At 31.4% G+C, this 71,343-nt stretch overlaps 10 protein-coding genes, 1 long non-coding RNA gene and 1 pseudogene across 12 annotated transcripts in view; 5 read left to right on the top strand and 7 right to left on the bottom strand.

The window, feature by feature from the left end:
* The window catches only part of LOC112770884 (beta-galactosidase 8), a 5,450-nt gene extending 1,711 nt beyond the window's left edge, over positions 1-3,739 (bottom strand). The window contains exons 1-12 of the mRNA XM_025815358.3: positions 2,815-3,739; positions 2,650-2,745; positions 2,115-2,227; positions 1,878-2,037; positions 1,651-1,794; positions 1,459-1,547; positions 1,274-1,379; positions 1,097-1,184; positions 871-989; positions 628-789; positions 317-516; positions 134-228 (exon numbers count right to left, since the gene is read on the bottom strand). Of these exons, the coding sequence (XP_025671143.1) occupies positions 134-228; positions 317-516; positions 628-789; positions 871-989; positions 1,097-1,184; positions 1,274-1,379; positions 1,459-1,547; positions 1,651-1,794; positions 1,878-2,037; positions 2,115-2,227; positions 2,650-2,745; positions 2,815-2,979 (1,537 nt within the window). The 5' untranslated portion in view covers positions 2,980-3,739. The remainder of the gene's footprint in view (positions 1-133; positions 229-316; positions 517-627; positions 790-870; positions 990-1,096; positions 1,185-1,273; positions 1,380-1,458; positions 1,548-1,650; positions 1,795-1,877; positions 2,038-2,114; positions 2,228-2,649; positions 2,746-2,814) is intronic.
* A 16,000-nt stretch (positions 3,740-19,739) lies between these two features.
* On the top strand, positions 19,740-20,819 carry LOC112772805 (fasciclin-like arabinogalactan protein 12). The gene has a single exon (XM_025817814.3). The coding sequence runs from the start codon at positions 19,818-19,820 to the stop codon at positions 20,553-20,555; it is 738 nt and encodes a 245-aa protein (XP_025673599.1). The 5' UTR covers positions 19,740-19,817; the 3' UTR covers positions 20,556-20,819.
* Positions 20,820-28,104: 7,285 nt separating this feature from the next.
* On the bottom strand, positions 28,105-31,315 carry LOC140181684 (uncharacterized). The gene is made up of 2 exons (XR_011876725.1): positions 30,817-31,315; positions 28,105-28,518 (listed from the first exon to the last, which is right to left on the bottom strand). It is a non-coding gene; the product is annotated as an uncharacterized lncRNA (long non-coding RNA).
* Positions 31,316-33,030: 1,715 nt separating this feature from the next.
* Positions 33,031-37,991, bottom strand: LOC140181683 (uncharacterized). The gene is made up of 4 exons (XM_072225907.1): positions 37,621-37,991; positions 37,359-37,435; positions 36,561-36,619; positions 33,031-35,887 (listed from the first exon to the last, which is right to left on the bottom strand). Exon 4 carries the CDS (start codon positions 35,219-35,221, stop codon positions 33,782-33,784), a length of 1,440 nt encoding a protein of 479 aa, XP_072082008.1. The 5' UTR covers positions 35,222-35,887; positions 36,561-36,619; positions 37,359-37,435; positions 37,621-37,991; the 3' UTR covers positions 33,031-33,781.
* A 1,034-nt stretch (positions 37,992-39,025) lies between these two features.
* LOC112769149 (fasciclin-like arabinogalactan protein 11) lies at positions 39,026-40,313 on the top strand. The gene has a single exon (XM_025813586.3). It carries the CDS (start codon positions 39,331-39,333, stop codon positions 40,126-40,128), a length of 798 nt encoding a protein of 265 aa, XP_025669371.1. The 5' UTR covers positions 39,026-39,330; the 3' UTR covers positions 40,129-40,313.
* Positions 40,314-40,965: 652 nt separating this feature from the next.
* Positions 40,966-41,686, top strand: LOC112769150 (fasciclin-like arabinogalactan protein 11; annotated as a pseudogene).
* On the top strand, positions 41,676-43,195 carry LOC112769148 (fasciclin-like arabinogalactan protein 11). Its single transcript, XM_025813585.3, has one exon. It carries the CDS (start codon positions 42,144-42,146, stop codon positions 42,954-42,956), a length of 813 nt encoding a protein of 270 aa, XP_025669370.1. The 5' UTR covers positions 41,676-42,143; the 3' UTR covers positions 42,957-43,195.
* An 827-nt stretch (positions 43,196-44,022) lies between these two features.
* LOC112769147 (protein indeterminate-domain 12) lies at positions 44,023-45,619 on the bottom strand. Of its 2 annotated transcripts, none has more exons than XM_025813581.3 (3): positions 45,512-45,619; positions 45,176-45,349; positions 44,023-45,091 (listed from the first exon to the last, which is right to left on the bottom strand). In XM_025813581.3, exons 2-3 carry the CDS (start codon positions 45,285-45,287, stop codon positions 44,241-44,243), a joined length of 963 nt encoding a protein of 320 aa, XP_025669366.1. In that variant the 5' UTR covers positions 45,288-45,349; positions 45,512-45,619; the 3' UTR covers positions 44,023-44,240. The 2 variants fall into 2 exon arrangements, with proteins under 2 accessions (XP_025669366.1, XP_025669369.1); XM_025813584.3 differs by having other exon boundaries at positions 45,515-45,591.
* A 7,615-nt stretch (positions 45,620-53,234) lies between these two features.
* Positions 53,235-54,848, top strand: LOC112770890 (uncharacterized). Its single transcript, XM_025815363.3, has 3 exons — positions 53,235-53,565; positions 53,660-53,946; positions 54,027-54,848. Exons 1-3 carry the CDS (start codon positions 53,376-53,378, stop codon positions 54,630-54,632), a joined length of 1,083 nt encoding a protein of 360 aa, XP_025671148.1. The 5' UTR covers positions 53,235-53,375; the 3' UTR covers positions 54,633-54,848.
* LOC112770891 (syntaxin-71) lies at positions 54,721-57,157 on the bottom strand. Its single transcript, XM_025815364.2, has 6 exons — positions 56,115-57,157; positions 55,972-56,040; positions 55,824-55,868; positions 55,527-55,589; positions 55,352-55,428; positions 54,721-55,232 (listed from the first exon to the last, which is right to left on the bottom strand). The coding sequence occupies exons 1-6, from the start codon at positions 56,631-56,633 to the stop codon at positions 55,220-55,222; spliced, it is 786 nt and encodes a 261-aa protein (XP_025671149.1). The 5' UTR covers positions 56,634-57,157; the 3' UTR covers positions 54,721-55,219.
* Positions 57,158-57,419: 262 nt separating this feature from the next.
* Positions 57,420-58,111, bottom strand: LOC112770892 (uncharacterized). The gene has a single exon (XM_025815365.3). It carries the CDS (start codon positions 57,964-57,966, stop codon positions 57,640-57,642), a length of 327 nt encoding a protein of 108 aa, XP_025671150.1. The 5' UTR covers positions 57,967-58,111; the 3' UTR covers positions 57,420-57,639.
* Positions 58,112-58,985: 874 nt separating this feature from the next.
* On the bottom strand, positions 58,986-66,775 carry LOC112771513 (MLO-like protein 6). The gene is made up of 12 exons (XM_025816279.2): positions 66,591-66,775; positions 65,790-65,906; positions 65,654-65,714; positions 65,483-65,571; positions 65,310-65,384; positions 65,134-65,228; positions 64,967-65,016; positions 63,063-63,103; positions 62,802-62,975; positions 62,523-62,558; positions 62,344-62,411; positions 58,986-62,259 (listed from the first exon to the last, which is right to left on the bottom strand). The coding sequence occupies exons 1-12, from the start codon at positions 66,768-66,770 to the stop codon at positions 61,833-61,835; spliced, it is 1,413 nt and encodes a 470-aa protein (XP_025672064.1). The 5' UTR covers positions 66,771-66,775; the 3' UTR covers positions 58,986-61,832.
* Positions 66,776-71,343: the final 4,568 nt, after the last annotated feature.

Here is a 71,343-nt window from a genome sequence, read left to right as displayed (position 1 = left end):
AAAACTTAGTTGAAAGAATGAATTCTCCAAATGCTTTGCAGACTTAAATAGATAGAGAGGAAGAAAATGCATAGATGCAGGGTTATCCTTATCCAGAAATATCATCAATTGTCATTGCTTAAATTTTAGTTACCTGCGAGCTTCCCATTGATGAAAGCATGAAGTGCATGGCCAAGCGACTCAACATGAAGGACAGCTTGAGAACCAGCATCATCTTGAAGATCAACACTTTAAAAGCACAAGAAAAAATGTTGTCAGCAAGGAGCACAAAAATTTTCAGTAAGAGGAAAGATCTTTCAACCATGGAGGCCTATACCTTAGTGAGTACCACAAGTAATCACTTCTATCAGCTGTTGTATTTATTTGCTCAACTAATCCAATTTTAGCGAATGAATCTGCCTTCGAAATACCAACCGGTTCGCTAATCCAGCTCCATCCTGAAGTAGATGCTTCTAAAGAAGTGTCTGCTTTTGAGGATTCAGTTGTGAAGCTTGAAATCATAGATGCAGAATTAATCTGTCAAACAAGATGTTATTTTCTTACATGCTACGCAACACTTTGACATCATGAACCATCCATCACTGAAGCCACATAAACATGAGAGTGAGTGTAGTTGATGAGACAAACCTTTGCAGTATTGAGCACTACATTCTTGCAGTCTGGTAAGATGCTCACAGACCAGGCTGGCAACTGATATGAGTTGCCATTGAACTTTACTGTTGCATCGGAATTATCATTATCGTTGGCAAGGAACGCAGCACATTTATCTCCTGTTTTATAAACTGCAACCTATAAATTAAAAGGAACTCATTATGTAGAGATTATTCTTTTGTAGAACATACAAAAGGCCTTATGCAAATCCAGTTATACCTCTAGTTTTGGACCAGGAGATGAAATTGTTGGATCAGTAGCTATCAATGCTTCTTCACAAAGCTTTATGGCCTTATGCAGATCTTTAAGGTGGCCCCACTTAGGCTGCCTAATAATTCCTGCAGCATAATCATAGATATTAAAAATCACAGACATGCACACAGAACATTGCTTAGTGTAATTATTGTACATGGAATTCAGTTCATATATCTGCTTGAGAGCATACCATACTCATCAATTGGTGCATCATAATCATAACTTGTGGCAATGAAAGGTCCACCACTTGTGCGGTCAAAGTTGGTTCCTCCATGATACTGTTTTCAAATCATGCAATGAAAAAAGTTGCAGAGTTATTATTAGTTATGGTTAATGAAAAAACAAAGCATTGATAAGATTGCTTTACCATATAATAATTCTGAAATGTTCCACCTCTCTGGAAAAAGCGAGCTACAGCGAATGCGATATCTTCCACAGGTCTACGAGGAGTAGCACCACCAAATAAAAGAAACCTGCAATTCCAAAATATTGATAGAAATATATATATGACACTGAAATAACTAATTGTTTCATATAGAAAATGATGCTAACCATCCAGTCCAATTCTCAGTCCACATTTTTGGTTTTTTGTTAGAGTTTGGTGTGAATTGATCACAGTAAAATCCGTTGCATGTATTGATCTGCAAGCATATAGATTCGAAATCAAGTGAGATCAATGTAGACAGATAATCTTGTAAAACATAAAGCACAAACACTTAAGACATTCGAAAGGAGCGAACTTACAATCGGATCAGGAGCATCTGCTTGCTGGCACATGACCCAGGGAACACCAGTATCAAGGGATGTAGCCATTGATGCTGCCCAGTTGATGTATGATTTACCTGCTGCGCCATAAGGCCCATCAATGTTTCCATACTCATTCTCAATCTGGCATTAGAAAGTAAGCATATTCTTAATAACAAATATACACATTGCTGTAAAGAAAGTAACATTACATTAAAACCTGGTACCTGAGATAAAATAATAGGTCCTCCTTGTGAAGCATAGAGCTTTTCTTGCTTCATCATATCCACAATCTTGGCCGTGAATCGCTTCATTTCTGCCTTGAATGGTTCATTGTCTGTTCGGAATTTAATTCCCGGAATAAAGTGCAGCCAAAGAGGGAAACCACTGTTGAGAAGTTAAGGTCAGGTATCAGAAATTGAAAGCCTAAGGAGAAGAGAAAGAACACATAGAGAAAACTTTACCCATAATTCCATTCAGCACAGACATATGGACCAATCCGAAGATGCACGTATAGACCGGCAGCGGCTACTGCCTTAACAAACCTCACCAAATCGTTCCTGCCCTCAAAATTATACTGCCAAGAACAACAACATTCATTGGAACATTTGGTGTCACCAATTATTGTCTTTCTGTGCCAAATTCATGCCATCATCATTATTATTATTATTGAAAACATGTTAAGGATGCCATAGAGAAGTGAAAGAGTGTTCAGCACTTCACACTTTTATCTATCATGTTTTAGTTTATATCAACTTGACTATGAAATAAACAAAGCAAAAAGAAAGGATAGTAGCAATTCAGCTGATAGTAGCATGTGGATTTATTCCTATTTCAACTTCTAATACAAGATAAAAGCTTCCATTATTTAAATTCAAATATGTCACACTGCATTGCAGATAAAAATAAAAAATAATAAAAAAAGAAGCATATGAATAAGGGAATGAGAAAAATGGTAAAGTTAAGAAAACAGAACAGAACAGAAGAGAAGAACCAAACCTGGCCTCTAACTGGCTCATGTTGATTCCAGAAAACATATGTCTCAATAACATCCAATCCTCCATCTTTGGATTTCTGAATAAGGTCTGGCCACATCTGGAACCAAAATTAAAAACATTAAAAAACTAGAAAGTAACAAAGAAACATTGAGAAAGAGAGGGGCACCTCTGGAGTACTTCGAGGGTAATGAATAGAACCAGATATCAACACACGGCGTTTTCCATCGATGAGCAATGCTCTGTGATCATAGTCCACCGTTGCACACAACAATGTGGTGGCACAAATGCCCATAACCCAAACCAAAACCAAAACTATCTGGTTCCTCCTCATGGCGCCTCTTGTTAGAACAAAACACAATCTTGCTTTGGCTTTCAATCTGTTACATGCATGTGAAAATGCTGTCGCTTTGTGAAAGAGAGGAGGGAAGGGAATCAAACAGATCCAAATGCATGTACTTAATTAACAACACTTATATTAAACTGTTTATGTTACTAATTTAAAAGGTTTTGGTTCTGTCGGTGATACTGATTAGCCTAACAAGAAAACAAAGAAGGAAGAAGACAAACACTTAGCTTAGCTTAATTTTTCTGACACATTTATGAGCTCATTTTTCTCACACACACATGTTCAAAGAAAATGGGGTATGACACATGGATTGAGAGTGAGATAGGCAATCATTGACGGGATTTGGAACACAATAATGTGAACCCAGCAAAAAGAAACAACAGGGCTATAAAGCTAGTGAAGCTGAGAAAAGAGAACGCTTTAGGTACAAGACAGGTGTAACACTATAATAACATGTTCCAACAGATAATGTAATGTTTCATCATATAACACTTCCACTGTAACATGATTTTTTGAAGAGTCAATAATTATGCATAAATAAAAGATAGAAACTTTGATACAGTTGTGAAGTTAATAGCTAAAAATTATTAAATGATATCATTTAATAATCATCTTCATATGAATAAAAATATAATTGGAATTGATTTGTTAAATGGGTAAGTGGCAAAAGTGGAAATGTATGTGATAGAAAGTCAGCCAACTACTTTGATGGTGTGGGTACTAAATGCTGCTGCATCAGTTCACCGGCATTGCCTTCTCTCCCAACATTGTAATCTTTTTCAAACTCAATTGCTCCCTTCCATGGATAATTTATTGATTATTATTTATGAATTTAATTTTGATACATTGTGCGTGTAAAGTAATTATATATATATATATATATACTGTGTAAATGATCATCTAAAAAATAAATGTGATTGTTTTACACCGTTATTGTATTAAAATTAAGGTAGAAACTCAGGTGCAGTTGACTTCACATGAAGTTGATAACTGAGAGCTGTTAGATTATTTGACTAAATTTTTATCTAACAGCTCTCGATTATCAACTTCACGTGAAATCGACTGCACCTGATCCATTATTTATAAAACAATAATGCTAGGGAACAAAGAGGGTACCAGCAAAAAATCAGCCAAATGTCTCTGGGTGAATCCAAAATCTTTAGGTGGATGGTGCTTATGCTATGCATTAGGATGTTTCTTCTACTAAGTATCTGGTGCTTATGCTAGGCATTAAGATGTTTCTTCTACTAAGTATCAGAATGTTTCTTTTTCATATTAAATGGATGTTCTTTTATATATTTTATAAATTTTTTTATATACTAAGAATTGGAATTGTTGGAAGTTCCGTGATCTCCGTCCCTATTTCTCCAACGTATCATTTAAAATTTTAATTTGGGGTGAGAAGCAATTAATATCAAATATTATAAATTAAAAACAAATAGAATTAATTAAATATAATTATAAATTAGTTAAATTGTTTACTTTTTGACTAATTACCTCTTTGATTCCATATACTTTTCTTTTATAAAAATATTTAATTAAGTGTCACGAGTCAAGTAATCTGTAATCACGTAATTCTCCGCGCCAAAAAATTAGACGCGATTATCAATAATAGGACCGTGACATTTCGTTAATAGTAAAATAAGTATTGATTTAATTTTCAACGATTCCGTTGATTTGCTCACACCTCTGTTGCACCTAAATGATAAATCAGTGATTCCTTTTCTCTTTTTTTTTAAAATAAAAATAAAAAAATCTGAAAACCTGTAAAAAGAAGAATAATAAATTAATAATAAATTCTCTGAACCATTTCAACAGGTTCGTTGCTTGGATACTGCGGTTACTCTTTTTCCTTTTTACTCTTTACGCAAACTGAATTTGTTGCTGGAACTTGTCGCTATTTCTGCTACTATTTCATCATCGTAAAAACCTCTTGGCCATTATCAAGCACAATTTAGAAAACATCTTATATAAAATATAATTAATTGCTATTAGTTAATTATATATTTATATTATTTTAATTAATGGTTAAGAAAATACTGATATTAAATATAGAGTCATAAAGTGTATGCGTGGTAAAATTATAAATATATATAATGTGCGTACAACAACTACTGCATGCATATTAAAAAAATGTATGTACTATGAGACATGTTTTTTTTTTTGGGCCTTGGGTATTTCTGCGAAGCATGTGAATTGTGATTCATGATTGAAGATTGAGATTCCGCTGAAATCATGCTATCCAACGATAAAATATGCGAAATATATAAATAGATATTTAAAGGGTTTGGTCTCTTACTAATATTCTTTCTAATGAAACTTACATCATCACGTCAAATTATTAGACATTTTTTTATGTTAAATATAGCCAAATAAAAATGGGTGAGATTTATTTATTTATTATGATTTATTTAGCTAACTAATTAATCATATAGATATATATGGCTTTTTGTGGATTGTGGTATTTACTGCATATTTTATGAAACATCTTTAATGATGAAATGATATAAAAATCTTTTAATATAATATATGGTGTATAATTTAGCACGATTATTTGTCTTTAACGATAAGGAAATGTTCATTAGCAAAGTCTATCGATATTGATTCATCATGCAAAGTAGGTACCTTAATGAGTATTTCGTCACACAATAAGTAATATAGAAACCATGCAAATATATAAATATACAAGTAGGTACCTTAATTCAGTTTAATTTCTTGATGGTGTAGCTTACTAAGCTTAGGGCCGGGGGGACCATAATGAAATAAGAAATATTGATGTTAACTAATTAAAGAGCACGAGGTGTGGACAATGGACACCGGTCCTACAAATTAATTAAGGAGGTTAGAATAATTTGGTCTTCCACAATTGCCTCGAATTAAGTTCTACTCCTACTACGCCAGTTTCAGCATGGTTGAACATTGTCATAAAATTATTTATTTTAAGTTTCTATATCTTTAACAACTTTTTTTATATAGGGTAATGATAGAAAGATAAAAAAAAAAAAAGTCAGAACTTGCCTTATTTAGTATTTATTAATTGTCGCAACAATTAATAAATACTAAATAAGACAAGTTATAGCTATTTTTAGTTGATTTTCTTTGGTTACCAAACATTTCCGTTTTATATATATAAGAGTATGTGTTTTTGGATTAACGTTATTTGCAAACGGATTATGGAATACATGTATTTTTTTAGAATTAATTTTGATTAAAATGATATTGATGAGGTTAATGTAATTTGTATTTGTATATATATTTTTTTAAACATGATTCTGAATAATGAATACTGATCGAATGAAATTAGGGCTCCACATGTATCAGATAATATTCGCATATTCGCGGTCTGATCTGCAGATTTGGTAGTGAAACTCGTGAATCCGATCTACAGATCTGCATATTCGCACATCATATAAATAGCCTAGTTTTACCAAGTATTGTGTTATGAATTTTAGTGTGTTGTCATGAATTTTATGATATCTTGTTTTTATTTTTTTATATTGTATTTCAACTTAGAACAATTAAACTTAGATATTGTGTTATTATTATTTTTTTTGTTATTCAAGAGAATTTTTATTCATAATATTTTAAGAGTAAATAGACTTAAACATGTGAAAAAATGGATTTTCTGAACATTTAAAAAAAAAAAAACAACCAATAGGAACTTAAATCAATTTTTTGAATGATGCGAATATACCCAATTGATATTTGATCCGATCCGATAAAAGCAGTACAAATCAAATAAAATTTTAGACTCTATCCAATCCAATCCATATACAATCCTAAATGAAATTAGCCAAAATCACATTAAAATACATCATTATTAAAAACTACATAATTTATATTCATATTTTATATCACTTTTGTCATTTATGTACTATGCGAATTAGTATGTATAATAAAGTGATTAAGAGAGTAGATTTTTGTGTATATTATTGTAGTAGTTAAAATATGTGTATAAAATGATATGTGATCGAATATACCGTGTATTGATGAAAATTTATATAAAAATTGTTTTTCTTTCTTTTATTTAGAGCACAGATTTAATTGCAACATCAAAATCAATTTTAGAAATAGATGGTTATGGTTTATAGATGGTCACCGACTCACCGTCTTTATAATGATAAGTCTTTAGTCTCTAATTGAATATCGAAGATAATCTATTTTTGTCAAAGTGATATATGAAGCTTCTATCTCATTATTATATCGTCAGGTTTAATGGTACCATAGCTCAGTTTTAAACTCAGCATTTGTTTGCAAATCAATTTATATTATCACTTAATAAAGATTCTTTATTTCTCTTGAAGCAACAAAAGATTGTGTAAAGAAATAAAAAAAGAAATCATGTATATCAAATTTAAAGGATAAAAAATCCTAACTTAAATTTGTAGAAAAAATAATTTTATAACAGAAAAACTCAGCATACAAGTCATTGGGCTTGTATGCTTTACAAGTTAATTAATGAATAAACCTAAAAAATGCGATGCAAGATCTACGTTCTTTTTCTTTCTCTTTCTCTTCTTCTTTTTTTCTTTCGTTTCTTGCCTTCTCTTTCTCTTTCTTCTTCTTCTTGCTGCACGTTCTTCTTTCTCTTCCTCTTCCTCCTCTTCTTCTTCTTCTTTTCTTTCATTTCTTGCTTTCTCTTTCTCGTTCTTCTTCTTCTTGCACGTTCTTCTTCCTCTTCCTCTTCTTCTTCTTTTCTTTCGTTTATTGCCTTCTCTTTCTCCTTCTTCTTCTTCTTGCTGCACGTTCTTCTTCCTCTTTCTGTTCTTTTTCTTCATTTACGTGCTTTTCTTTCTGTTTTCTTTCTTCGTTATTCTCGATTTCCATTGTTTTTTGACATCAAGCTCTAAAATCGTTTTTGAAGAAGAAGAAGCAGCAGAAGATGAGAAGGAGAAAGAGAAAGAGTTCTAAAATATGCATAAGGTGTATTTCAACGAATTTTGGGTGTATTTCTTAAATCCTTTGGGTGTATTTTTGTAATCCTTTGGGTGTATTTCTGTAATCCTTTGGGTGTATTTCTATAATCGTTTGGGTGAATTCCTGTAACCGTTTGGGTGTATTTCTGTAATCCTTTGGGTGTATTTCTGTAATCGTTGGGGTGTATTTCTGTAATCGTTTGGGTGTATTTCTGAAGTTCCATTATCTTCAAATTTGGCAAGAAAATTGTTTTCATGGAGGAAGAAGAAGAAGAGTCGTTCATAAATCATAATGCATGGTGAGTAGCGCGCTTTGGAAATAGGAAGTTGTTGAATAACATGCGTTTTATTTACTCTTAAATGTGGAAGTGTGTAATGCGTTAATTAAGTGTAATGCGTGTGTTTTATTGGACTTGTAAGACTTGTAAGACAAAAAGACTTGTATGTGTAACAGACCTCATTTTATAATATACTATAAAATCTTTTATAAATGATCTAAAATTCAATTCTTATTTACCCTAAAGAAAACTTAAGCATAAAACAAATAAAAAGAACTATAAAAAAATACATGCAAAGTACCATAAAAATATTATCTATTCAAGTTGGTGGAGAATTAAAAAAAAAGTGATTTATTATACCTAGAAAGCCGAAACAATCTCAATATGCTTTTGAAAAATACATATTTGGAGCAAGTTCAAAGTTTTCAAGGTCAGCAAGGATGACACAGCTACATTCTCATGCACACACGAAAATATTTATTCAAATTCTATTTTATGTATCCTGTAATTCATTAATTAATAACAAGCATTGAACTTTATAGTTTATACTATTTTTTTTTTTTTTGTGACTTATAGTTTATACCATTTTGATATAGAATCATTTATTTATAACAATATATAGTGTCAATACCGAATTTTTATATCTAAATTTACTTTTTAATTACAAAGACTCTCTTGAACATGTGTTAGTTACTTTAAATAAAAAAATTTTCACTGTTAATAGTAACACATGTTCTTCTATTTCATTTTCTTTTTGCATTTCACTAATAGTTGAAATCATAACTTTTTCTTCAATTCTTTATTCCAATAATTTATCCTTTTAATTAATTTTATCCGTTTTCAATTTTTTTTACTTCTCTTTCTAATTCTGATTGTGCTTTTCTGTATGTAAAAATTATTTAGATGTATTTTTGTAATTTTTTGAATTAGATAATAACTATGCCAAATGTTGATTTTCCACGCCATATATAAAAGGAGAAAAATAATAATTAGGGATAATAAATAATTTTTTTATGAATCTTATAATTTTGTTTTAGGTATATTTTTTATGTGAGTATTTTATACCAACAGTTTGATCTCATTATTCTGTTATAAATTTTTTTATCTCGTTATTCAATTTTTAGTGCTTCTCCTCTCAACATTAGGTGCACTTTTCTTATTCTTACTATTGCCATTATTCTCTTTCCTTCAATGATTATATCGCCTCCATCTTTTTCTCGCTCCCATTCACTACAATTGTAAATTTTATACCGTTTTACTGCGGTTATTAACTCACGCATAACTTTCACCTTCATTTTTCTTTCTCTTCACTTTACTTACTAAACTGTATTCATTCTTATATATTTTTAATTTGTCTTTTACATAAAAAGTTTTGTCTCATCAATTTAATTTAAAAAAAAAAATTATTATTTTTTTATTTGATATTTATTTTTTAATTTTTTTACATGTATGTACCTATTAATAATGAATGAAAAATTCTCATAAATTATTTTGTTAACTCATTTTTAATTTTTAAATGATTTTGTATAAGATAAAATTATTTTTAAATTTTTTTAAATTATTGATTATATAGAATATTTGTTTTAAATATGAGTACATCAATATTTATCTTTTAGTTAAATCTCATTTTTTTAACTGCTTTTATATTTGATGATATTATTTTTTTAATTTTCTAAATTATTGATTACGTAAAGTATTGTAATTAAAATTTGAATACATAAATATTTATTTTTAAATTAAATTAAATAAATTATACAACAAAAAATTTAGTAATTTTGTATTTCACAATATTATTTGTTTGGTATATCGCCTGATTATTTGATGAGTTTAATTTTGATGGTGTTGCGTAATTAGATGCATGTTTAAAACTATTTTATACTAATAGAACATCAAAATTAAATTCTTATTTGATTGACATAAAAAAGATGCAAAAAAATTTGTAACTACCAATGATTTGTTAAATATTGATATGTTCATTTCCTAAACTATTAATGATGTAGAGTTCTCACATTTAAGTACATGCAAATTTTTTTATAATTAAATTAAAATAAATAATTTATATTTTAAAAAAATTAATTAATTTAATATTATATGTTTAGCATATGGTATTGATTATTTGATTGGCATATAAAAGATACAACAAAATCTGTACCTATCAATAGTAAAATGAAAAAACTCTCGTGAATATTTTGCTAATTATTTGTTGAATTTTTAATCAATTCTACGTTAGTTAATATTTTTTTTACTGAATATTAGATTGACATATAACATTAAAGATGTGGTAGGATAATAACATTTATTAATTAATTTTTTAAATAATCTGATAACACAATAAATATATAAATTTTTTGTTATATATTTTTAACAGTTTCAACCTTTACAATATTATACAGGCTAATTTAGATAACTAAAATAAAGTAAAATAAGTAAAAACAAGAAGATATAGAATTTTATTTTTTGTTATATGGTACAAAAATAATATAATAATATAATAAACTGCAATAAAAATAAAGTAAAATAAGTAACAATAAGAAGATATAGAATTTTACTTGTTGTTCTATAGTACAAAGATAATATAATAATCTAATAACTTGTAATATTCTGGTTTATATTTAATCAAAAATATTATTTGTACACTAACATCAGTCACTAAAATCAATTACCAATGTATTTGTGTATAAATACATTTGTAGTTTAATTTATTTTCAATGTGTATTTGTATTCTAATGTAAGGTCCCACATCGGTTGGGGAGAGTAACGAAGCATGCCTTATAGGGTGTGGATACCTCTCCCTAGCATGACGCGTTTTGACGAGTGAGTGTGAGAGGCTGCGGCTATCATTCATATCGTTAAAGACAAAACCGTGAGGCCTTGTGTGCCGAAGCGGACAATATCGTGCTAGCGGGTGGTCTGGGCTGTTACATCTAGCATGTATTTTATACTGGTGGTTGATTTTTTTGTATACGTAGCATAACTCAAACTTAATATTATTCTTTTCAGTAGTTTTTTATCTTTTTATTTTAATTTTGTTCAAAAATACTAATATTATTTACTTTTAACTTTTAACTTTTAAGATAAATGTAAAGATGTGATATTTTATATGTTAGATAATTTAAAAAATTTATTATTATAGAAGAAATTAAGAATATGAGGGAGAGAGAGAATTTTTTAACCTATTAAATATGAGTTATATCAAGTGATGATTAAGAAACATATTAGAACTCTAAATTCAAAAAAAAAAATTTTGACTCTCTTTATACTGTGTTTCACTTTAACTAACTATTTTTTATAGATAATATTTAAGTGACAAACAAAATAGTAAGAAGGTTCGAATTAGATTATGAAAATTAATATCATCCTTATAGTAGGATCGCATTATTTCAAAACATGTAAAATAAAATAATAAAATATAGTTTAATTAATTTACATCATAATAAACAAATGTACAACTTATATAATAGTAGTCAAATGTAAGAAGCAATGATAGTCTTTTATTCTAAGAACCTATATTAAATTGCAACTTAACTTTATAATTATTAGTTAAAACTTACAATAATGTACTATTTTTATTATATTAGTTAAAATAATATATTTTAAAATTATTTTTAAGGATTACTGACATCAAATTTTGATAATTTGAGCAAAAATTTTGAATGCTTTATGGCATACATTTTTGTTAATAGAATAATAAGACAACTTAAAACGCACATCAAGAAAAAATTATTATTTCATTTAGATATTTAAAAGACACAAAAATCAATTCTTTTAACAACACTTCAACGACTCATAAAAGTTAACACAATAAATAATTATAGATCAAAGTGATAGACAAAATTAAAAGTTACAATAATGGTACTTGGTGATAATTAATTACGATCGTGTGAAGAGAAGGTGCGAGGAGAAGAAGAAAATGAAAAAGGAAAGCAATAATAGTGTGCGATAAAAAATAATAGTAAGAGAAAATAATAGTAAAAGAAAATAATAATGTGTGATACAATAAGAAAATATAATAAAAGTATACATTAATAATTTAAAAAAGTAATAAAATTAAAGATAATTTAATAAATTAAATATAAAATTTAAAAAACAAAATATTTTTTATCTATTAGAATTATGAAAATAAAATTAAAAAATAAAATATTTTTTTATCTATTAGAATTATGAATAAAGATAACAAAATACTTTGAATATAAATTTTTATCTTTACTTTAAATTAAATATTGTTAAAAAAATAAATAAACTTTATAATATTTAAAAATAATTACTTTATAAATATTTATCTTGATTTTATTACACATAATAACCACATAATAAATTTTTTAATTTCTTATTTAATTTAAATTTATAATTTTTGAACGTCCTAAAAGTTAAATAACTAATAAAATTTTTATATTTATTTTTAAATCATTTTATCAAATCTATAATTAATTGAATTAATTGAATTTGTCCCTACTATATTAAAGAATCAATTTAATTGAATAATCTTAAAGCGTTTATATAATTATTAATAAGTAAATAATTCTGATCATTTTTCAAGATTCAAAAAATTATTAATAAGGATATATATGATGAATTTTAATTTTTTTTTAGGTACACAATTTTCATATTCTTCTATTTTGTTTATTAATTATTCTTATAGTTTGATATTTAAAAATGAAAAAAGTAAGCATTTTCATTTTTTCTGTTTTTTCATTATTTATAGAAAAATAAAGACTTCTTCAGATTCAGATCTATATTTTAACCTACCACTTAAAAAATATAAAGACAAATATAAGTATCTATGATATTTAAGTAAAAATTATCTTTTGTAAATAATAACTAATATGTATTTTGATTTATATATAATTTTTTGAATCAGGATAATATTATTATTATTATTTTTTGAACTATATTTTATTATTTTTTGAAATATATATATTTTTATTGTGTATTTTTATAATTTAATATTTTAAATTTTTTTGTAGTAATTTTAATTTTAATAAAATATGATATAAATAACACTATGTCAATATTAAAATAATAATAAAACATTTATTTAATAAATTTAAAAATAAATAATATTAATAAAAAATAAATTTAATTTTTAAAAAATAATAAAAAAACGGCTGAATTGTTGAGCCGCTAGTCCTAATAATTTAAATTGATAAATAATTATATCTCTACCCTGAATGGTTAGAAACTTAGAATGGACCTATTCTGGTGAGGAAGCCACTCAGATAAAGCCGCCTAAAACGTCTTTTTTTAAAGATGTTTCCATGTTGTGTTTTAATTGGTTTCTGTATAATTTATTCGGTGTTCCTCATCACATATTATTAAATTCCTCAAAAGATTTTCTTTTCAGAAACAATAAAAAATATTTAATTTAGACTAAAACAAAAAAGGTAATAAATTAACTATTAGATTTTTTTTAAAAGATTATTTACATAAAAAATATATCACATTCATCTATATATATATATAAAACAAGCTCTTAAAATTTTTATAAATACAAAAATAATTAATTTATATTCATACAATATATAAAATAATTACTATATTATTATTATATTATATATTAAGATTTACTAATTTAAATTTTCTTTTTATTTTTAATATAAGTATTAAAAATAAATAAAATTTTTATAACTAAATGTAGTGTAACAATATATATATAATATTAATTAGTTCTTAAAAAATTCTAAAAAAATAGTGTCTTTCATTTTAGTAAAATAACTATTTATTAAAGTAGACAAATTAATTATTTTCTTCTCATATACAATTTTTTAAGACATAAAAGCAATTAATTAGGACATTGGTTAAGATAATTAAAGTTACTATTTCATTAAATTTTTAATTTAAAGAAAAATCCTAGTTAATTTTGGTATAAAAATTTTGAATTTGAAAACATTGATAAAAATTATGTTAAATTTTGATTTATTTGATTCTCATTTAAAACTACATAAGTTAAAGTTCTGTTTTGAAGTTATATTCGAGTTTTAATCTGATTTTTAAAGTTTCAATTTACTTAGTTTGATTTTTTAACTTAGGTATCCGTGACTCATATTAGGGTTTTAAGTGTTTAGTTGAAAAAAATAAGGTAAAAAAATTTCAATTATCACATCAAACAGTCGCTAGAATGTATAATGTAACAGTCGTTAGTCCATCTCAGCATGTCGTTAACGATTTTGTGAGACAGTAACAAAAATAAAATTAGGAACCAATGTGAGTCATAACTATTAAGTTGGGAGACTAAATTGGGTAAATCAAAATTTTTGAAATTAGATTGAAACATAGTTGTTAGAACCGAACCAGTGATCGAACCGGTCAAGCTACTGGTTTACTGATTTATTGGTTCAACCGATAAACCACTGATTGAACCGATAAAACCGGTCTCACGTAAATATAAAATATAAAATAGTTAAAAACTTAAAATTAAAATTTGAAATACATTTCTTCACTAACATTTTATGAAGAATCAAATCTCAACTTCTAAAAATAACTAATATAAAAAAATCATAAAATTTTAATACTACAATAGTATCTTATTTTGACACAATAAAAAAATAATTAATTCACAAAGCCTATATCTAACTATAATATCAGTAGATTTTAACACTAACATCAAAACAAATAACCTTAATCACAATACTAGCAATAAAATAGATCAAGTAAATTAATAAATTTTTAGTGAAATTTATATTTATCTTAATAATGGTATATAATTAAAATATAATTAATTTTAAAAATAGAAAAAATAAAAAATAAATTAAATTAGATATTTATGTATACTATATAATTAGTATTTGTCAAATATAATACTTAGAAGTGTAATGGCTAAGTGGCAAGTAGATGTTGTTTTTGCTCCAAGGTTCTTTGTTCGAGACCTTGTGGAGACATTTTAAAAAATTTTTTAAGCAGACCAATTCGGTTAGACCGGTTTGCACCGGTTCACACTGATTTTATTCCTTAAACGGTCCAAAGAATAAACCGCTAGTTCGGTTCTAGTCCGATTCACTAGTTTTTCGGTCGAACCAGCCGATCTAGTTCGGTTTTTACAACTATGAATTCAAATACGAACATAATTTCAGAGACCAATAAGTATTATCTCTTTGTTGACAATTAAGTTATCTAATAATGGTTTATAATAAAAGAAGTATTCTTTTGCAACAATGAACCTATAGTAGTAGTTAGGGGTGTTCATAGATTAGATCATATCCATATAAATCCACAGTATTTATCCGTATCTGATCTGTAATTTGAGGATATGATTTGATCTGTAAGATGATCGGATTGGATTGAATCGGATCCACACTCTAATCAGATAGAAGTAAATATGTTTACAAAAGTAAACAAAAAAATTATTGATTTTTTTTATAAAAATACATTTTTTTAATATTTTTTATTTTATGGATATATTTGATATCTGATCCAAACATAAAAAATGCGAATATCAAATTTGATCTAATGAGTTTAGTGCGGATTGGATCGAAATTTTAGCCATATCCCATCTGTAAATACCCCTAGCAATAATAACTAAAAAATTATAATGATTATATTTTTAACTAAGAGGAAGTGCAAAAAAAAACATACTAAATACAAGAACATTTAATCAAATATTAAAAAAATTTTTACTTTAAAACAGTTGAATTTTTTTTGCTCATATATATATATATATATATATATATATATATATATATATATATATATATATATAATGTAATAATAATAATAATATGATAATTATTTTATATATCACACAAATATAAACGTTTTTTTGTATGATCTTAAGAAAAGTTTTGTAAGTCCCTAACCTTGTTATCGATTTTTGTAGTGTTAGCCCTCATATTATCAATTTGATTCATATATAATTCGGATGATAAATTATTTGGTGACATGCTTCCTTTTTTACTGTGATATACTTGTTTTATTATTATTATTATTATTATTATTATTATTATTATTATTATTATTATTATTATTATTATTATTAAAAAATAACAGGCCAGATTATTGCCATAACATAATAGAAGTATGAAAGTTTATCATTCTTCTCTAATGGAGAAAACAAAATTCTTTTCAATAGTTTATTTAACGTTTAGTAGAATAAAAATAAATTTTATTAGAATAAATTTTAGTACAAGTTTAATATTTTTATTCATCATAAAATATTTATAGAATTACTCGTAGATAAATTTTGGAAAAAAGAAAAAAAATATGATTTTTAATTTTATTTTTAAATAAACTTTATTTTTAATTTTAAAATAAATTTTATTTTTATTTTTTAATAATATTAATTTTTTACCGTATATAATTATTCAATTATTTTTTAATCATATATAAATAAATTACTTTTAATAAGACTTTTTTGTATTATTCAATTATCTTTTTTAAAAAATAATTAATTATTAAAATAATTAAACTTTTGACAACAAAAATAATAAAAATTTTATGAACGAAAAAAATTAAATATCCTGATAATTTTTTGTATTTTTATTCATATTTTAATTATAAACATAAATATAATTTAATTATATTATTTATGAAATGTGATTATAGATGTAGATAAAATTTAGTTATATTACTTATATATAGTTTCATTATATTGTATTGCTTATAAAGTTAGATTATAATTATGACAATAGAATTGTTCTTATATTTTTATATGTGTGACTAATTGGTGGTGTTAAAACATTACTCTTAATTATAAATAAGGTTTATAATTTAAAAAATCAAAGACTCAATTAAAAAGATACGAAAAAAATGATGTTAAAATATTCTAACTCTTTAAAATAAAAATATTCGAAATTCAATTAAAATTTATTTAAAATTTAAACTCAATAAAAATTTATATTTCAATGTGTTTTGTATTAAATATATTTAATAACCTATTATATCATATTGGTTGAAATTAGTTTTTATAATGTTAATTTTTTAATAACACTTTATTAAAAAAAATAATCTTTTCAGAATTTTTTAAAAACTAATTAATATTATATATATTTTGTTACATTACATCTTATTATAAAAAATTTATTTATTTCTAATGCTTATATTAAAAATAAAACAAAATTTAAATTAGTAAATTTTAATCAATAATATAATAATAATATAGTAATTATTTTATATATTATACGAATAAAAATTAATTATTTTTTATTTATAAAAATTTTAAGAGCTTGTTATATATATATATATTGATGAATGTGATATATTTTTTTATGTAAATAATCTTTAAAAAAAATTAATAGTTAATTTATTATCTTTTTTATTTTAGTCTAAATTAAATGTTTTTTATTATTTTTGGAAAGAAAATATTTTGAAAAATTTAATAATATGTGATGAGGAATACCGAATAAATTATACAGAAACTAATTAAAATACAACATAAAAATATTTTTAAAAAAAGACGTTTTAGACATCTTTATCTAAATGACCTCCTTCTGGTGAAGCTGAAATTTTTGACTTCGTGTTGTGAAGCAAAAGAAAAAGTATAGTAGATATGATATGATGTGTTAGTTTATTATTAGGTGTGAGTGTGGAGTAATCACCATATAGTCAACTACCTATAACCCAAAAAATATAATTAGCCATGGAATTGTAAAGAACATATGTGGTAGAATAAAAACCAACTATCAATCATCATAAATATCATTATATCAAGTCTGAAAAATTCACTTACTTAGTTACTTTATTGGTTACGTTGCATGCGTTTTCTCATAAGCAACTTCTGGTATTCAACCCTAGCTATTATTCAACCTCACATCGTCCAACAAATTAAAACAAACTCGTTTAATTTGAGGCCTTAATATCCCTTCTTTATTTGTCTATGGAGGCCCTATATATAGCTTATTTGGATTAAAATTTTTTAAAATAAAAAATTGATAAAACAAATAATTAATTATTTTTAAATTAAAATAGCGAAACATATATTTTATAAAAATTATAAAATTAATAATAATTTATTTTTTATTTTATTATTTTATCATTTTTTTTATTTTAAAAGATCTAAATACAGATTGTTTTCTTCAACATTGATTGAGAATTTAACTTTATGCTATTATTGTGATAAACTAAAGTCGCACGTCGGCAAATAAAGCAAGCAAGTTCTAAAGGGTATCCCCATTCCCCTTAGAGTGAATGAGATTGATAATTAAAATATTAAAAATATTTGATAATTAAAATGAATTAATTAAAAATAGTTAGAATTTATTTTATTTAATATTTATTAATTATAATAACAATTAATAAATACTAAATAAAATAAATTCTGACTTTTTTTTTTATTTAGCATTACCGTTAAAGTGTTATGTTGCTCCTAATTTTGTTGAAGCATTCAACCCATGTTTGTTATGTGAGAATAATTTTGCATCATTGTTATCATCTTCTCAATCCAATGTTGCATCATGAGATGTTGATTAATTAAGTTGGCAATTAACAGGTATAAAAAGCATTAATTAATAGCTTGTTTGTAAGAAACAGGAGATGCAATGATGATAGAAAGCAGAATCCAGTGTGGGATTGAATAGGGAGCAAGTAGCAATGCATTATGGATTATTATCGTAGGTCAGAGGCTAACATCCATTGGTGTTGATCAGACAATCCATCAACTCACCCAACCCTTGCCATATTACTATCATCATCATCATCATCATCATCAAAAACTCCTTCAGATCTTCTTTCTTAAGATGGCAGCAAAAGCAATTGATGTTTTCCTACCAATTTTACAACAATTTCAACTTCATGTGCAATCATGTGCTCTTCTTTTTTGAATTTGCCTACACACCCACTCCAGATCCACTGCTTTCCCTGCCTTCCCAAGCAATATCCAACTTGCTATTATTCACACTTTCTATCATTTTTCTTTCAAAAATATCAAATTAGAATATATTGAGATAAAATTAAAGAGAAATGATTGGACTAGTGACATATACAATACTTAAATTCTCGATGTAGATGTTACACACATAGTTAGTTCTCATTTTTTAGAGACTACGAGTATAATAAGAGCATCCGTCGCCTTCTCTCGTCAATCCCACGAACCTCTTTTTTATTTATTCTAAATTCTTATTCGATTACGGCATCAAAATAAAAAAACTCACATCGGATTAGATTTAGGGATAATCAGGTTCGAACTTTTTTCAATGTTTCAAAAAAGTCCATTTCAATTTTTTTTAATGTTTTTTAAAAATGAACTTTATTTTTTATTAAAAAAAGTCTTTTTCATAAGAAAATTTCTTTCAATTTTTTTTGGTGACTAAATTTCTTTCAATTTAAATTAAAAGAAAAGTAAAAAAAAAAGAATAAAAGGAACCAATATGGTTTGTTGTATATTCCAAATAAACATCTCATAAATATATATGTTTTATATATTTTACTTGTTCGCTTAAATAAGTATTAAGAATTCAAATTTTGCTTATAATAATAGATATACACTGGAAAAAAAAGCATTGCTAATAATGATATTAATTAAATAACTTTTGTTTTGAGCAATGAAGCCAAGTGTCTCACTCATTATAACCTTTGAATATGATCATCATTATTAACATGCACATACATATGCATGTTTTGACATACATAAACCCCATTGAGTCCTCAATAAATTTGACTCCCTCCCACCCCTCACTCTCACCAACACACACACAAAGAAAAAATGGTGAGAATAATGAAATTCTTCTACTCCTTCTCACTTGTTCTGATCTTGTTGTTCTCTTCCACCACCACTATTTCGGCAGCAACGGCACCAGCACCGGCACCGTCGTCCGCGCCCACAGATATCATAAGAATCCTGAAGAAAGCCGGAGGATTCACAACCCTAATCCGTCTTCTGACAACCACACAAGTTTCCACGCAGATGAACGCTCAGCTCTTAAACTCAAACAACGGCATCACACTCTTTGCACCAAACGACAACGCGTTTCAGAGCCTCAAACCAGGGTTCCTCAATTCTCTCAACGATCAACAGAAGAACGAGCTCATCCAGTTCCATGTTCTGCCATCTTTCGTTGCGATCACTAACTTCGACACTCTCAGCAACCCTGTGAGGACGCAAGCCGGTGACGATCCTGAGAGGATGGCACTCAACATAACAAGTTCCGGGAACCAAGTCAACTTGACAACCGGCATTGTTAACGCCACGCTTGGTGGTAGTGTTTATTCTGATCACCAGCTTGCGGTTTATCAGGTTGATAAGGTGCTTCTTCCTAAGGATTTCTTTCTTCCTAAGAGGCCACCGCCGCCGGCACCCTCTCCGGAAGAGAAGCCTAAGGATTCTAAGAAGAAATCTGATGCTGACGGTCCTGCTTCTTCTGCCGATGCTTCTTCTGCGAACAAACGTGGAGTCATGTTGTTGCTGCTAACATTTTTTCTTGTTGCAGTTTCATCATTGTGACAATCATGATGGGAGTTTGCTCCAATGTTGTGCTTCATTGTTTCTTCTGTTTTTTTTTGTTTTTCCTTTTTCTGTCTTCTTTCACGAATTCAACGATCGGTTTGTGGTGAAGAAATTGTAATTCGATTTTTGAAGGGTTTTGTTTTATTTTTTCTCATTTTGTTTGTGCACTCTTGCAAACTGTAATCAAAGAATTTTCAATATAGAGATCATGAGACAGAATGCTTCTCTATTATATTATTTTAATATATAACTATTTCACTATGTATAGCAGATACTTGATCAAGCATTCATGTTTCTAAAATTTGCCAAAACTTAGATCTTGATTTATTTGGTACTATCTCTTGCAAATTGGTAGCACAACATAACTAACTTTTACTTTGTGAGCTATAAAAGAAATTGTCACTATGAGACCACATTGAAACCACTCAAAACATAAATGTACCAGGAGAGAGAGCATTATATTTACCATAAAAAATTGCCATGTTGTCAAAAACTGCAACACAACACCAAAGAAAATAAAAAGAAAAAAGATAATAATTTAAAAAATGTGCATTTTTATCAGTCAGCACTCTATATATTTTGACATCACATCTTTTCCTGCACTTCCAAGCAAATGAAAGTGGCATTACAGTTAACAAATTCCATCACCTAAAACATTTTATTACTATTCACTAATTTTATAATTAATTAATAAACTACTTTTTGTCTCCCCATCATTTCTACAATATTGAATTATTTTTAAGCAAGGTACATAAATACAGGTTACTGAACATACATAATTTCCAGATGTACTATACATCCAAGCATTATTATTATCCAAATTCAATTAAGTAAATTCAACAACAACAAAAACCACTTTTATTAAAAGAGTAAAATTATACCGTTAGAGTACATTATTGTTGTTATTGTCTTTTTCCTCTTCTTCGCGTTCCTTCTCCTCCTTCTTCACGTTCTTTCTTCTTTGCGTTTCTTCTTCTTCACGTGTTTTTTTCTCATCGTCATTCTTTTGTTGTTGCTATTGTTGTTGCATTTTTTTTTCTTTTCTTCCTCATCTCCTTGGAGATTTTGCAGCATTATGTATTTTGAATTGTACAGAATAACGAAATCAAATGCACTTTAATTCACTCAAAAATGAACCGAAAATACATCCAGAATGAACCGAAAATTAAATTCTAAATGAACCGAAATTATTTAATGATGACGATACACAAACAAACTCGTTTAAAAACAAGCATAGACCAAGTACACCTTATTTAAATTTATAATGAACCAAAATTACTTAATGATTGCGTTCGAAAACAAGCACACAAATAAAATTGAATCATAAATAAAAATACATCCAAATCCATCAAGTGATTTTGCAGCAGTATTTCTTCTTCTTTGCTTGATTTTTTCATGATTTTATTATTGTTAAAAGGGCAAAATAAGAAGAATTATAAAAAAGAAAAACAAGAAGGAGAAGATGAACAAAACAAGAAGAACATGGTGAGGAGTTTTGAGGAGTTTTTTATTCTTGTTTCTTCTCTTTTGTTTGATTTTTTTTTCTTTTTCTTGATTTTATTCCTCCCAAAAGAGGATGTAAGGAGGAAGAGTTTTAAATTGTGCAGAACAACGAGATCAAATGCACCTTAATTCATTCAGAAATAAACCGAAATTACATCCAAAATGAACCGACAATTAAATTCAGAATGTAAACTCGTTTCAAAACAAACACAGACCAAATGCATCTTATTTAAATCCAAAATGAAGCGAAATTACTTAATAATTGCGACATATAAACTCAGTTCGAAAATAAGTACACAAATAAAATTAAATTATGAACAAAAATGTATCCAAATTCATCAGTGAGTTTGCAGCATTATGTGTTTTTTTTTCTTCTTTGTTTGATTAGATGAACAAGACAAGAAGAAGAAGAACATGATGAAGAGTTTTGAGAATTTTTTTATTCTTATTTTTTCGTTTTTTGTTTGATTTTTCTTCTTTTTTTTTGTTTTATTTCTCTCAAGAGAATGAAACAAGAAGAATTATAACAAAATGAAATAAGAAGAAGATGAAGAAGGAAAAAAATAAAAAAGAAGAAGAAGCAGTAGAAGGTAAGGAGGAAGAATTTTGAATTGTGCAGAACAACTAGACCAAATGCACCTTAATTTACTTAGAAATAAACCGAAATTATATTCAGAATGAACTGAAAATTAAATTCAGAATGTAACTGTTTCAAAACAAGCACAGACCAAGTGCATCTTATTTAAATCTAAAATGAATCGAAATTATTTAATGATTGCGACATATAAACTCAGTTCGAAAACAAGCACACAAACAAAATTGAATCATGAACAAAAATGCATCCAAATTCATCAAGTGAATTTGCAGTATTATGTATTTTTTTTTCTTCTTGTTTGATTAGATGAATAAGACAAGAAGAAAAAGAACATGACGAAGAATTTTGAGGAATTTTTTATTCTTATTTTTTTTTGTTTGATTTTTTTTTTATTTTATTTCTCTCAAGAAAATAAAACAAGAATAAATATAACAAAATTAAATAAGAAGAAGAAGATGAAGAAGAAAAAATAAAAAAGAAGAAGAAGTAGTAGAAGGTGAGGAGGAATAGTTTTGAAATGTGCAGAACGAGACTAAATGCACCTTAATTCACTCAAAAATAAATCGAAATTATATTCAGAATGAATCGAAAATTAAATTCAGAATGTAAACTCGTTTCAAAATATGTCACGACCCGAACCAAGCCATGACTGGCGCTCAAGGGACAAGTCCCTCAGCAAGCCAAACGACCAAATTTTCAGAAAAACGGACAGAATCTCCTCTGTTTCTAGAACCTTACCAACATAAATATTAACTCTCTGTATTAATAATAAACCTCCATTTCCAAGACGACAACAACAACATACTCCAAATTATATCCGCAACCAAATATATCCAAAATACGCATTATATATATATATATATATATATATATATATATATATATATATATATATATATCAAGTTGATAACTAGAGTATATAGTTAAAACCATAAGTCTTACATAACCAAATCATAATCACTACCTAAACAGTTCAAGATTCAAAATAACATAACTCATACAAGGATCCTGCCTGTGACATATGGAGCATTGACATAATCTAGATTTTGAGCAAAGGTTCCATTACATAATTACTTAGCCCTTGAAAAGAAGAAGGGCTCACCAAAATGACTAAGATCTACTGAGGGGCAGGTGGAATGGAACCTGAAATGACTCCTGTATCTGAAAAACATGGGAATATAATAGGGTGAGTTTTGTAACTCAGTGAGCAAACATTACATCTATAACCCACACGAGACAATACAGAGTTTACCTTGAAAATTATATTTCTTTTCAGAGATGAGAAATTCATATTAATTAATTATACAAACATTAGATAAATAGTTAAGCGGATGAACTGAAATGGGAGTTCTCATTCTAGAAGTCAAATCAAATCAAATATTACACACCTAGGGCGGCTCCACCTCTAAGGGTAGCCCTTTCCTCTAGTGTGCCCGTACGGTATAACAGATCCAACGTGTGGCCTACACGTTAGGCTAGCAACGCCCCTGCTAGCTGAGGTCTGAGTCAGATGCATCTAGGTTAACGTCATAACTGCCGTTAACTACGGTTTTCTAGTCAGAGTCTCCCAAACCAATCCAAACTAAATCACTTATAAAAATCTCTAGTGCTTATAACATACTACTAAATTCCATAGCAAATCAATATATATAGGATTGCATACTAAAATTTAACTAAAATTTACATAAGGTCAAATAAGAAAACATTTATACTTTACAAAATATATAAATATCGTCTCGTGTGTATTTTTATAAAATTGTAAGTTTCACAAATTAATATTTATTTTCAAAAATTCAGAAATCACAATAATAAAATATTTTCAAACTCCAAAATTAATGATTCAACATAGATATTGATAATAATATATTTAAAAACAATTATAGATATAATATTCACTCACAACTTGATTCCAAAGAACCGGAAGCAACTCTGAGCGCGTCAACGAGCTATCCAATGATGTCCAATAATTCTACAACTCTAGAAATATGACAATAATGATATTTGTGAGCTACTAATATTGTCAATTAACATAATCTTACTCACCTTGACAAAAGCCCCAAATTTTCTAACCCCTAATAACCCTAATTCGGATTTATATATACCCATAAATATAGAGATGACAAAAATTGGAGATATGGCTAATTATTGAGTCAAAGAGTTACCTTGAAGCCTCAATAATAACTGGGACTCAAAGTTGAATGCTTCCTTCACTCATTAAGTTAAAATTTTCTGATTTGGAGATTTTGAGAAAATGAGATTTGAATAAATGGAGATAGAATAGAGAAGAAAAAGGAAGCAAGATGATGAAGGTGAATTTGATGATATTGAGTGGTTGGTTGCAAGGAGAAGAGATGAAGAAATCTAGTTGGTAAGAGAAGAGAAATGAGGGTTTTACATTTTGATTTTTTTGAAAGAAAATGAAAGGGAAGGAGAACAGAGGGGGAGGGGGAGTGTCGAAGAAGATGAGAAGAGAGAAAGAAAATTTTTAAGTGGGGGCATGTGCCCCCCACGTGTTCTCAACCTCTCTTTCTTTTCTTTCTTTTTTTTTCCCTCACACTCTCGGTTATTACATTCTCTCCCCCTTAAGAAATTCGGTCCCCGAATTTCAAACCAATAAACTATGATAAGTGTGATAGTTACCTTTAGACTCAAACAAATACGGATATTTGTCACGCATAGCGTCCTCCACTTCCCAAGTTGCTTCTTCTACCGAATGATTCTTCCAAACAAATTTCACAGATGCTATCTCTTTAGAACGTAGTTTCTTTACTTGGCGATCTATTATAGCCACCGGTTCCTCTTCAAATGATAAATCTTCGTTTAGCTCTATGGCTTGTGGTGCAAGCACATGAGATGGGTCGGGAAGGTATTTGCGCAACATTGATACATGAAAGACTGGATGAATCATAGACAACTCAGGCGGCAATGCCAAGCGGTAAGCAACTGCACCTATTCTGTCCAGTATCTCAAATGGACCAATGTATCGAGGACTAAGCTTGCCTCTTTTCCCAAACCTCATCACTCCCTTCATAGGCGACACTCTCAGAAATACCTGATCACCCACTGAAAACTCTAAGTTACACCTTCTGTTATCAACATAAGCCTTCTGCCTACTCTGAGCTGCTAATAAACGTTCTCTTATTATGCGAACCTTCTCAACGGCATCTTGTACCAAATTTGGCCCCAAAAGCTTAACCTCACCAACCTCAAACCACCCAATAGGTGACCTGCATCTTCTCCCATAAAGAGCCTCAAATGGTGCCATTTGAATGCTGGCTTGATAACTATTATTATAAGAGAACTCGATCAAAGGTAGATAGCTGTCCCAATTCCCACCAAAATCTAGAACACAACACCTTAACATGTCTTCCAATATCTGGATCGTCCTCTCTGATTGCCCATCGGTTTGAGGGTGAAAAGCTGTGCTAAGATCTAGACGAGTTCCTAACGCTTTTTGAAAAGATTTCCAAAAATGAGAGGTGAACTGGGGCCCACGATCTGAAATAATGGACACTGGAATTCCATGTAGCTTAACTATCTCATCAACATAAAGTTGAGCATACCGAGCTGCACTGAAAGTTGTTTTCACCGGAAGAAAGTGAGCTGACTTCGTCATTCTATCCACAATTACCCAAATTGAATCAAAACCTTTAAAACTACGAGGTAAACCTGTTACAAAATTCATTGTAATCCTTTCCCACTTCCATTCAGGTATCTCAATCTGTTGTAATAACCCAGCAGGTCTTTGATGTTCAGCTTTAACTTGTTGGCAAGTTAAGCAATGAGAAATAAAAACTCCTATGTCTTTCTTCATGCCTTCCCACCAAAACAATTGTTTCAAATCTTGATACATCTTATTGGAGCCTGGATGAACGGTATACTTAGAATTGTGAGCCTCTTCCAAAATAACTTTCTTCAAGTCGGGGTTATCTGGCACACATAAGCGTTGACCACAACGCAAAACATCTTGATCAAGAGAAAAGTCTGAGTTCCTCCCATTGCGAACATCTTCCATAAGCTTTCTTAGTTTCGGATCATCACCTTGTGCAACCTTGATCTGTTCTATTAGGGAAGATTGAGCTCGAACATGTGCTAAGAAAACTCCTGATTCTCCAAGGTCAAATTGAATTTCACCGGCCTCCAATTGATGGACTTCTTCAACAATTGGTCTCCTTCCAAGAGTGATATGGGCTAAGCTACCCATAGATTTTCTACTGAGGGCATCTGCTACAACATTGGCCTTTCCAGGATGATACAAAATGGTACAATCATAATCTTTTAGCAACTCCATCCATCTCTGTTGCCTCAAATTTAAATCCTTCTGTTGAAATATATACTTCAAACTCTTGTGATCCGTATAGATTTCACAGGTCTCACCATAAAGGTAGTGTCTCCAAATCTTTAAAGCAAAGATGACCGCTGCCATTTCCAGGTCATGAGTTGGATAATTCTGCTCATGCTTCTTGAGTTGTCGCGAGGCATAGTCAATGACGCGGCCATGCTGCATTAATACACAACCAAGTCCTATCCGAGATGCATCACAAAAGACTGAGAATCCCCCAGACCCAGAAGGTAAAACAAGAACTGGTGCTGAGGTTAGACAAGACTTAAGTGTCTGAAAACTTCCCTCCCAAGCTTCTGACCATTGAAACTTCACATTCTTCTGAGTTAACTTGGTTAATGGTGCCGAAATTCTCGAGAAGTCCTTGATGAATCGCCGATAGTAGCCGGCCAACCCTAGAAAGCTACGAATTTCTGTCATTATAGTAGGCCTTAATCACTACTAGAAATAGGGCTTTTTCGGACGAATTTTGAGACGAAATTGAAATAAATTTCGAACAAATTAGAGACAAATTTTTTCTTTCAAACAAAATTGGGACGAAATTTTTTTGTCCCAAAAAGCCTTGTTGCTAATTTAAATTTTGTCTAAAATTTCGTCCGAAATTTTTTTCAGACGATTTTGTGACAGATTTCGAATAGGCATTTATCTGCTAGATTTCTAACTATTATAATATATTTTAGACGAATTTCAGACAGATTAGCCAACATAAAAATAACGTATTTCAGACAAATTTCAAACATAAAAATATTAATTTTTAGACAAATTTCAAACAAAAAATATACTTTATTTCAGACAAATTTCTAACGAATTTCGTCAAATATAACAAATTTTTTTCAAACAAATTTTAGACAAATCAAATATTTCTTTTCAATTAAATTTCAGACAAAATAAAAAATTATTTTCGCACAAATTTTCTACAAATTTAATATAATATTTTAAACAATTTTCATACAAAATAATTTGCTATTTAATATATAAATATTTTAGAAAATAAATTGTATTCGATCTGGTTTTTATATTAAGAGCATCATAATCATTTTTTTCATATTACATCATCGAAATTATAAACATATAATAAAATCATAAAAAAGTTAATTACCATAAAAGAGTTAAAAAAATATTTATTATTAAAATACTTTTATCCATAAATGTAATCAAACTAAAATAAGAAAAAAATACTTAAACTAAAACAAAGAAAGCCTTTAAAAAGGTCAAATATCATGAATATAATAAAATGTACTAACTAATTCACCTAAAAATTCCTTAATCTAAATTAGAAAAAACATATACTCTTGACATCAATCACTTATGTTATCATCCTCATCATCATTAGAGCCTGTCCCAAGCTCATCTTCTGCAGGATCAGACAAAGTTGAAGGAAGTGGGAGATTCAACCTTTTATACAAAGCATGAATTGTCTTTTTAGTAGAACCAATTCTTTTCTGTTGAACCTTTAGTTGACGTCCTTGATCTTTTAACTTGTGCTCAGCATCATTCAACTTAACCTTTTGCTCTGACCACTAGAGAATACATAAATCAAAACAAAATATTAAATTCAAAGACATTGGCGAATGATAGAAAAAGAAAAGTGTTAATAGAGATGAAGGAAAACTATTAACAGTGTTAATAGGATTAAGAGTTTGTGTTGAATCAACAACCATAGCATGAGGGGAAAAAAGCTGAGCTTTCTTCAATATATCCTGAAAACTAAATTAAGATAAAAAAAGCATACAAGTATCTAGACTTCACCATACAGTTCTCGCAAGTTAAGGCTATTACATGAAATAATCGCTTAATAGGACCCAGACAATAACTTCTATAAAAATCCATGTATAAAACAGAAAATAATATAGCTTAAAGAATGCTAGCAGCCAAATTAATCAGAGAAAATCCATATTTCCACCTCAATATCAGTACTTGAATATAAACATATATCTGATTTAACCCTAAGGCGTTCTGCTCTGTTACCAATTTGCTCAAGTCACATGACACAAAACAAAATAAATGCAATCAAATTAGAGAAGGTTAACTGACTCTAAACCCAAAGCAACAAAATACAAAATGCTAGATGAGTACTAATTAAACAAGATTCTTTAATTTCAGAGCAAACTATTCACCATTTCTTTCTTTCTATTTTCTCTATCCCACATGATTTATATATACACATAGAAACTATGGTTACAAGCTTACATACATGGCAAACAATAATGCTGACACTTAAATTTAACTTGAAGATATTCTTGTTTTTAGCATAGTAATACAAGCACCAGCGGTTATTGAGGGAAAAATAAAAAAAGAAAAAAGAAGACAGTTGAATTTGGAGAGAAAGTTGTGTTGTGATATATATTATTTTCAAAGCAAGCACAATTAAACTTGATGATACACAATCTGCAACACAGGAATAGATTCACAAGAACAGATTCACAACAAGTCAATTCTCTCAGTTTTTTTTTTTTCGGTAAAAATATTGGATCCTAACATATTCCTAAATTTAATATGCCAAAATTTAAACTTTTATTTTCACATCTGCAACACAGGAACAGATTCACAGCCAGGGAACCAAAATAATGGCCCTTATCATAAGAACAGAGAAACAGAGGGAAGAAATAGTTACCTTGTATTATTCATGGTGAGGATTGAGCGCCGATTGACTACATGAAAACTAAGCATTCAGAGAATATAATGCTAGCTAATAATGAAAATTAGTAATTCTTGAATTTGGATTCCATAGATAATATTAATTTATACACTCATATATTCATGTATATATAAGTCTTATTGTGCACATACCTTTAGAAGATATGAATAGTGATCTACTTTAAAAATCCGTAAGATAACAAATGATAAGTATATATGTCTGGTTTAACATTGTTGATTACTTCAGCTTAATTTGGCAACAAAATTACAATAAATGATGAATAATTGAATATACTAAAATTATATGGTAATTAAAGTTAATTAAAAAAAGAATATTTCCTGTTGCTATGATCTTGATCCACACTACACCACACCACAATATACATCTACTCCATGCATTTGAATTACAACTATTTCACAGCAAGCTTATTAATGTGAGGCGTGTCATTGAATCCATGATTCAAACATGGTGTTCACTGTTAAACAAACATAATTCTGACATCATTGATAAAATTCACAATTCTAATTCAAATTGTAGCTGTGTTACGACTGTAAATATATTGTCACAATTATAATAATTTTAATTGTGGGTATTTCCATTTTTGTGATATGCATTGTGATTGTTATGGGTTTTTTCACTATTGCCCTGGGTTATGGCTTAATGCGGCTAATGTTACCATCTTTCCCCCAATTATTCAACCATTCGCATTCAGACTCCATATATATAATTCTAAATTTAATTAATCCAATTTGACCTTGCTAAACTTTCATACATATGAAAAATTTTAGAATGAACAAATAATGACTAAAATTGTGATGAATACTAAAATGAAGACAATGAAATGTTACTGCAAAAAGTGTAAATATAAACAAGAAAAAGAATTTAAATGGTGAAAGATTTAAAAGAATGTATATACGAATGGAAATAATGACTAAGATGGTGATAGAAAAGGAGAAACAAGAATGAAATAAAAGACATCCAATAGATGCAAAACAGAAGAGAGTATTATTCATATCCAAAGAGTTAAGAACAAACCCTAAATTTTTTAATAGGACTCTAATTTTATCCTTAGAAAGACCAAAGGGCCATTGATAAAACTCCAAGCCATAGTCTGATAACGAGAACCATCATTAACAAACAAATTGACAAAGAAACAAACAAGAATCACATCACTACTCACAAAAAATTGGGACTTGACAGAGATCGCACAAAGACGCAAAGGGGCAAGGATTAGAGGCTGGTGGCGGTGCGAGGTCCGAGACCGGAGGAGGCGGCCACATGCACGAGGCAGAGCAGTGTGAGCGGGTGAGAGCTATTACCTGTGAACGCGAACCACGAGGGTGGTGGTCGCCTGAGTTGCGAGGTCGGAGGTTGGCTGGAGTGCGACCCGGAAGATCAGTAGTGCCGCGGCGGCCACAAGGCAGAGCAGGTGAGCGAGTTAGGGCTCTGTAATCTGTGAGCGTGAAGAACGAGAGAGGGTAGAGGTCGCCTGATTTGCAAGGGCGGAGGTTGGCTGGAGTGCGACCCGGAAGATTGATGGTGGTCACAGGAAGGAGAGCAGTGTGAGTGAGTGAAGGCAAAGGAGATAAAAATTGAAACCAAAAGGCGCGTTGGAATAAAATTTGGCTTTTTGGCTCAGAGTAAAGAGGTGGTTTTGAAACAACTACATATGTTAAAACTTTAAAATTAAATTATATCTAAAGTTTTAAACTTTACCAATAAATTTAAAAAAATAAGATTATATTATTAGTATTTAAAAGATAAGTTTTGGAATATTGGTATTTAAAAGATAAATATTTAATAAAATTAAATTTAAATTTAATTTTAAGTTATATTTTTAAATTTTTATTATATAATAATTTTAAAAAATAAATATTTAGTAAAATTAAATTTAATATTAATGCTAGCTAAAGATATTTATGATATATTTAAAAAATATATTTATAATTATTTAAAAAAGCATGAATATATGGAATATATATATATATATATATATATATATAAAAGATGTTTAATTGTGCATAAACGTTTTATTTGGTGATGCATGTCAATAGGTTTCAATTAATATTATAAGTAATTTTTTTTTCAATTTTTTTTTTCAAATTTCTGAAGGTGTTTATATAGTTTCTACCTGCGTGACACAATCATTAATCAATAGATAAATTCATATACGAAGTTACACTTATATATATATATATATATATATATATATATATATATATATATATATATATATATATATATATATAATTTTGTTGTAGGGATTACGGTGAATTCTTCTTTTGAGTTACGGTATTTGGATAAATCTGTTAAAGAAGTCTTTTGAAAAAAATTCTACATAAGTAGGTTCTTTTTTAGTAACTATCTTTGTATGTATTAATGCTCATTTTTTTTCTTTTATAAAAATTAGTTTGTTAAATCAAATAAAACTGGTATTTAATTTTACTGTAATAATATTAAAACTAAGCATTTTTTTCAATTGTTATATGAAAAAGCAGTTTAGTTCAGTTTTTAAAATATTTAGGATGTGTTTGGTTTAGCATTAGAAACACAAGAAGCTCGTTCAATCTTTTTGAACACTATAATTTTTTATTTGGCAATTTTTTTTTTCTCTAAACACAAACATGATTCTGGATTTTAACTCCCGTTCATCAGAAGCAATAAATTATAGCTTTTTGCGTTTAGCGTTTGCGTTCAATTGTTAAATTGAAAAATTAATTGAAAATTTTATTTTTTTTGTCAGTTTTGTCATTTAATCTCATTTGTAATAAGAGATACTAGAAACAATCGTCAAAGTTCTTGAATTTTTTTCATGGTTATGTTTTACAAACAAATAATTTTTTAATATCATTATTAGTATTCTTTGTTAAGTTTTTATTTTTTATCAATTTTCTATTTATTTTTTTGTTTATAGTATGGATATTTTTGTTTAGAGTTTTAGAAACAAAAAGTGTACTCTTTTATAAGTTATATATAAGTAAGGTTATTTTAGGAAAAAGAAACTTTATTTTGGAATAGTAAAAATATTTGGGATAAATCATAGATATATATATATATATATATACTAAATGTTATAATTTTTCAATAAACATATGAAATCCGTTTGAAAGCTGGTGCACTTTCATTCGGAATTTACAAATGATGCTATTTTCGTCCCAAGTTTGTGGGAAAAAAATTTGGCTATTTCGAAGAGTTAGCTATAGTAAAAGTATTTAAGACTAATTATAGACAAATTTGGGATAGAATTAATATTTTTAAAATTCGTCCCGAATCTGTCTAAAGTTATTCAGATGGAATACAGACGAATTATAGCTTTTGTCCGAAATGTGTTGCTAATCTGTATGAAAATTTTGGCGCCATCCAAAAAAAATTGGCGCCAAAATTTGGGACAAAATTTAGACAAATTTAGGACAAAATATATTATTCCAATGCCTCCACTAAAAGTTGTTCAATATTTGTCTCAAATTTGTCTGAAATGAAAAAATCATTCAGACGGAATAAATTTCGTTTGAAATTTTCGTCCGAAAAAGCCCTATTGGCCACTTCTGAACGGCTTCAACCTTCTTTGGATCCACCATGATTCCATCTTTTGATACCACATGCCCCAAGAATGTCACTTGATCAAGCCAAAACTCACATTTAGAAAACTTAGCATAGAGCTTGTGATCCCTTAAGGTTTGTAACACAATCCTCAAATGATACTCATGTTCCGTAGCACTTTTCGAATACACCAAGATATCATCGATGAAGACGATAACAAAGCGATCTAAGAAAGGTTTGAAGACTCGATTCATTAAGTCCATGAAAGCTGCAGGCGCATTCGTCAGACCAAAGGACATTACTAAGAACTCATAGTGCCCATAGCGAGTACGAAAAGCAGTTTTTGGAATGTCTTCCTCTTTTATCTTCAATTGATGGTACCCTGAACGAAGGTCGATTTTTGAGAAACAGGTAGCTCCTTGAAGTTGATCAAACAAATCATCAATCCTGGGCAATGGATACTTGTTGCGAACAGTTATCTTATTGAGCTGACGATAATCCACACATAGTCGCATCGTTCCATCCTTCTTCTTTACGAATAGAACAGGAGCTCCCCACGGAGAAGTGCTAGGACGAATGAATCCTTTCTCTAGCATATCTTCCAATTAAAATTTTAATTCTCGTAACTCAGTTGGAGCCATACGATAGGGAGGAATGGACACAGGTTGGACTCCCGGAGCCAATTCTATGGAAAACTCAACTTCACGGTCAGGCGGCATCCCCGGTAGCTCATCAGGGAACACGTCAGGGAATTCTCTAACAATAGGAACCTGATCAAGACTAGGCACTTCGGCATCAACATCTCTAACAACTGCCAGAAATCCTTGGTTTTCCTTATCCATCAATTGCATAGCACTCATAGATGAGATGATGCTAGCTAAAGTGGGACAGTCATCACCCTTAAAAACAAAAGGTGAGATACCCGGTATGTCAAACTTCACAGTTTTGGAGTAACAGCCCACATCAGCATGACAAGCTGCTAACCAATCCATGCCTAAGATGACATCAATATCTTCCATTGGTTCTAAAAAGATCAAATCAGCTAAGGTTTCAACGGTATTAATTCTAACAACACAAGACCGAAATACGACTCGAACCATCGTGGAGACTCCAAGCGGAGTGCCAACATGAAATGGGTGGGATAACAGTTCAGGTTGTTTATCGAAACGAGATGCAAGATGTGGAGATACATATGAATAATGAGAACCCGTATCAAATAACACTCGAGCATCTAAAGAACAAACTTGTAAAGTACCTGCCACCACAGCATGAGAAGCTTGAGCATCTTGACGTGTTAAGGCATGCACACGTGCCTGACCTCTTCCTCTTTGGCTCCCTCCTCTGTTATAGGTCTGACCTTTGCCACCTGCTCCTCTGCCACTAGGACCAGAAGAATTTCCAATAGACATAGCTGAAGATGATGGCATTGGTATTGTAGGACGTGCAATACCTGGAGCAAAGCCTCCTCTAGGATTTGGACAATCCTTCCTAAGATGACCAGATTGACCACAACCAAAACATGCACCAGTAGCCTTGAAACATATACCGGAATGGTAACTTCCACACTGAAGACAATAGGGCTGAGCTGGCCTTGTCTGATTTGAATCCTGTGCACTAGATTGAGAGGTGCTCTTAACAAAAGATCTGGGATTCGAAACACTCATGGGAGCAGATCCAGAAGAAGCAACCCCACCAAAAGATGCTTGAGGACGAGCTCGATACCCCGAATAACCTTGCTGATTAGTTTGACCATGATGAAACTGAAATCCTCCTAAACTAGATCCACCAGAAAATTGTCCCTTCATCTTGGGCTTCTTACCAACATCCTTAAAAGCATTTCTCTCCGCTATCCCAGCTTCAATTCCATAGGCAGAGTTTAGGACATCCTTAAAAGACATACGTCCGACTTCAGGCATAAGAGTAGTGAACATAGGTTCTGCCAATCCACGAACGAAACGACGAACTTTCATCTCTTTTGAATTCACCAAGTACGGAGCACTCTTAGAAAGTCTAGTAAACTCCTTAGCATACTCAGTCACTGTCATATTCTCTTGCCTTAATCTTTCAAAGGCAATTGCATCTTCTGCTTGCTTGTTAGCTGGATAAAATCGAGCAAGAAACTCTTCAGTAAACTCTTCCCAAGAAGGAGGAGGAAGTCCAGCTACTTCTTTGCTCTCAAGAAGAGACTCATACCAATATCTTGCTGAACCACGCAAGTTGTAGGATACTAACTCAACAGCCCATTCTTTGGTGCACTTGAGAGCTCGAATAGCTTTCTTTGCATCCTCTAGATATTGTTGTGGATCTTCATCCAATGAATCTCCATTGAAAGTGGACGAATTCAACTTCAAATACTTTTCAATTGGCGGCTCTTGATCCCCAAACAATTGATGAACCCTATGAGGCTGAGGATTTGGCGCATTAGGAAGTCTCGCTTCACCCTATTTTGATTTGTTAGAACATGTAACACCGCATTAAGAGTTTGATTCATTCCCCTCAATTCAGCTGCTAAGTCCGGTTGAGCCTCTCTTACTGCGGGGTTCTCTTGAACTCTCTCGCGGGGTATCTCTCCTTTGCGCCTATCAGCTATCCTTTGGCTCCTTGGCCTTTGTCGAAGCGCTCCAAGTGGCGGAGAAACTGCCCTATTGGATTCAGCAGTATCAGGAGCACCAACAGTTCCACCACGTCTTTTCTTAGGTGGCATCTTCCACCTATCGAGTAAGTAGAGCGATTGAATCACCAACGACATATGTATATAGAGTTCGAAGACAATAGGACAGACAGAAAGAATTATGAGACCAAAAGATTGAGGAAAACTTCCTATAGGCCTCTAGTAACATCACACTTTGTGAAAATGGGCCGGCTTCCATTTGCACAATTGTGATCTTACTAAAGGACACTTGCTCCATATTACACAGGAAAACCTAAGGCTCTGATACCACTTTGTCACGACCCGAACCAAGCCATGACTGGCGCTCAAGGGACAAGTCCCTCAGCAAGCCAAACGACCAAATTTTCAGAAAAACGGACAGAATCTCCTCTGTTTCTAGGACCTTACCAACATAAATATTAACTCCCTGTATTAATAATAAACCTCCATTTCCAAGACAACAACAACAACATACTCCAAATTATATCCACAACCAAATATATCCAAAATACGCATCATATATATATATATCAAGTTGATAACTAGAGTATATAGTTAAAACCATAAGTCTTACATAACCAAATCATAATCACTACCTAAACAGTTCAAGATTCAAAATAACATAACTCACACGAGGATCCTGCCTGTGACATATGGAGCATTGACATAATCTAGATTTTGAGCAAAGGTTCCATTACATAATTACTTAGCCCTTGGAAAGAAGAAGGGCTCACCAAAATGACTAAGATCTACTGAGGGGCAGGTGGAATGGAACCTGGAATAACTCCTGTATCTGAAAAATATGGGAATATAATAGGGTGAGTTTTGCAACTCAGTGAGTAAACATTACATCTATAACCCACACGAGACAATACAGAGTTTACCTTGAAAATTATATTTCTTTTCAGAGATGAGAAATTCATATTAATTAATTATACAAACATTAGATAAATAGTTAAGCGGATGAACTAAAATGGGAGTTCTCATTCCAGAAGTCAAATCAAATCAAATATTACACACCTAGGGCGGCTCCACCTCTAAGGGTAGGCCTTTCCTCTAGTGTGCCCGTACGGTATAACAGATCCAACGTGTGGCCTACACGTTAGGCTAGCAACGCCCCTGCTAGCTGAGGTCTGAGCCAGATGCATCTAGGTTAACGTCATAACCGCCGTTAACTACGATTTTCTAGTCAGAGTCTCCCAAACCAATCCAAACCAAATCACTTATAAAAATCTCTAGTGCTTATAACATACTACTAAATTCCATAGCAAATCAATATATATAGGATTGCATACTAAAATTTAACTAAAATTTACATAAGGTCAAATAAGAAAACATTTATACTTTACAAAATATATAAATATCGTCTCGTGTGTATTTTTATAAAATTGTAAGTTTCACAAATCAATATTTATTTTCAAAAATTCAGAAATCACAATAATAAAATATTTTCAAACTCCAAAATTAATGATTCAACATAGATATTGATAATAATATATTTAAAAACAATTATAGATATAATATCCACTCACAACTTGATTCCAAAGAACCGGAAGCAACTCTGAGCGCGTCAACGAGCTACCCAATGATGTCCAATAATTCTACAACTCTAGAAATATGACAATAATGATATTTGTGAGCTACTAATATTGTCAATTAACATAATCTTACTCACCTTGACAAAAGCCCCAAATTTTCTAACCCCTAATAACCCTAATTCGGATTTATATATACCCATAAATATAGAGATGACAAAAATTAGAGATATGGCTAATTATTGAGTCAAAGAGTTACCTTGAAGCCTCAATAATAACCGGGACTCAAAGTTGAATGCTTCCTTCACTCATTAAGTTGAAATTTTCTGATTTGGAGATTTTGAGAAAATGAGATTTGAATAAATGGAGATAGAATAGAGAAGAAAAAGGAAGCAAGATGATGAAGGTGAATTTGATGATATTGAGTGGTTGGTTGCAAGGAGAAGAGATGAAGAAATCTAGTTGGTAAGAGAAGAGAAATGAGGGTTTTACATTTTGATTTTTTTGAAAGAAAATGAAAGGGAAGGAGAACAGAGGGGGAGGGGGAGTGTCGAAGAAGATGAGAAGAGAGAAAGAAAATTTTTAAGTGGGGGCATGTGCCCCCCACGTGTTCTCAACCTCTCTTTCTTTTCTTTTTCTTTTTTTTCCCTCACACTCTCGGTTATTACAAAATAAGTACATACAAAGTGTACCTTATTTAAATCTAAAATGAATCGAAATTATTTAATTATTGTGACACAAAAACTCAGTTAAAAAACAAGCACACAAATAAAATTGAATCATGAATAAAAATGCATCAAAATCCATCAAGTGATTTTGTAGCATTATGTGTTTCTTCTTCTTTGTTTGATTAGATGAACAAAACAATAAGAAGAAGAACATGATGAGTAGTTTTGAGGAGTTTTTTTATTTTTATTTTTTTGTTTGATTTTTTTTTTTTTAGTTTTATTTCTCCCAAGAGAGTGAAATAAGAAAAAATATAACAAAATGAAATAAGAAGAAGACGATGGATAAGAAAAAAAAAGAAAAAATAAGAAGTAGTAGAAAATAAGGAGGAAGAGTTTTGAATTGTGCATAACAACGATATCAAATGCATCTTAATTCACTCAGAAATGAACCGAAATTATATTCAGAATGAACCGAAAATTAAATTAAAAAATAACAACGATAACGATAACGACGATATGTATTAGAATAAGATGACAATGATGATAACGATGATGATCATGATGATAATCATGATGATGGAGGAGAAAGATGAAAAGGAAGGAGGAGAAGAAATTTCAATGTGAAAAGAAGGATAAATAGGAGGAGGAGGTGGTGTTGGTGACGACAGAAAGTGAAGAAGAGAAGAAAAAGAAGTAGTATCAAGGATAAAGAAGAAAAAAAAGAAAAAAAAAAGGGATAAAGAAGTAGAAGAAGCAACAACAACAACCCGAGAGAGAAGAAGAAACCAAAAAAAATAACTGCGTGAATATAAAATACTTAGTTAAACTTAAATATTAAAATTGTTTGAAAGTGAAAAATAACTGTATAATTTATTAATAATAATAATAATAATAATAATAATTCAGAACTGTAGAATAACTAGCCTAAGATTTTGTATATATTCTTTAGGTACAAGGCTCGCTCGTACTTTGTACTAAGATGTAACATACAAAATATTACTAAATCCATAATTCACAACTCATCATTATCAGAACTATGCAATAATCTAGAATATATCCATCAAAGTTTGGCATAAAATTAAATTAAAAAAATAATAATAAGATGAAAGATCCTTTTATCTTCTTGACAGAAGAGTTATACCCTGAATCAATTACCTATCATTAATTTCCTTAGCCTCTACATAATAAACCCTTTTTAATGGACCATACATCACAAGAAAAATTCATGTCCTTTACATACTTGCACAAGAATGAAAGCAAATTGATTCACTTTCAGCTTTTGACTACCAACTATAGAAAAAATGAAGCAAGTTCAGCTGTCCTGTTCCCTCCTTCTACTCATGTTTGTTACCTTCTATTCTTGCACCAATTCAGCAACAGCTCCATCTCCAAAAGCTTCATCCCCAACATCATCAAAACCATTAGTCCCTGCATTACCAGATTCTCCAGATTCCTCTGACTCAGCACCAGATGACATAGGCAGAATCCTCAAGAAGGCGAAAACATTCAGGGTTCTAACAAGGCTGCTGAAAAGCACAGAGATAATGAGCAACATCAACTCACAGCTGATGACAGCAAAGAGTGGTGGCCTAACAATCTTTGCCCCGGACGACAACGCCTTCGCGCAACTCAAGGCAGGGTTCTTGAACTCGCTCAACCAAGGCCAGAAGATAGAGCTCTTGCAGTTCCACATCTTACCTCAATATGTTTCAAGCTCAAACTTTGATTCTCTCAGCAATCCTGTTCAAACAGTGGCTGGTGAGGATCCCACAAAGCTTCCATTGAATGTGATGGCATATGGTAACAGTGTCAACATTTCAACTGGGGTCGTCAATGCCACAATCGATGGACTTGTTTACTCTGATACCAATCTGGCCATATACCGTGTCAACAAGGTTTTGCTTCCTTTGGATTTCTTTGTGAAGTCTAAGGCTCCTGCTCCGGCTCCGGTCGAGGCAGAGTCACCCATTGCTGATAAGAAGTCTTCTGCTGAAGATCAAGAGAATCAGGATAAGTCTGCTGCATTGAGCTTACTTAGCATTCAAGGAACTGCATTGATGTCTATTGCTGTTGGTTTTGTTGTAGTAGCAATGATATGATGGACTTGAAGATGATCATCATCCATTTGGTTGCTTCACTTGTGAAGAACTCTTCTTTTCTTGATTCTTTTAAATTTTGCTTAGTTTTCTCTTTCTCACTTTCTGAAATGTCAAGAGTATGCATTGCTGTCTGATTTATTCTTTTCAACTTTTTGTTAGTAAAATGTCTGATATGCTTTGATTAATTTGATATTAAATTTCGCAAAACCTGTTCACCATAAGTTCGGCAAAATGTGATATTAAGGCAGGAAACTCTTCAGCTTGGGCCAGTTTAAGGGGTTTGGACTTCTGTGTTTTATTTCTTCTAGAAACTTCAATATAATATAATATGATACATCAGTGTAAATCCTAAACCCTTTTAATGGTAGTTACTTATATGGAAGTCTTTTAATACCTTTTAAAAGCCATATTTATGGATAATTGCAGAGAAATACTAAGAATGCAAGCATGGAAAAAGGGAAATTAAATTCAATCTCTTCTCTAAGTCTCTACTAACTTGATCTGTATTAATCATCATCCATGTTCTTAGAGTTTATTCAGTACTTCTTTGGAGCTTGTGTATTAATTGTTGCTCCCATACTCAAACCATATTCCTTGTACTAACATATCAAAAATAGTAATGTTAATCTATTCTACTGTACATGTTTGAATCTAATATCTATTCCTATTTATGTGATCTAAAGCATAGGTTAAGGTTTGGAATAAACGGCAGTACTAATATTCCACCTACCCCAAATTTCTATCATTTCTTTGGCCTTCTATATAATCAAATATCATTTAAATCTTCTTTCTAAAACACCAGATTAAAAGCCTTCATTACCAATAATTAAGTAGAAGATGAAGCAAGCTCTATTTTCCTTGTCACTACTTCTAGGCCTCTTGATTTCTTCCTTGAATTCTTCAGTCACAATGGCACAGGCACCTGCATCAGCACCATCGCCTCAGGCTCCAGATTGCTGTGACTCAACCCTAGATGACATAACCAGAATCCTTGAAAAGGAAAAAACATTCATAGTCCTAACCATGCTGCTGAAAATAACAGAGATCATGAAGAGCATCAACAAAGAGCTCATAGCAGCAAAGAGTAGTAATGGCCTAACAATCCTTGCAGCAGATGACAATGCCTTCTCAGAAGATAAAGCTCTTGCAATTCCACATCCTACCCGAGTGTGTTTCAAGCTCATCAGGCTTTAGTTCTCTGAGCAACTCTGGAAACATTGGCAGGTAAAGGCACCAAAAGGCTTCTGCTGAGAGTGACAAAACATGGTAAGATGATCAGTGTCAACATTTCAACCGGGGTGGTGAATGCTACAGTCACCGGAGAGGTTTATTCTGATAACAAGGTTGCTAATTTGCTATATATCGTGTGGACAAGGTCTTGATTCCTTCGTATTCCTTTGTATCCTCCACTGCTCCAGCTTCAGCTCCTGCTCCTAAATCTGATAAGGAAAACACACCAGCTCCTGAACCTATCAACGAGACAAATCAGGATTATTATTATACTGCTGGAACAATCACCTTGGTAATCTTGTGGTGCCTTTACTTATATTATAATTAGTCTAATTAGTACTAGAGTTGAACTTAATCAGCAAATTAATATAAATATGGGTGGGTATTAGGAGTTATATATAATATTTTGCGGTTGGAGTATGTTATTCGGATCTGATACTATATATTGTGCTTGTGAGTTAGATGCATGTATGTTATATATGAAAATGTCATTTAATTTGCAAGCTAAGGTGCTCCGTCTATATACATGTAAGTTGAGGAATTAATTGAGGAGGATATATATGTGTCAATCACTGTCTGAGTGAGTGTTTTATTTTCTCAAATGCTCCATCTATCATAATAAGAAACCTTACTCAATCACATATATTGTTCTGATGCATCGCAGTACCTTACCTTAATCTTCCTCCCAAGCAAATAACAGCATTTAGTCTCACAAATCACATACGTAATTACCTGCAGCCCCTACTATATATAATTTGCCCCATCAATAATCATTCAATATTAACATGAACATAATAAACATGAAGCAATCACTCTTATCAAACCCATTAGCACTAGTACTAATATCTTCCCTCATGTGTTCTACCACCTTAGCTGCTCTCTCACCAATGGGTGCACCGCCACAACAATCGAAACCCCCACCACCAACCTCCGCCGTGGACATCCTTGGAATCCTAACAAGAGGCGGATCCTTCAACACATTCATCAGGCTCATGAAAACCACACAATTGATCAACCAACTCACCTCACAGCTCATAACCATTAAATCCGGTGGCCTAACCATTTTCGCCCCGGAGGACGCCGCCTTCTCCCAACTCAAACCAGGGTTCCTCAACATGCTTTCGAATACGCAAAAGCTTGAGCTCGTTCAGTTCCATGTTCTCCCTGACTTCGTCTCCAGCTCCAGCTTTGATACCTTAACTAACCCTGTTAGAACACTAGCCGGTGCTAAACAAGGGAAAGTTGAACTGAACGTGATCAGTTATGGTGGAAGTGTCAACATTTCAACGGGTGAAGTTAACACCACCATCAATGGGATCATATACACGGATAACCATCTTGCAATATATAAAGTTGCTAAGGTGCTTCTCCCATCAGACTTCTTCCCCACCAAGATTGCCGCCGCGCCGGCGCCTACTCTGGCGCCGGCACCGGCAGTCGAGGTAGCGAAGGCGCCGAAACCTGATAAGGAGAAGCCGTTGGACGACAATTCGGAACCGTCGTCGACCCAGGTTGTTCCATCTAAGACGTCTGCAGCTACGAAAAATAGAGAGGTTTCCGTTGTGTTTATGGTCATGCTAATAATATTGGCAGCATAAACTATATAACATGTAAATGAAGCTGTGTTTACACATTGTTTATTAAAAAATGTTATTTGTACACCAAAATCACTGAAAATAGGCATCAATATATTTGTGTATAAATACATGTATAATTTAATTTATTTTTAATATGTATTTATATTCCAACATATATTTTATACTGATAGCTGATTTTGGTGTAAACATAGCATAACTCTTGTTTAAAATGGAGCGTTGTGATATGTTTTTTGTTACTACGTGCTTTTCTAATGAGAAAATCTTGAATCCGTATATAAAAGTAAATCCATGGTAATATAAACACAGATCTTGTTTGAGTGAAAAATAAGTATTTTTTATGGTGTCTAAATTTTATTTATATACTTAAAAAAAAAAGGTCAATCTTACTTTGCTCTATTTCTACATTTAAACAAAATAAGCACAACTTCCATATACATCAAAAAATTCCCCAAACAAATAATAGATAGCTAGGTCTATAAAGTATAAACTATTCATCAGTATTTTTAAATATTGTTGGTTAACACCGCTGATCAAAACAATATATTATACAGATCTATGATACTACTTTTTCAATATACTTATTAGTTTCATTTTTAGGCACACTCACCAAATTATACCTAACCAAGAATCTGTCAACCTATTCTCAACATTTTAATTCAGGAACGAAGAGGGGAAGAAAAGATCTAAACCCTAAAATAGCTAATTCCTCAACGTGGCTTAAATTGCTTATCAGTGTTTATCATCAAGTGTTTCAAAATTGTTGGATAATGTTTGTAATGCATTGAAGAAATAATAGAGATTGGATTTGAAGAAGCTAAAGCAATATCCAATTTTTGATTTGAGGATGGATGATATAGATAGAAGTAGAGGTTCACGGCCTCTAAAGAACTGAAAAGAACTAAAAGTATGTCACAGTCAGCACTGATCAACACAGCATATATATAGGACGCTGTAAAGTTGTTGTACGTCGTACATGTACTTCCATTGCATTGTATCATCATGTTTAGGCAGGATGAGAGTCACAGATACTAGATTACTAGTGTAGTGCTATTGCTACTACCAAAAATAATAATTGAAAGAGCTGAGGGAATATTATTATAGATAGTGGTTCCAAATATGGGTTGGCCCCCACTTGGTTCACGAGATGGATCCTGTCATATCTCATCTGATCTCAATGCTATGCCTCCGTGACCCATCTATCATCATTAACTTAGCTACTTAATTAACTTAACTTGTTCTTTTTATTATCATTATTATATCTATGTATCATACAATTAACCTCACCTACATATATTCTTGATGATGAAGAGGATTGGTTTGGAGGTCGACGAGGGATCCCATTGGATTATTCATGAACCTGGTGGTGACCCCAACGCCAAGAAAGTCTCTGGTCAACCCAAGTGGGTGTTGCATCAAGTTTGAATCGTTATTGAAGGAGGAGAACTGAGACGAAGAGCTGAGCATGAATCCAACAAAGGCATTATTGTCGTTGTTAGAAGCGATAGGAGTAGATTCCATTTGTGTAGCTTTCTGCAACAACGCAGTGGCCGACATGAGTGTGGATGATGATGATGATGAGTAGAACAAGTCTCCGAGTTTGTTGTCTTGGTTGATTGTTTGGTCAAGCCATAGTGGTAGTGATGGTGGTGCCATGGAAGAAGCAGTATGAAATTGAGAATTGATTGGTTGAGGCAAGGCTTGACAAAAAGATCTGTGAGTGAGGAAGCTGTCCTTCCTGGAGAAGAGAGTGCCACAGTGACAACGATACTCTCTGGTGCCACAGATCTTGGTATGAGCCTTCCAATCAGAGTGAACAGCGTATTTCTTGGAACACTTTTCGCATTTCAGCTTCTTCTCGCCGTGCTTTCTGCTGTAGTGTTTCTTTATCCCCGTCAAGTCCCCCAGCGCACGACAACTCTCGTGGTGGACGCAGCTCTTCTCCGGACACACGTACACCTTCTTCCGCACCACCTCCTCCTTCTCCCTCTGCCGAAGCTTCCACGGCAGGTTGTGCCCTCGCCGGTGCAGCTGCAGGTTCTGCTCCCTCTGGAACCCTTTCTTGCATATCTCACATACGAAACGGTTCGTCGCCATCAGCGATTTTGGCGATAGAGCTATTACTTCTGCCTCTGGATCTGCATGCTTCAATTCATCAATTCATCAATTCATATATATAATAACAGATTTCAAGCTATATTAGGTATTCTTTAATTTCTTGCCTGGTCTTCCTGGTTGACTTCGCTTTCTCTTCACTGCTGCTGGAATTGAATTAGGGTTTCGGTAACTGGAAGGAGCCACTGCTGATGTTGATGATGAAAAGGACATCATCATCGTTCATGAAATATGCTTTTATTGCTTGGTTTGAATAAGCATGAGATGCATGACCCAGAATTCTAAAACAAAACAAGAAAGCAAAAAGGTAAAATCTAAATTTTCATATGCTTAACACTGCTGCTTTAACATGAAGACAAGAAAGAAAAGGTGTAGTGTATTTATATGCATACATGTCTGAAAATTAATAATAAAAAAACAATTGAAATTGGTACATATATTACAACATGTGAATCGCGGTGGCAGCTAGCTAGCACAACTGCACAAGTGTTGTGTGTTGGCTTAGTTTAATTTTATGGTGATGAAGAGAGACAAGAAGAGAATAATACTTATTCATATAATCTAATAATAATAATTAATAAATGAAATTTTGGTTCGCCAGTGTGGATTTCTTCTTATCAAAAAGAGGTGGACCGCTTTTGTGTCTGTGTCACTCACTTTCACGGTGCATATGGTATTAGCAAGTTGATTAAGTAACTACGTAAATCTACCAACTAAATCCATCAAACCAGCTACTATGCCTACTAGCCTAGTTCCATCTTAATCTACTCTTCTTTTAGACAAAGCAGCCAAAGCATATGCACATATATAATATTCATTATTATTTCAACTTTGATTTCAAGTATAGTCTTTGTTTTGTAGAGAAAAAAAAAAAGTTTCGGATGCAATCACTATTTTTAGATGTTAATTAATATTTTAATTTTACTAAACTTTTAATATTTCTATTTGTAGATTGTTATATGCCGTATTGCTACTTTATCTAGCAATTAACTACTTGCAACATTCTTTAATTAGTACATGCAAATTAAACCTATTTAAAAATTTGTGACATTTTTATTCTTGAAAAATTTTAGTCTACCTAGTTAACTTTTATCAAATATATATGTATTATACAACATGCATTCTTATCTACACATGCTTTTCTAATGCGACCAATTACTTTAATTTATCAAAATACTCAATTTATTTGAGATCAGATATCACTAATTAAGAAAAACGAGCATACGACTCAATAAGATTTTCAAAGTTCAAATTCTAGAAAAAGTAATTATTTGATGGTTTTCCTAATATTCATGACAATACTAAAGTTGAGATATATATTCTAAATAAAAAAATAGAAAAAAAAGAAGCGCTTATTTAAAGTATAAAAGAGCTTATATAAGTCAAAATTTAAAAGAGGCATAATAATTAAAACATCAAATAAAACCATAAATATGACTATGCAAAATAGTTTTCCTTTTAAGAACCAAAACTTCATCAAATTAGTGAGAATATAAAAGGGTGTTTTGGGGATGAGATTGATATAGGCAGATACATACGGATAAAAATGCTTTATGTATACTAAAACGTAATAATTAAATCAGTTATTATATATATATCTATATATTTTTATATATACCGATTTATATATTTATTTAACTAAATAATCAGTTACAAAAAGTAAATAAATTTATCATAATAAAATAATTAATCATAATAAAAATTTAAAAAAATATCTCGTTTTCAGCGAGAAGAGATTTTTTTAATATATATATCCAATTATTAATATTAATATATTTAGTAATAGAGATTTTTATTTTTTAAATATATATCTAATTATTAATATTATATTTAATATTAATATATTTAGTATTTAAACTATCGTAGTAAAAATTAATTATATTCAATGTTAATTATTTACAACAAAAATAATAACACTAAAATATATCAAGAAATAATTTTTAAATTATAAGAGTTATAAGGAGTTATATTGTTATAAATATTATCTAAGTCATAATATATATAACCATCTTTTTCTAATATTAATTTTGATGTTATTAAATTTGTGTGTATTTATATATAATTTTATATTTATTTTTATCACAATAAAATTATTTTGGTTAAATCATCACAATTGAAGCAATTAAATTTCAAACCTACTTAATCAGTAATTAGAACGTGAGCCGTGTGCAATCCGTGAGCCATGCCTGGGTACGAGTGGGACCAAACCTCAGAAAGACTCAAAGTTTGATGATACAACAAAACAAATTGAATAAAGGAAAAGAAATGGAATAATACTATTTTAATTTTTGATAAATTAATTTTTAAAAAAGGCAACACTTCTGTAGATGATTTTAATCTAATAAAATACAATATTTTTAAATAAATGACAAATGATTCAATTTCTTTTAGAAAATTTTAAAAAAATATTTAAAAAAATTATTTTTATAATATTATTTTCTCAAAATTAAAATATCTAAAAGATTAAAATAATAGTTTACTAAAAAGACATGACAGACATCTACAGCTTTATTTGTCCATTCTACAATAATATGTACATTGCTTCACATTTTGGTTTTTTTTGTATATGGAAGTAAAAGTAGTAATATACTTTTAATACGGTAATTTTTTGTATTTTTTAAAAGTGTGAAAAATATACAAATTACAGGATCCGATTTCTATATTTCAAATTTTTTAATTTTTTTTAACAGAAATCTTTCGGTCCGATTTCTGTACTCTCACAAATCCCTCGGTCCGATTTCACAAATTCCTCAGTTCGATTTCTGTACTCTCAAATTCCTCAATCCGATTTCTGTACTCTCATAAATCGAACGGTCCAATTTTTGTTTATCTAATTAAATGATCCCACATTTAAGAATAACACCCCATCAACCCACATCTTAAAAAAACACCGTTACTATTCCAATATCAAAAACAAAATTCTCTTACATTTCTCCACAAAATTCTATTATCCCTTAGCATCACGATTTTTTATAATTTGTGTCGTCTTTCTTATTTACTTATGTTCAAACACTCCCACTATAATAAGATATAAGGTATCATACACTCAAACACGCGTTCATATATAATCCCCATTCCCTTCCACATGTTCCCCTTTTCGTTATTATTTGTCCTATGTTTTTTTTATTGACAAGTTTTTATGAAATCGTTATTATGAAATCATATTTTTTGAACTATTTTGGAAAATGGAAATTAGGTGTTGCCTGAACAGCACGCCAGAAACAGTGATTTCTGTTCTTTCAAAAAAGTCATATCCCAATTCTTAAGAACAACAATAATCCCTGTTAATTACAAGATATTTTTAATAGTGTTGAGGGCTCCTCCACTAATTAGTCTGTGGGCACAGCACAGTTTAAGAAAAGAAAAAAATATTTCCCTTTTTCTTCAATCACTCGATTAGTCTTATATTTCATTATTATTTTGTTTGTTAAATTCAATATTTCTACTATAATATAAGGTATACCTATACCATCCTCTGATCTTTCTTTCCCGTATCTCTATTTTTTATTACTTCGTAAAAAATTAACTTTTAATGAATCATTAATCGTAAAATGCTACCTAGTAACATAAACTATTCAAATTAAGTCCGTACCGCTACTATTATATATTTCTGAAGAGCAATTTAGATACCATCATGTAAAGAGGTATTTAGATACCATCATGTAAAGAGGTATCTGATGATGATAATGTAAATAATTAAATAATAGCGGCAATGACAACATATATTATAGTGTTAAAATTAAAGTAGGTGAATAGTATAAGAAATACACGTGGACATACATGATCATGCATGCACGATAATAATTAATAACATTACATATCTATTATCTAACACTGAATCATATCTAGCAAATAAGCAATAATGTTATGAAAAAGTTTAGGAGCCAGCACTTTTTTAACAATATGGTCAATATTTAATCATTAAAAAAATAAATAATCTTTTATCATTAAATATAATCTCATACTATTAAAAATACTATTAATAACCAATTAATAATTACAAAATATAAAGCTTGCTGGTACTCCTTAATGCCTATTATGTTGAATTAGTTTTTAATCTTAGACTGAAAGGGCTCCTTAATGCCTATTATGTTGAATTAGTTTTTAATCTTAGACTGAAAGGGCGTGAATATATTACTACTTATAATGGTGTCATCATTGAGTAAAGACTATATATATACCTTATTATTCCAGCAGCAGACACAATGAATTGGGCTCTCCCATAAATATTCCTCATCATCTCTATGTGTTGGTAGCTTTATTATCATCATCATCATCATTTCCTAAGAAATTCCTTTGTGTCACGAGTTTGAAATCCATATATATTTTTTTAAATTCATGCACACTGTACTCACGTGCATCCGTTACCATTTACCGATCCTCATGACTAAAGAGAAGACAAAGGCTCAACATGGATGGAGCCATTCTATGTATACATTTTGTACATATCGCTATCAAGAAACTAAGGAGGATCCTAAATACTAATCTTTGTATAAATATATATTTTATATTTTAATATATATTTTATACATATAATTGATACTTTAATTTTATAATCCAAAACTTAAAAAAAATACGATGAATGTGTTAATAAAATTGTTTTACTATTGTGTATTGAGCAGTGAGTATTGAGATTTGAGAGTGAAGTTTAGATTACATTAAATTAGTTTTGTTGGGTGCATGACATGACACAATAATAAAGTAAGAGGAAATGATAGTTAAAAAGGTTTGAGAATTGTCTAATATATTATCTGCTATGTATTTGATAGTTTAAGCGGTTTGAGCTTCTATTATATACATGTATTCTGTCACAATTATCATGCGCAGTCTAAATGATACCACATTGATGTAATCAAACATCTAAAAATAAATTGTTTATGATAAAAATTCCTCCTTCATAAACCGTGGAAGCTTGCCACGATTTATGCTTAGCTTTCTCTCTTCGTAATCCGTTGGAGCTTGCCACGGTTTACACACAAACCACAAACACCATAATCCGTGGTAGCTTGCCACTGTTTATGTTAAAATCAGAAACCGTAGTAACTTCTCACAATTTACATAGAAGTGTGAAAATGCACATGTACGTAAGAAATTTTTATTTTGTGTATTTAAGTAAAGCTTTCACCCAATTTATTTATTTGAGTAAATTGCCCTATAATATTTAAGGTTTTCATCTACTATTTTGTCTTCGCTTAGTTTTGAATCAAAGGACAACACATTCAAAAACACCAAGATTTACCATTAAAGAAAAGCCTCAGCGGTCAACATTCATGGCACAAAATATTGGGGGCATTTATTTTCTGCCCCTTTATACTTTGGTTCTTTTTTTTTTTAAATTACAAAGCGAACTATTCTTTCATCTTTGTACTTTTAGTTAACATATATGGTTCCTTTTGAATAAACAGCTTAATTAGATTCTTTTTAAAAAAATAATTTAAATAATAAATAGCTATATTAAAAGTAGTTTATAAGTAAGTTATTTTGTGTTTGAATTTTTAATTCTAAAAATGTTTATTTTATAGAAATGTGATAAAAAAATAGTAGTATTATGAGAGAAGTCATTTTTTTTAACTTCTCTAGAAGCTCCTAAATAACTTCTTAAAAAATTAAAATTTGATTTTGAAAATTACACCAGACATTAATACTACTATTTTTCATAAATCAAAAGCTCAAAAAAAATTGTTTTTGTTAATAATATGGGGCACCAGCCCAAAGCAAAAAACTACAAAAAGACCGTACAGGAGATAGAGACTCCCGTTAAACCAGCATTAAGCAAGCTCTGTAGAATAATATGAAGGAAGGCCCTATATAGTGATGAACAAAAGGCCGAACACCAATATGAAGGACTAAAATAGTAGGCCCAAACTAACCAAGAAGAACAATGATCCGTATGCTGTATTTGGGAAATTGGGCTTAACACTCTAAGCATGAAAAAAAAAAGAAAAAAAAAAACTAAGTTCACGTAAAAAGAAATAACAATGGAGTACTTTTTAATTTGGAATATATTTAAAAAAGTTGACATTTTTGGTTATTTATCATACATGGATGGTTTTAGAATTAAGAGAAAAGAGTTCCCAACGATAACTACTTGCTTCTTTCTTTCTTTAATTAAAAGGTAGGATATGAGGCTTGAAATGGAACGATATTTTTAATTAATTATAGTATTGTTTTTAAGAATAAACAAAATAAGGTTTTTTTTTTAGTATAGAAGTAAAAATATATTTTTAGTATTTTTTAAAATTGTAAAAAATATAAATAAGAGGCTCCAATTTATGTATTTCAAATATTTTAATTTTTTAATACAAATCAGACAATTCAATTTCTGTATCTTTACAAATCGAACAGTCCGATTTCTGTACTTCTAACAAATTGAATGATCTAATATCTATTTCTCTAATTAAATGGTTCCACATTTAAAAATAACACCACATTAGTCCACATTAAAAAAAACACCACGTAGTAGCCAATGATGGGTCCCACGAAAAATTAAAGAGGACAAAAAGTTTTGCCTCATCTTTTCCATTGCCCATATTTGTGACATTACATACTGAATATATTAGTTTCCAAATTTCAATAATTATACAAATTATTGAAAGTAGATGAGAGCTAAAAAAGTGCATTTCAATTTTTGTCGAGAAAACAGCACGTCATCATGAACTTGTTCTAGACTTAGCTTGGAGAACACGCAAGAGATGATCAGAAGGTGGCTTAAGCTTTGTGATGGACGAAAAGCATGAAATGCTGGTCCAAGAATTCGAGGTTGACATACAAAAGGTGACAAGTTTTGAATCGATTGGAACTATGTCTCTAAATGTTATGCAGTGTGTGTATGGGATATTTGCCAATCATATTTACACCAGGTAACTTCCAAATCTAGAGTAGCTTTCTCTACTCTCCACCAAATTCAAAACCTGGGATTCATCGGTTTTTGTTTCAAACCACACTCTTATTGCTAAAACGTATTTCAGATTAGACGAAAAGTTATAGTAACAAATTACAAGGCTTCTTAACTAACACAAAACTTTAAAATAATTAATGAGTCGAAAAAACTTTGGTTACTATTCACGTGCAGTTATCTTTATGTGAAGATAAATTTAACATATGTAAGTACGTGAGCTGTATAATATGTTAAAGCTAAGTGTCATGCAAGGTGTAAATGTAGCAAAGCTAGGCCCCCACGTAGTTTGTGGTTCATATTGGTAGAGAGTAGTGTTTGGAAGCTGTATAGTAAGAAGTAAGAAGAGAAGACAAGGAAGAAGGGACAAAGTTAATGCTAAAACAAGGAAGTTTCAAGGCAATAATAAAAAGTGCGGTTGGGTGGCTTTATTATGTCTTTCTAATAAGACAAGTGACGTACTTGTCCAACCGCAGATACCTATGTACGTGCCTATGTCATCCCTGTGCTACTTTCCTTCTTTCACTTCTTATGATTACCCTACCACCATTATTGGTAACATAGTAATTAGTAACATCATTTGAAGGATCTCAGTCACAAGGTAACGGTATCAACTCTGATAAATTTACTTCATACTTGAGATTGAAATACAAGTATGCATCTCTATGAAATAGCAGTGTATATATAAGATCAAAAAAGCATTGACGTTCAAGTCAATAATAATCTAAGAAGCATAAATATTAGGAATAAATAACGTATCTTGAATATATTTTAAACTCTTTATTTATAGTGTTTGAAAAGAGAATTTAAAGAGATTCAGATAAATATGTGCGAAATATACACAGGATTTTCTGTAGTGTATATATCCCCAGAAAAAGAGTTCCTAGAACAGATATAATTTTAGACCCAATATGGGAGTTGGACCTTAACAATTCCGATCGTATTGCTCCTATCTATTGTGTATGTTATCCAATTAAATGAGCAACTCTCTCTTTAGCTCTTAATCTGATTTGTTTTGGATACAATTATTTTCTCTTTCACATGATGAGTTCTATAAACAACATTGCTGAGAAAGTGACACTAACATATTAAGGCAGAAAACCACTGTGTATTGTGCTGATGAGGTGTTAAGCAGATGATATAATTTTAATTTGGTAGAGTGGTGCCGCTAGGTGAAGGTCAATTTCAACGAGTAAAACCAATTTGGTTGGTTTTCTCTGTCTTTTCTTACAAACTTTACATGCAAGTGATTGGTTCCTCTCCCTTTCAATCTTCACATGTGCATGGGACTAGAGCCATATATATAATGTGGATGACACACTTTGGTTTCTTATTAAAAGCAAGCCAAAAATTCATATTGGTATCATCGGCACTTGTTGATTCCTTTGTCAAGAACAAAGAAAATTCTTTTCATGGAAGAAGGAGGAGGAGATCAACATGCCTCTAACAGCAGCTACACTTTTCCACCAGGTTTCAGATTCCACCCTTCTGATGAAGAACTCATAGTTCATTACCTACAAAACAGAATCAGCTCTCGTCCACTTCCAGCTTCCATTATAGCTGAGATTGATCTTTATAAGTATAACCCTTGGGATTTGCCAAGTATGTTCTTTAATTCCTCATCCACTTTGTGTGTTCACTAAATCTTTCCTTGTCATTATAAAGATAGTATTTGCTTTTTCTTGTCATTGTGCAGAGAAGGCTTTGTTTGGAGAGGAAGAATGGTACTTCTTTAGCCCGAGAGATCGCAAGTATCCAAATGGATTGAGGCCAAACAGGGCAGCAGGTTCAGGGTACTGGAAGGCTACCGGAACTGACAAGCCGATTCTCACTTCTTATGGATCGAAGCGCATCGGAGTGAAGAAAGCTCTTGTCTTCTATTTAGGTAGACCTCCAAAGGGGACTAAAACTGATTGGATCATGAATGAGTATAGATTGGTTGACACAATCACCAGCCCCTCCAGGCTCAAAGGTTCCATGCGCGTAAGTTTTCATAAAGAAATATTTGTGCCACTCATTTTTCTTTTCTTTTATTGTGTACTCATCATTCCATGCTCTTACAGTTAGATGACTGGGTACTCTGTCGCGTTCGACACAAAGGCTACTCATCGAAGAACTCATGTGAGAATCAAGATAATCCTTGTGAACCAAACATGCTACCAAATCTGCCAAGGTGTGATGAAGGTTATCCAGCAACAAACATGAACTTTCATGCTGATATGATCACTGATTATCAATACAAAGACTATCAGATCCTAGCTTCTATTCTTGTTGGTGGCCATGTTCCTACCACTGAGAGCATGTCAAGTTTGAACTTGAAGGATGGCAAAGGCAATGATCCAATAACTTCAGTTCATGAAGATGGTTTCCACAGAGAAGATTCTTCTACAACAGTTTCTCCTTTGGACTGTTACTTCAACTCACTGAAAAGAAAATCTAATGAGGATAACCAATATGAGAATCTCATTTCCTTTAACAGGAAGTTGAACATGGAGACCGCAATGGATGATGAATCTTCTATCATTAATGGAGGTTTGAACTTCTACAATCAAAACCAGTCTCAAGATGACATAATATTCAATAAGAGAGCAGCAGAGCCTAGCATCAACTTTCAAGAGCTAAAGCAATCAGCTTTTATAGGAAGATACCCACAATGCTCAAGTGATTGACCATAAGACATATTCAATACTCTCTATTCCACTTGTATATTTTCATGGATATACAACTAAGAATATAGGCCTCAAATATTAAAGTGAATTATTGTTCTTTAAGCGTGGTTGTAATAAATATATATAGAACTTTTCTATATACTCATGAAATTCCTTGAAAACATTGTGAATAATGCTAGCTTGTGCAGAATCTGCACAATGTCATTTCAACTAGAATTTTATCCTACTCAGTAATAACTAATGATAAAACTTGTACAAACAATTTATATTCTTCCCACAAAATAGTTGCATCTTATCTCAAATCATATATATAAGTACAAAGCTTGTTGGTAATTGTTATGTAAGAATAATACCCCCTTCCATGCAAGAACTTCCTCGCTGATCAACCACAATAAACAATGGTTAGCTTACTCCTTTTTCTGTTGTGTGTGTGTGTTGGGGGTTATGACATATCAGATATGACAAAATAATACATCAAACAATTACATAAAAAAAATAGTGTTGACATCCTCCAGCAGGTGAATGATAATGTAATGTGAAGCCATGATACAACGGGTACAACAAAGCGAAAAGAGTTTGAGATCATATCACCTCAGTTGACTGAAACAAAAGAGACATTGGTTTGTTATGATGAATACAAAAGCATCACAAGGTTTGAAATACATAGGTTTGAATTTGAATTGGAAAAGCATGGGAGGATTGAGGGTAAGAAGGCTTACTTGTATATATAGAGAACAATGCTGATAAGAATACAGAGCAGAATGATGTCAATGAAGAAATTTTGAGTAGACCTCATCTGGAGAAGAAATTTAAAAAATAAAAAGATAAATTATTCACTGGAAACTTGAACCCTTTTTTCCACAAAGAAAATTGCAATTAATCACGTTGGATTACCTCAGTGAGACTTTGCTTCAATCTTTTGTTAGTGTTTCTCACATCAGCTGTTGCCCTATTGACCTGTATGATCAGGCCATCAAGACACCATATCATTCATTTGTGACATACAAAATAATATAAATAGAAACTCACATGCAGATATCTTCGTTTGAAATTGATAGTTAAAAACTATTAAATAACAATTTAGTCAAATATATTAAATCATTTAATTGTTCTCGGTTATCAACTGCATGTAACACAATTGTATACAAGTTTTCACCAATAATATATATATGAGAAGTTTTTGTTTGTTACCTTTGTGTCAATTTCGTCCATTAGAGGAACTTGCCTATCCATTTCCTGAAAATAGTTCAAGGGAAAGAGAAAAGCAAAAGAAAATGGTTATCATCTTGGAAATCTATCATCTCCAAATTAAAAAAAGTAGGGTAGATTCATAACAAACCTCACTCATGTCATGAGCTAGATTTTTCAAAGTATCCAATCCCTCCGATATGAAGTCAAGACCCTCATCCTATACAAATAAAAAATGTGAATAAGGCAATGTTGCTTTGTACACCATAAAATAAGGAATGAATGGTGCATTGCCTGTTTGATCCTGCGCATTTCATACTCATTTCTGAACTGACTGGATTCTTCAGTTTGGTCGAAATAATCAGTGCCGTGATGCACGTCTGAATCAAACTTGATGTTGGGCTGCGATGTCCATCCTCCTCCAGTTTGATTGACAGTGGTAATACCATCGGGTATTGCTTGGATTCTTTCTGGCAATGCCAATACAAGATCCTCACGGATCGCCAAATCTTCGTCTGTCAAACCTTTAACCTTCTTCTTGGCCAATTTGCGGAGCTTGGGAATCTCGTCCATGAGTCTACCCTTGGCGCGTCGAACCTCCGCATTCATAGCAGCAGCAGCTGCTCTGTTGTTCTCTGCCAAGGCAGCATCCGATTTCTTGAGGGCGGCTTCGATGGTGGAATCAACGGTGGCGTAGAGGCGAGCGAAGGCGTCATCACCGTAGGCATTGAGTTCCCGCTGCTTGTCGAGGTCGTATTTGTCGTATTTGCTGCATATGGAGTCCACCCGGAACAGGATGTCTACCACCGTCATCTTCTTCTTGTTGAGACGAGAGACGAACGTGAAAGGTTATGGTGGTTGTTGTCTCTGGTTTTTGTGTTTGCGATAACAATGCAATAACATTAAGCGTTCCATGTCAAACTCAAAATGAAGCGTTCACCGCACACAACGGCACGCTGCCAACTGCCAAATGCCAAACACCACCTTCCATCTCTATATATGTCACGCCTTCAACGACCAACAACAAATCCTTCTTTCTTTCTTTTTTGCACTTTTTGGCTTTTGTATAGTGTGACACGTGTACAAAATTAATAAGCGGTTGAATCTCGTATAACAAAGTTTCTGTGCCCAAAGAAGGGAAATGAAATCCTTGGCTCATTTATTTTGATAGTTGGGCAGGTGTAGACTTACCCACTAAGAATCAATGTCATCCAGAATTACGTACTCTATAGTATAGATGCCACAGCTAACAAAATTAATTGAGCATTCTATAACTTGCCTTTCAGACTCAGAATTGAGAAACTAGCTGCTTTCTTAGCTGTGCAGCATTTAATGTTGAAAACCAGATCTTATGTAAGTTAATTAATTGATGAACTCAACCATTTCATTTCAAGTTCGCAGAACAACAAACTGGAAGTGAATTGTCGCCTAATTTCAAGCAATTTTATAATTTGTCGTATTTGATTGGGACACGAGAAACGGTTTCTTCCAGCGTTAGATAAAGATAACATGATTGCAACAATCGCGAATAACCAAGCGAAGCTCGTCGATTTGCACGGAATATATACAAGTAGAGTGTAGATCGGCAAGAAGTAATCATTTCACAGCTGCAAAATTAGCAAGTCTAATTCAAAATTAAGCCCACGGAAAATTTACAGCATCCAGAAAAAAGAAAAAAAGATTAACCCTGTTAAAGCGAGAACATAAAACGCAGCGTTGAATTACAAAAAGGAGAATCGAAAATCAAGCTCTTAATTAGGGCACGGATCACAAGAAGAACAAATTCAAAGGAGATCCGATCGGATCGGAAGTTGAAGGATCAAGCGTTGGCGCCGGCTTTGTAGCGGTACAGCTTGCCGAAGACATGTAGGGCGGTGACGAAGCCGATGAAGCAGAGGCTCATCACCAGCACCACCGTCGGCGATATCTTCAGTCCTGGCGCGTCGTCCGTGTAGAACCGGAGCATGTTGCTAGGCCCTCCACCGCCTCCAACGCTGCCGGAGCTGTTTCCGCCTGTGCTGCCTCCAGCTAGGCGACGGCGACGCATGCCGGCAGTGGCGGCAGCGGAGCCGCGGGGAGCCATGACTCCCGGGCGGGTGGTGGTGGCAGATGTTGCCGACTGAGATTGAGAGGCGCCTCTTGCCATGTTTGGTGATGACGAAGAAATCCGTGTAAGAGAGAGGGAGAAGTGATAGAAAGGTGAAAAAAAATAGAAAGAAAAAGTGAATGATGAATGAGGAGACGGATTCCTACTTCTTTGTTAGTTAGAATGGTGTGTAATGAAATACGGCTTTATTTGCATTCTTTTTTATTTATTTTTCTCTCTGTACTTATCCACTCTCTTACCTGCTTATGAAATTATAATCAACCATGTTAGGTTAGGTTTCATGTATACAACCATTTATGGGCTGGTTAGTTTATAAAAATATTATTTGTATAATAAAAATTAATATTTATAAATTTATATATATTATTTTATATATTTTAATATGTATTTATATAGATAATGATTTTGTGATGTTTTTTGTACAAATAATAACTAAGAAAAAAATTAAAGATAAGTAAAATTTATTTTCTTTGGCTAGTATTTTTAATTATTAGTTTAATTCTTTTAATTTAATAATTTAATAATATATTTTTAAATATTAATAATTAATTATTGTCAAAAAAATAATAAATTTTATTAATTTTCTCATATTTTTTAATAATTAATTTATATATTAATAGAATTTGTCTGATAAATAAATCGATAGTTTGTTCCTATTATTTTATTTATTTTTAAAAAAGAGAGTATTAAAAAATCAGTATATTTTATAATTTATAATTATTAATTAATCATAAATAATATTTTTAACGTGTGAGATTTCATTTAATAATAAAAAATTACTAAGTGCAAATCATATTTTGATAAAAGTCCTAATGCTAGACTTTCTCTTTTAAAAATTGATATCAATTTAATGACCTAGATATCGGCACATGCCTAGATGTGTGTTTTGGCTTTGCCTAATGTTATCGAAATCGATTTGGGAAAACAAAATTATAATCCTCACTAATCAATTTTATAAAAATATCATTCTAATTCAGTTCAAACTAGGCCAATCTGTTTGCAAATTGCCTGAGCTTGAGTCAATTTGCTCCATATGAATATATCTACGGTGGCACTAGTAATCTAAAAGTGGATAAACATTTTCTTATGTCTATAGTGGATATAAACCAACGCTCAACTCTCTAAAAAGAAAGTATATATAACTTGTGAAATGCGTGTTACAGAAACATAGAAGTGATGAAGTACAAAATGGTAGGTTGTACATGATAACGAGTGAGCAATATGTTAGGATTTGGTTGAATTAGTCCCACATTGCTTAGGATAGCAAATGGAGTGGGTGGCCTAGGCTATAAATATGAGGCTAAGTTCTCCATTTGTTTTTGCACCAGTCAGAAACACTTTAAGCTTGTATCTGATTTTTCTTTTCCTCTGTACTCTTTGATTAGAGAGTGTTGTGAGGTGTAGTTAGATATTTGCTTTGAAAGAGTGTGGGTGTACTGGGGTGCCGGTGAGAGAAAGAAGTCTATGTGTTGTAACAATTTTCACATAGTGATATTCTCTGGTTGTCATTTGACAACGGCCGTGGTTTTTTCTCCGGTAATTGGAGTTTCCACGTTAAATTCTTGTGTTGTGATTGTGTCTATTTTATTTCTCTGTCAAAGGTGTTTTCTCAAGGGGGAATTGTGTCTTATTCCCAACAAGTGGTATCAGAGCTTCGGTTCGGTGGGATTTATTCTTAGTATGCTCTGTGGTTGCAGCCTAGTCTGACCTTCCACATCAGAAAAGAATTTTGTCCTGTGGCTTGAGGTTGATCTTTGGTTGCTGTTGTTGTTGCTGGAAGGCAGTGTGACACTGTGAGAGTGCAGTTTGGAAAGGTTCTGGCTAAGGAAAGACTTGGTATTTAAGTGTGTCCATTGTGACCCACCTCTCTTTCCTGGGGACCCTTCCTAGTGCACGGTCTACAGTTGAGTTATACTATTCCAGTATACGGTTGCAACAATGTCTGGATATTCAAGTGCTGTGAAGCTTGAAATAGAGAAATTTGATGGAAGAATCAATTTTGGCTTGTGGCAAGTACAAGTCAAGGATGTGTTGATACAATCAGGTTTGCACAAGGCGTTGAAGGAGAAGATCTCTGGTTGCTCTCTCTATGAGAGAAGATGATGTTCTCTAGAAGACAAGAAGTATCCTCATGGTATTACCGCACTGCCATGGATAAGGATAAGTTGTGGCAATCGGGTCCACAATTGCACACGGGCATTGGTTGGCGTTGAGATGCAAGGTGTGTGGCGGAGTTAGGTCGATGGCTGAAGAACTTCCAGGAAAAGCCAATTTGGAAGTTGCACCATGAATTTTCAGCAAGGTTTCGATCTGTACCAAGGCGAAATTCTTGGAGTGGTCTAATTCCAAGTGAGTATACTTTCATGGTGGAGTATGATAGTTCTCTGAACTATGATTGTCGGTATAGACAATGGCAGCAAAGAATTGTCGGTGTTGACAATGGAAGCTGAAGATGTGTGACTATTTCAATCAAGGTGGAGATTGTTAGGATTTGGTTGAATTAGTCCCACATTGCTTAGGATAGCAAATGGAGTGGGTGGCCTAGGCTATAAATATGAGGCTAAGTTCTCCATTTGTTTTTGCACCAGTCAGAAACACTTTAAGCTTGTATCTGATTTTTCTTTTCCTCTGTACTCTTTGATTAGAGAGTGTTGTGAGGTGTAGTTAGATATTTGCTTTGAAAGAGTGTGGGTGTACTGGGGTGCCGGTGAGAGAAAGAAGTCTATGTGTTGTAACAATTTTCACATAGTGATATTCTCTGGTTGTCATTTGACAACGGCCGTGGTTTTTTCTCCGGTAATTGGAGTTTCCACGTTAAATTCTTGTGTTGTGATTGTGTCTATTTTATTTCTCTGTCAAAGGTGTTTTCTCAAGGGGGAATTGTGTCTTATTCCCAACACAATACACCATTGATGAAGATCAGAGATGCAATTATTAGAGGTTGTGAGGGCGGAGATGAAGAGGTGGGCCATGGGAGGCACGAAGACGACGCATCGTACGGTCATGATTATTGCAGATGTGGTTCTCTTGTATTTCCTCCATGCACTTACTAACAAAGTGAGATATTGCAATCCACATCAAAACAAGTAACAACAACATCATCGCATACTCTCTCACTCTGGGGAGAATCATTGATTTAAATAAGTACAACCATCTTCACAATTAACGTGGGCGCCCTCTGGTCTCGTATGGAGCTGAAAAATCAGGGCTTGTCTTATTTCAGTTTCCCTTGCCCACGGTTTTTCTCACCAAAACCCAATCTCTCTAATCATCATTTCTTCTATTTATCTTTTTTGGTTATATAAATGTTTGATAACAAACAAAAATTAGTAAAAAGTAATTAGAATTTATTTTATTTAATATTTATTAATTATTTTTAAAATTAATAAATCTTAAATAAAATAAATTTAAAATTTTTTTTGTTGTCTAGCATAATTGTTTTTGTTATTAATTAAAAATTCTGTTAGATATATATCAATAACGATAGAGACTAAAAAGATAAAAAAAAAATTTTAATTTATCTTATTTAACATTCATTGATTCTAGTAATAATTAGTTAATATTAAATACGATCTAAAATTAATAAATATTTTAATTTTTTTTTAACAATTTATGTTACATAAACCCCCCAAAAAAACTCTTTAATATATTTTTATTTAATTGTTAAATTTTTTGGACGAATAATTTAACGAAAAATACAAATTTATGGAAGATGAATCAAAATCAAAATGTACAAGAATAAAAAACATATTTATGCCTTTCTGAAAGATATCTAAGAGCTCTTCTCTATACACTCATATACATCAACTAACCATAATTTGTTCCTTTCTCTACATCGTTTAAGCAAAAAAAAAAAAAAAAATCCGAATTTCCAAGTCATATTTCCTACTAAGAATCCTCCAAAATTACTTGCTGGTTTCAATCTGAATTTCATGTTGGGGCAGTGGTAGATCTGAAGCAACATGTACGGAATTGGGCTCTTTGAGATTCTGGTGTTGGTGATGGGCCAGATGGGCCATTTCAATTTCGTGGTGATGAGATGAACTGGAAAAGGAAGACGAAGAAGAAAAACAAGAGTGGGCCCTGGCCCCGTTGGAGGACGAAAGAGAATCAGCGTCGTAAGAGTGGTTTGGAGATGGAGTTGTGGTTTGAGAGAAGGAGGATCCACCACGGTTCTTCTTTTTTATGTTTCTCTTGGCGCTTTGGTGCCAATTCCTTAAAGCAGATGCTACTCTTTCGTTGAATATGGTGGGCTTCATATTTGAGCCCATCTGTGTCACCAGAGCATAGAGTGGAAGAGTCACGTAGCTGCAAAGTATTTGAACCAATATCCTGCCCAATTCATTGTATTATATATCCATCCATCTTAATTACTATATAACCATCAATATCATTCATAATTTGTTACTCACTCACCCCATTGAGATTTTGATAACCACATCCTCTGTTTTCGATTGGAAACATGATTTCATTCCAAATTGAAGCTGAACATTAAATAATATTCAACCAATATTATATCATTACGTGCATACAAAAAATTAACTATTAAACTAATCCAAATAATATATCAAAAATATAAATTTCTGAGGCCTTACCGCAGTCCAAGAAAAGAAAGCAAGCTGAAAAGCGTTCTGTTTGGATAAACAAACATATACACACCCATTGGTTATTGAGGTATACTATAGTATAGTACAGGACAGTATAAATACGTAAGTATATGAAAATATTTCATAATAAAAAAATTAACTAAAAATAATCAAAATTTGTCTTATTTAATATATATTAATTCTAACAATAATTAATAAATATTAAATAAAATAAATTTTAATTTTTTTTTATATTTTTCTAGTATTATTGAAAATATTTATATGTACCTGAAAGAGTACAAAATTAATGAGGTAGAGCATAAGTTGAGGCTTCTTAAACCAGAAGAGGTTATCACCAGGCTGCACCACCGGTGTGCCTTTTACTATGTCTCCTCTTTCTCCAATTCTAAGACCCATCTTTGTTATTATCACTTGCAACTTGCTTCCAACTACTACAATTATCTGCATTTTATTTCGTTTCATTAATTTCCTCCCTCACATTATTACATGTATGTTTAAATCAATAATAATCACAACATATGTGCTTACAATCAAAGGAACAAAAGGCATCCACAGATAAGAGTACCACCCTGTAATAAGAAGGTTCATGCATAAATGTAGAGTTATATATATATATTTAATAGGTGAGTTCTATGGTAGCATGGGATTAAGTGGCTAAAGGTGGCTAAAGTTTGACTGACTAATATTATAATGACATGTGGCAAAGAGAATCTTTTCATTGAGCGGATCAATGTTTAGCGCAGTAAGTGAGAGTAGGTTACTGCAAGGATATTTGGGAGATTTTCTCAACCAATAACTTTTTTCTGTTACATGGGCCTAGTATGGATGGATCAAAACATGAAATGAAAATTTTGGTTTGGTGTTTCAAAAAAAATGAATATGGTATTTGAAAATGCAATTTCATTTAATAGATATATACTATTGTATTATAATATAAAATTTCATTCATTATTATTTTTAAAAGGGATAAATATTTTTTCTTTCATAAAGAATTATTCGTGTGAAGTCTGTAAAAATGCAAACATACTTTTCTAATAAATCTTTGTTCAGAAATAAATTTGTTTAAGTCACTTATGATTTATGTTAATTTTTTTAATGAGTAATTTGCTCTCTTAGTTTATTATAAGATTGAAAAATCTATTAAAATATGAAATTTAACGGTATAAAATTACTTCATTAAGAATTAATTTGAAATAAATTGAAATGACTTTGTACTATTAATTGAATTCAATTTTAACAAGATTAAGGGTTTATTTGGGTGAATTTTTAAAATAATTATTTTTTTTAAATCTTTTAAAATAATTTGATATTTGAATATTTTATGTAAAAATAATTTTTATTTATCAATTATGTTTAAGTACAAGAATATAAAATACTTATTTATGTATTTATTATGTTAAAAGTATCTTTTTAAGTAAAAATATTTTTTTTTAAAAAATATAATTTTTTATCAAAGATAAAAAAATTCGAACTTACAACCTCTTAGATAAATATGGGGACACTTAGACCATTTGAACTATAGTTTCTTGGCAATATATATATATATATATATATATATATATATATATATATATAATGATAAAAAAATGTAAATTATAATGATGAGTTACGCTTAAATTCAATAGAAAATTTATTCAAGTGCCTGTGTTGACATAATCACATAAAGATATGCAATCAGGGGTGTGTGAATCATTAAAACAAATTTAAAATACACCAACTTTACTAACAATTTATATTTTTATTGACTCATAAAAATACAATAAAAAACAACAAAAACTATAACTCATTATTCGTAATTTTATTTCATCAGTGTTGGGAATTCCGTCATATATTTTATTTTACTATAGACAATTTACTATTGTGAAAATATAAAATTATAAATAAAAAATAATTTAAATACATTCATAACGATGATTAATTAATTATATATTTATCTAGTAAAGAAGAAAATATCCTTTGTAAGCTATATAATTGCATTTACAAATATGATTTAATACTGAAAGTAATGACATACACTTCTAATTAATTTCTAAGATAAATAACATCTCTTTTTTTTTTATAATGTCCTATTCATCTTAGTTTATATTACATTTTTAAAAATTATATTTATTTATTTTTTAATATTTTTAGATATCCAACTATTTTTCTATTTTATGTTTGGTGCATTCAGATTAAGGCCCATATAACAAAAACATATTTTTGGCTGGAAAAATCCCTAAATGTCCTTGTAATAATTTTCTTATTAGTTATCGTACTTGTACTTGTGCTGCAACATACAAATTTTTCTTCCACATGTCATTGTGAGATTGGCCGGTCAAATTTAGCCATCCTTAGCTACAGAATTCCATGCCATAAGAGAAGTCACCTATTTAATATGTGTGTTGTGGGTAGTTATTATAACAAGATGTAGTATTATTATTGTATTGGCTTACCATGCGTGTGAAACAGGAGAAACAACACTGTGATGAACCAGATTGGAGGACTGAACCAACAAATAATTGGAAATAAAATAAAAGCACTTAATTATAAATTCACTGAATTAATAATGTATTGGTAGCTAATTGTTAAAATACATATATATAGTAATCATCACATGAACCTGATTTCTACAACAACTTTGAAGTCCTCTTCCAATGTTCTTTCAATGTATTGCATAAAATCAAACTTCTGCTGACTTTGAGGTGCCAAGTGTGCCTACATCAATTAAATAATGCATGAAATAGAGTCATTAGTTAATTATAATTAAAAAAAAATGAAGAACATAAATATATATACCATGACAAACCCATGTCTCAAGGTCAAGTAATCCACTTTAGGTACTGAGCATACAAACTGCCTGAAGAAACAAACCTGCATGCATGCATAATAGAAATAGTAATAAATGTAACAACATATACATAGATACAGAAACTAAGAACAACATGAGACAAATGATGAGTTTGACTTACAATCCAAACGAGAATAGGATTTGTGGTCCACACACTCAAATGTCTCCTCCCAAAGGAAGTCTGCCTCGTAAGTCTGAACTTTTCAGGATCTGTTGTATGTAGTATTCATGAAAAACACAGTAGAATATAATGCAATGTGATGAGTTAGTTTCCTAATAAATAATAACTAACCATGTGAAAATTGATACTCAGGTTTCTTTGTTTCCTCTTCCCATTGTTTCCACCTTCTCATCTATTCATCAAATGTAACAATAAGGTCAGCACAGAAAGATTTAAGATTTAGAATTTAGAGTTATGGGTAATTTACCTTTGCAGTGCCTAAAGCGAGAGTAAATATGCAGTAAAGAACATGAAAAAGAGCGAGCACGAAGATAAATATGTGCAGTTGATGAATGCTTTGAGCAGATACAAGCGCCACTTTACCCTGCATATACATACTCAGTCAATAAATTTGATGTATAATATAGCTGCGTTTGTTTACAAAGACAAAACATTGAGACAGAGATACAGAAATACATAATAGTGTTTGACAAAAGAGACATGAATAGAAATAATGTGTCCAGATTTCAGAGACACTGAATTAATGTATTTTGTGTTTATGCTGACAAGAAGAACACAGAGACACTAACAAAGGACACAACTTATTTTTTATTTTTTATTTCATTATTTTTATTAATTTTTTATAATTATATTTTTCATTATTATATTTTTCATCTCAAATTTTTTAAATAAAAAAAGGAATAAATTGAATTTTCATAAGAGGAATGCTAGGAGGCCAGCAATTTTGATATTTTGTAATCATCAATTGGTCATTAATAATGTTTTTAATGGTGTGAGATTACAGTTAATGGTGGGAGATCAATCACTTTTGTTTTGATGGTTAAGTACTGGCTAGAAAACACAAAAGTTGCTAGCCCCTAGACTTTTCCTTTTCATAATTTGTTCTAATTTTTTCACCAAACAGAATACAAGAACAAAAAAATTTGTATTTAAATTTGTATCTCTGTTCTTCAGTGTCTTGTTCTGTCCTGTTTTTGGAAACAAACGCACCCATATAAAAACATGATACATATATGTATAGATGATAATTGATATATAATAATTGCACCTGATGAGCTGCACATTGATGAGTAGATGATCCAGGGGCTAGTAAAAATACATGATGGTCCTCTGGCTCTTGTTGATGATTACAGGGGTGCCACGTGGCAGCAAGCTTTTCCGGTACACATATCCTCGATATTGGACCTTGTAACACCGTTAGCAGCAGCGATATGAACCCCATTAACATAAGCTCTGCATGCATGCATGCATCATTATTATTATTATTATTAGTGATGATGATGAACTAATTATTAATTAATACATACCAGACTTGATCTTTGCAAGTGACTCGTAGAGAGCTTTCTTGCGCTTCTTCCTCAACCACTGCATGTATGGCAAATAAAAATAAGGAAAATGCATGAAGGAATGAAGTAAAAGTAAAGCATGGTGCATGATTGTTTATGGATACATACTTTTGCTATGAGGTGGAAGATGTGGTCCATGAAAATAGAAATTAAGAGCAAGACAAAGCAAACAAGAGCCACAGCCCAAGTAGGCGTTTCCTCTAAGCTTCTTCCACCACCCATAATACTACTCTCTACGTTCATTCTTCAGAGATCGGAGGAGGACTATACCTTTTATTTATTATATTATCTGAGCTACGTTAGGACAAACAACGGTATTTTATTTTATTCAACTGTATACATAAGGAATGTTGAAAATAAGCATCCAACACATCCAAGGGAATTTTTTTTTACAGTATATCTCCTCTCATCAGGTTAAGAACTATCTCGACAGGTCAATGACTAATTCATTGTAGATCAGAATTCTAATAATTCAAGAGGAAGTATAGAGAGTCAATGGAAAATATCAGATGTTCGATTCAGTAAAATATCAGATGTTTATTATCCCTGGTACCTGGATAGTATGGGTATATTGTGTTTGAGAAATTAGTAGTATTTTATTTTGAATATTCATTTTTTTAACTCATATTGGGTCAAATAAATAGTCCATTGTATACATTATACAAATACTCCATTGACTTTATAAGAAAATTCATAATTCAATTGTTACATGCACAAAGTGAATTTTAGACCCTAATATTGACGTGAACTAATTATTAGACTAACACAACTTGGTTAGAGAAAATTATAATTATTAAACATAGTGCAACAAAATCAAGCTCTTGTCTATGACGCATGTATATCAATAAGCTAAGGAATTGACCAAAAACTTGACTTGGACTGTCTTGCTGAAATCTTGGCGGAATGGCAACTAATTATGCAAATTAAAATAAGAGTCCTTGCATTGCGATCTTATGTTTTTTAATAAGAGTTCTTTCAAATTGATTTACATAACCTTACAAAATATCGAATTTGAGAGCCGTTAAATTATGAGTGAAAATGACATGAACTTTTTTGGTCTGAAACAAATGTGGGTTTTATAGGGCTTCAATAATGTATGTTATTGGGTTTGTGCAAATGTATGCATTGACTTAAAACAATAAAAATATTAAAAGCGACATTGTTGGGGCATTCCGAGAATTGACATAATATTTGCCATGTCAATATAATAATTAATAACAGAAACTCAAGTTATATAAAGAATCACATAATGTTAGTAATGTATCAAACTTTTGTTCAAACGGAATAATTCTAGTTATAAACCATTCAAACACGCCAACTAAAAAGAACACAAATGAAATGATTAAGTACAAGATTAAGAATAAAATTTAAGGATTCAAATTGGCTCAATTGGTTGATCTTATCTTATTTGTTTCCTGTTTTTGTTGGTCAACTTGGTGACCTACTACAGTTGAAAGACTAGGACCCAATATAATGGACAATGATTAATACTAACTTGCAAATTGCCATAAGAGTATTAGACCCATATGTCCTACTCCTGATTAATGTGTATTAACAATTGGAAGCTGATGTTCCAACAACCTATTTTATTACTATTGCATTGCATGGTGAAATCATTTTCAACATTACTAATCACTAATTGTTCCACCTTTCGTTGTCTCTCACCAGCAATATTCCAATGAAAAATGGTCATCTCTACATTATCTACAACTACAAGCCACAATTGTGGTTAATTGATGGAAAAGGCTATTATTTAATTATTTTTTAATTAAAATATATTCTTATTTTTTAAATACACATTTATAATTAAGATTAATTTAAATTTTAAAAATTAAAATTTCTTTAACTTCCTATCCACTTTGTAATTAGTTGTTTTCTTTTTTTATATTTTTTCTCTCTCTATAACACGATTTTCTTATTTCTTCTATTCTTCTATCTTGTTTTTCGCTTCTTTTTTATAGTGGCAGTAATTTCTTTTTCAATTGTAACACATCTAAAATTATTAACTTATATAAAAAATAGTTTTAAAACACATCCAAAATTATAAATCTGAAATTTAAATTTAAACATTAAAAAATAACACATCTAAAATTATGAAGTAATTCACAAAATATTTTTAAAACACATTTAAAATCATAAATAAAAAATTTAAACTTTTGCAGTGGTCGTAATTGCATATATAACAGTGTTGACAATTTGAGGATTGTGATTCTTTAAGTTGTTCTTCTACCTAAATCATTCTCCAATGCAAATTAGGATGTACATGGCATACAAAATCAATGTGATTGAATAACCAAACAGATACATACGGTTAACTATGAATTACTTTTTCTTAAATACATCCAAAATACCTGAGGTCCACTTCCGACGAAAAAGGATTAGCGACGCTGATGAGGACTAACGCGACGAGGAGTAGGACGAAGTGAGATTGCGGACTGAACAGCGAGGAGGAAGGCGATGCCAAGGACGAGCGAGGCGGACGACGGCGTTGCAGAAGAACGGCGAAGCGGAAGAATGGCGCCCGGGAGGACAGCGGCGGCGCCGAGGAGGACAGCGGCGCAGACGAATAATCACACAGACGAATTAAAATTTTCAATTTTGCTGAATTCATATTTTTAGAAGTGTATTTAAATGATAATCTGTTAATAATTAAAAATAATAAAATTAAAACAAAAATTTTAAATTTTAATTTTATTTAGTTTATATTTTAGATGTGTATTCAATTTTAAAAAGACACTAAATTTATTTAAATGTGTTTATTTTAATTTTTTAATTATTGTAATAAAAAGTTGAATATTATACCATTTTTTAAAAATACCTGTTGAATTGTTAATTGAATTTCTTGTCAAATTTCACAAATTTCACCCTTCAAGAAATTAATGCTTTTTTTTTTTCTCTCATTAATCATATATTGTTTGATCTTTGAAGGAGAAATAATCTTTTATGGGCTTTTCAGAATGCACTTATAATAACAGCCTTATATTAGTCTAGGATCCACATGGTGGCCCGGAGTGCTTAATGCATATATGAATATGATACATTATATAAAGCAAAATAATTAATTTTCATATTGATTAAATGAATGATCATTTTAAAAAATTTATGTGATTAGATGATTATATAAAATATTTAGAGAAAAGAACAATTTAGTCCCTGACCTTTTAATCCGAGGACATTTTCGTCTCTGAGCATTGGAAAATACATTTAAATCCCTGACGTTCCTTAAAATAAGACCGATCCGTCCCTTCATCCATGAGCCACCCTCAGAGCGGACGGAAAATGCTGAGTTGGCTTCCCCTATGCTGACCTGGCTCATCGGTGTTCCCACGTGGCAAATAAGTGGGATGGATGTTTTGAAAACGGGACACATTAGTCCCTCTAACACAAAACGACGTCGTTCTGCTCTTGACACATTAGTCTCTGGACACATTAGTTTCTCTACAGGACCTTCCGCAATGTTGTACTTGGAACACCATTCTTTCACCTTGGTTCTCAACTCCTCCCAAAGAGGCAAGCATCTACCAATCAGTGGTCGCTCAGCTTCAATGTCCTGAATCATTCCTCTTATGACCTTCACAATGGAATAAACGGCTTCTAACTCATTCCAAAAGCCCTCGTTGTTAAAATCCTTGATTAAACTAATGAACCCCTGAAGCTGACCAGAAGTATTTACCATCCAATAGTTATGAGCCTCCAAGTTCCTCAAAGCCTTGGCCTTGAACTTGTCTGCAACAATCCCAACACACCTTTGAACAACACTTCCACTGGCACCAGTCACAGTCTCCCACAGAACCTCCTCAGCATAACTGGAAGACACAACTCCACCAGTGAACAAAGCCTTCTGGAACACACTAGTACCATTGGGAAGATTCACCACAAACTTCACCAAATTCTCACCACCACAACACAAACTATACCAATTCATATTCTTCCAACCATCACTAGCCACCTGAAAGAACATGGCATCCCTTATCTTGGCCTCAGACTCAGCCTTGGCCTCACTGAACTTAGCATCAAGCCTTGGACCTGAGATTTCATGCCTCAAAGTATTTGTTGCAGGCAAACCAACCTGGCTTAGAAAAGCCTGAAACTTTCTGTGCTCAATTGTGGCCAGAGACACAGAACCACAAGTCTCACACAACCAATCAGAGAGCAACTCAAGGGCAGAGTTGACCTGCTCCTTACTCAAAGCAGGACCAGGTGAGGTCTTAGGGCTCTTGAGCTTCTTCACACTGTCCTCAAACATAGCCAAAGCACACAAATCTTCCTTCCCACCAGACAGCACTAAATGCTGCTGCTGCTGATGATGCTGATGCTGATTATGATGATGGTGCTGGTTCACAGAGTTACCATGCACCTGAGTGTACCCAATTTCACCACCAAAAGGACCAAACTTTGAAGACTCCACCATTGCCAAGGCATGATTTTGATAAGGAACAGGTGATGCAGGTGAAG

The sequence above is a fragment of the Arachis hypogaea genome, chromosome 18 (assembly GCF_003086295.3).
Source record: "Arachis hypogaea cultivar Tifrunner chromosome 18, arahy.Tifrunner.gnm2.J5K5, whole genome shotgun sequence".
In the NCBI taxonomy this organism is placed as follows: domain Eukaryota; kingdom Viridiplantae; phylum Streptophyta; class Magnoliopsida; order Fabales; family Fabaceae; genus Arachis; species Arachis hypogaea.
The sequence above is the reverse complement of the archived record's forward strand: the minus strand, read 5'-3'. Positions and strand labels throughout refer to the sequence as shown.

Bases quoted from the DNA above. Each gene is read 5' to 3' on its own strand.
- LOC112770891 (XM_025815364.2), bottom strand. From the start codon at position 56,633: ATGACGGTGGTAGACATCCTGTTCCGGGTGGACTCCATATGCAGCAAA. The intron at 56,041-56,114 runs GCAATGCACCAT...TTATTTGTATAG, and splicing joins AAATGCGCAGGATCAAACAG to GATGAGGGTCTTGACTTCAT. The intron at 55,429-55,526 runs GTAATCCAACGT...TTTCTTCTCCAG, and splicing joins TGAAGCAAAGTCTCACTGAG to ATGAGGTCTACTCAAAATTT.
- LOC112771513 (XM_025816279.2), bottom strand. From the start codon at position 66,770: ATGTTAATGGGGTTCATATCGCTGCTGCTAACGGTGTTACAAGGTCCA. The intron at 62,976-63,062 runs GTAAGCACATAT...AATAAAATGCAG, and splicing joins TGCCTTTTGTTCCTTTGATT to ATAATTGTAGTAGTTGGAAG. The intron at 62,559-62,801 runs GTACATATAAAT...TTATCCAAACAG, and splicing joins TTAATTTTGTACTCTTTCAG to AACGCTTTTCAGCTTGCTTT.
- LOC112769147 (XM_025813581.3), bottom strand. From the start codon at position 45,287: ATGATGATGTCCTTTTCATCATCAACATCAGCAGTGGCTCCTTCCAGT. The intron at 45,092-45,175 runs GCAAGAAATTAA...TGAAGCATGCAG, and splicing joins AAGTCAACCAGGAAGACCAG to ATCCAGAGGCAGAAGTAATA.
- LOC112769148 (XM_025813585.3), top strand. From the start codon at position 42,144: ATGAACATAATAAACATGAAGCAATCACTCTTATCAAACCCATTAGCA.
- LOC140181683 (XM_072225907.1), bottom strand. From the start codon at position 35,221: ATGACAGTGACTGAGTATGCTAAGGAGTTTACTAGACTTTCTAAGAGT.
- LOC112769149 (XM_025813586.3), top strand. From the start codon at position 39,331: ATGAAGCAAGTTCAGCTGTCCTGTTCCCTCCTTCTACTCATGTTTGTT.
- LOC112770890 (XM_025815363.3), top strand. From the start codon at position 53,376: ATGGAAGAAGGAGGAGGAGATCAACATGCCTCTAACAGCAGCTACACT. The intron at 53,566-53,659 runs GTATGTTCTTTA...GTCATTGTGCAG, and splicing joins TAACCCTTGGGATTTGCCAA to AGAAGGCTTTGTTTGGAGAG. The intron at 53,947-54,026 runs GTAAGTTTTCAT...ATGCTCTTACAG, and splicing joins GGCTCAAAGGTTCCATGCGC to TTAGATGACTGGGTACTCTG.
- LOC112772805 (XM_025817814.3), top strand. From the start codon at position 19,818: ATGGTGAGAATAATGAAATTCTTCTACTCCTTCTCACTTGTTCTGATC.
- LOC112770892 (XM_025815365.3), bottom strand. From the start codon at position 57,966: ATGGCAAGAGGCGCCTCTCAATCTCAGTCGGCAACATCTGCCACCACC.